Source organism: Cupressus sempervirens, chromosome 10, assembly GCF_028749045.1.
Source record: "Cupressus sempervirens isolate cs-2001-9-10 chromosome 10, ASM2874904v1, whole genome shotgun sequence".
Lineage (NCBI taxonomy): Eukaryota > Viridiplantae > Streptophyta > Pinopsida > Cupressales > Cupressaceae > Cupressus > Cupressus sempervirens.
The window spans coordinates 526,640,117-526,712,205 of NC_143127.1; the positions used below are offsets into that span (position 1 = coordinate 526,640,117).

Consider the following 72,089-nt stretch of genomic DNA (forward strand, 5'->3'; position numbering starts at 1 on the left):
TTCAAAATGGTTCTCCATCCCTTCAATCCATTCCATGACCAACTCTGAATTCATCTTACCAGTAAATAGGGGTATCCCCTCAAGAGATTTGCCACCCAATGCCTTGATGGCTTTAAGGAAAGGTTCCTCTTGTAATGGAGGATCAGGTTTAGGTACATAGTCCTCTTCATTCTCTTCCTTTCCCTTTTCTTCATTAATTTCCAACTTCTCTTTCATTTTTCCAGCTGTCTCTACCACTTCATCAAGCTTATCTTTCATAGCTTCTAAGGCTTCCTTAAGGAGCCTATTTTTCTCCCTTTGTTCTGTCACTTCCTTTGCCAACTCAGCATTTTTTACCATGGTGGTTTCTCCCACTGACTCACTTCCAAAATAAGACATACACAATGTCTTGTCCCAAACCTTTCAAGGCTCTGATACCAATTTGATGGGGAGGATCTTGAACAAGGTTCTAGCCTCAACTACTAGAACTCACTTTAGGCTTTCTCCTAGCCTCTTAGGGTATTTATCCTATACCCTAATCCACGGGAATCTTCTCTCTATTCCCTTATTACACTAATCCTCACCAATCAACTCAAAACTCTATTTCACCATGGGGTCTCCCTAGTGCTCTCATTGCACCGTTCTTGACAACTGGCTTCCAGGAGTGTATTCTTGGCTATATTGAATTCAAAGGCTTGTATTAGGTCTCATTCAATAGTTTTTAGGATCACTAAGTGAATTGGAGTATTGGGTTTCCAATCGATTTGAAGATTGCATAGTTAAGAGGGCTACCAAGACTAATAACAAAATTAGGCCTCCAAAACTGATTTTTGGCTTATATCTCCTCAAACCCTTAAGAAGTACTCAAAAAAATTTATGATTTGGATACCCTTTTGGCTCCCCTTGAATATTTTTCAGGTCTGCAACACCCAGGTCATCCGTACAAGGGATTTCCAAAAATATGTCTATTTACAAGGGTTTCTTGTTTGTATGAACAGGAATATAGAGAGTTCTTCCTTCCACCACTCAAATGGACTCTAAATGACTGAACTCCTGGAATTAACTTCCTTCACTCACCACTCTTGCCTTCCATGAATTTTTATTGCACCCAACACCCCATTCTATGCCCCTTTCAAACACTTATTTGCTGATTTCATTGCCTAGCCGGGTATGCAAACTCGCCTAGGGCCTCTTGGAAAAAACAACAAACCTCTGCAAAACAAGACAAAAATACATATTTAAATTGTTTATACATTCTATTACTTGATTCCAAAAGGCCATCATGGTTCCACCATTGGAATTCAAGTTATAGAGATTTCTTTGCTGATTGCTGTGTACAGACCAGCAAACTGGCAACTTTAAAAAGATTTTTCAAACTAGTAATGAAACTGATAAAAAAAACTCCTAATCTTTACCAAAGCATCTAAATTCCATACACTATAAAATCACATGAAAACAACAACCCTATCAATCCATTAAAGGTGTGGATGAAGGGTGAAATCAGAAAACTGTCATCAAAATGCTCAGTTTGCTCTTCATTCCAATGCCAAAATTCGTACAAAAGCATATGCCAACCCTCAAACTAACTTGGATTGGTCTTAAATACCTCTTACCCATGTGAATCAATAGATCCCATAGGTTTCCAACTGATTCTTGAAGCCCTTATAAAGTTTTAGCACTTTTTGTCAATGTTGTCAAGCAACTTTGCAAAGTTGCAAAGTTACCTAGTGCAACTTTTGCACTATTGTGCATTTAATGGCTCCATGACCTCAAACATGGTTAAATGAACCTATTTCCATGTAATTACAACTTTTAACATATTTTCCATGTTTCCCATCCTCTTGGGGTCTTGGTTAGTGTTTGACCATTCTAGGCTCTAACAAGCAATTTAAGCAATTTTGCCAACATAGAAGCAACTTGGAAACTCAAACACAACAAAAACCTATTTACAAACACAAATCACACACTTGGGGCTTTATCACATAGCCCTTATTCATGTGGTCTAGCCAAGACCACTACAAGCCAAAAACGATTTAGGAAACTTGGCATATTTCCTAGGTGCTCCTGCACCAATAAGTCTCAAAATATCCCCCCTTGGAAAACTTTATCATTAGCAATTCTAACACTTAGAAAAAAATTTAACCCCAAAGAGTAAAAACTCTATCGATTTTGTATGGGCAAATAAATTAATTTCTCATGTGAAAATAGAGAATATTCTCTATTGATGCTTTTTTTTAAATTTAAATTCAAAAAAATAAAATACTTTATAATAACCTAAATATCCTAACAAAATCTACCCACTTAACGTTATATTATAACTACTCTTCTCTATCCTAGCTCACCTATAAATCTTTTTACAATTAATCCACACTCCTTTCCTTGCTAGGCATTGGAAACAAAAATATCTGCATTGGACACCTCACATACCCCAAGTTGGCATGACACTTGCATTGACCAATGAGAATTAAGGCTAAAAGTGATGCAAGTTTGTCTTTTGAAAAGGTTGTCTTCTTAAGCCTTTTCCTCCTCTCCTAGGCGCCAACTCTTTAAAAAGGGCATGTGTAAATTTGTAGTCATAGTCAAAGAAAAACACTTTGGGTGACATCACCCTGGTACTCCTCCATAGGTATTCGTAGCCTTAGCAAATCCTATGATTTGACATACATTGTGAATGTATTGTGAAAGAAGATTGTCTTAATTAAAAGCCTTCGTCCACCTTTTTTTTTGGTTGCCCACATCACCTTGCTGACTGCAGTCTAGTCAACGCATGGGGGACCCTTGGGCAGTGAACCTACAAGTGTGGCAGGGTTGGATGCTTTGGGCAGCGCATGGGCTCGGTATTGAGGGGACTTGGGGTAGTATTTAATTTAGTGGTGTTCCATTTTGATGAAGTTTGTTAGATCAATTTTAGAATTTACTTTTTAGAATAAATGTTAGGTTAGTAATTAAATTAGTTTAGTTTGTTTTCTTTTAGTTTTAAATTAAGTTAGTTTAAATTGTATTTAGCATCAGTATTTAAATTTGTTTGTTAGTTCGGTTTTATGTATAATTAAATTTTTTTTATGTTTTCATTATCATTTAATTAGTATAATTTAGTTCTAGTATAATGTAATTTTAGTTAGCTTTATTAACTAAAGTAATATGTTTTTTTAGTAAACGTTAATGTTATTAATTGTGTTAAAGTGTTACGTTAATCGTAGTTAGTCTTGTTAAGCTAGAATTTAGTTTAGTAAAGTGTAGTTGGTATCAGTATTGAATATTAATTATTTTTCAAGATATAGTTTTTCTTTAATTAAAATGTTTCAATAAAAAAATAGATATTTTGTTGATTATTGTTAATAGGATTTAAATTTATGTCTAAATATGTTAACTAGCAATCTTAGTACTGTTGTTCCAATATGAACGTAATATCTTAAGAGAAATTAAAAATAATAAAGTATTAGGTCATTTATTTAATTGAATTTAGTTTATTTAATTCAATTCATTGATTTGACTATGAACATTTAAATCTCTAAATCAAATCCTTCAAGATGTTTTTTAAACTGTGTTGTAGTCTTATAGTTTTGATGGGTGATCGTGTATTTGCGTTGTAGTATACCCATGCTATGACTCGCAAATACAACATATTAAACTTAGTAAAATTTAACAAAAAAATAAAATAAAAAAATTTACGTGTGTTTTTGCCCCGTATTTTTGGGCATGACATATATATATATATATATATATATATATATATATATAATTTCATTGTTATCTGTATTTTACATTTTGGCTTATGTTTATTTGTTCTTGGTTCTTTTTTATTTTGGTTTGTTCATCCCCCTTTGTGTTGTTTAATTATTAGTCTTTTTGTTCATTTTATTTATTTTAAATTGTGTTTCATTTCTTGATTTCCTTTTTCAGTTTAAACTCATTTCTTCTTCTTCTTTGCCTTGTGATCTCCCCTCTTGATCTTCATGCTTCCCCCCCCCCCCCCCCCCATCTTTTCCTCTCTTTCTTTATTTATATCTTTGTGCTCTCTCTAGTCTGCTACTTAATTTCTCTATTCTCTTGCACTCTTCATCCTGATGATGGATCACTGTATGTGATCTGAAATGTTGATGCTAAAAAATTTGACACAATCAAATTCCAATTTTTTTTTGATGTTTTACTAATGGATTGTGGAAATCAAATGACATTAACTAATATACCTATTAGTATTTGTCATGGTCTAAAACTTGAAATTTGAACTTAATCGCTCATGGTTACTTTCAGAATTGTTATGTTGATTGTGTATAACATCTATTGCTATTTTGAAATTGCTGCAATTGATCCTTTCTTAGTTTGATTCAGTTTCACGTAGTTGAAGAGTCTACATTTTTTCATTATTTTTTTTTTTTGTTATGGGAAGACTATGTGCTTTTCAATCATATTTTGATTTTCAAAAATCTATGAAGTTTACCTCCATACCTAAGAGTATGTGAGAGATCCTTAAGCACTTACAAGCAAACGTGTACATTTATGTTTATAGTTTAGTTAATCTAAATTCATTGAAAATCAGTTGAAAAGGGAGTTGTACTTATTAAAATTCAAAGGGAAATAGTTAACATAATGTTTACCTAGTTGTTGTGAGAATTATTGATTTCCTACCTTGGGCATAGATTAAATTATTAAATTTATAAGGAAAGATAATCTATTCACCAACAGACTGGCAACCCAAATAATTCACTCTTCTGAAGTAAGCTCTGCTAGGAGCCAATCTTGTAAAAGGTTTACATGTACATTTTTAGTGTGACTTAATATGAGGATTTTAACCAAAGATCATCTAGACCTTATCACTCCTTGACATTTCTAAAGAGTGGTATGTTTTAAAGGACTTACAAACATCACCAATTGATATTACCATATATGATTTCATAGACTAGATAGGTCCACTCGGTTAAGATATTTTCTCTACTACAATGACAATAGCATAATAGTCAAATGATCTATTTAGGTTTTTTCACTACCTTTTCTTATTAGATCTTTGTTCTTCTCAGTCTTCCTCCTTTTGATCTTTGTCTGGTTGATTCACATTCTTTCTCTTTCATCTTGTACTTCCTATGCTTGATCTTTCTTCCTATGTTATGTTTGGTTCTCTTTGTTCTTCTTTCTCCTTCAACTTCAACTGTAATTGACACTTAATCAACATCCAACAAGCAACCAAAAATGGTCTCAATTATCTCCTTAAATAGTTAACTTTAGCCTTCCAGATCCTTCCATTTTTTTTTTGCTTAATCACGATTGTAGATCTTAGATTCATTGTATTTAGACAATCAAAAAATAGAACTTCATTAAACTTTGTGCTCATCTTCATGTAGCTTAAATCTCCTTCATCACATCTTCATTATATTTTTCTAACCGTAGATCTTGTAAAAAACTTTGACTTTAGCCATTAAACTTCTAGATCATTCTTTATTTTCATCATAAGCCAGGTTTAGATATCATCTTTCTTAACTTGACCTTCTAGCTCATACTAGGTGAACATTGTAACTTCACTTAGGTAACACTATGCTTGGTTAACACTAAACTCCATCTTTACTTTTCCAGGCACTCAGTTAATACTTTCATAGCTCAAATAATACTATATTCCTTCTTTCACTTGGTGTAACTAGTGTAGGTTGGTGAATACGTGAACTTTATTATAACTTTACATGATTGCAAAATAATCAAGCCAACATTACACTATCAGAGTCTAACTCATTCAAGTTCCCATTAGATACAAATACTTATCAATTATGTCCTTATCATGCTTTTTTCAAATCCTCTTCATTAATCAAATGATTTGACACTCTACTGAATCAACATAATGTCTAGCCAACTAAGACTTGACATCAATGACAATATAACAATTGATATGATTGTTTTACATACAATAATAGCATTTTCAGTTACATTTTCAGTCGAGGCTAACAATCTCCCCTTTTGGCATTGATGAAAGCACATAACATAAGATTTTACATTACACATAAGATAACCAAATGTATGTATTGACAACAATACAAATTTTAGCTCTTTCATACCATTCTGGTTTTCTACAATAAATTTAGCATTGGAATCACTCAATTTGTATCTTCATTAGCTTCATCTTCAACATTTCTCCCCCTTTGGGTGTACTTTATTTTTTTGATTATCTCCCTTTGCTTTCTCAGATTCTCTTCTCCTTTATTCATTCTCTCTCTTTGCATATCTTCATACTTACAGATTCTCTCCTCCTTTTAGTCATTCTCTCCCCCTTGATAACAATGCCACAGCTATTTATAAGTTCCAATATAAAACTTATAAAACCTTGTAATTATACATTGTACCTTGTATATACTATTTACATCAATTTCATTACAAACATTTTCACAACTCCAAAACTACTCCTAAAGTGTGAACTCTTGCATCAACTCCAAAAAGATATATCTAACCATCCATGAATTGATGCAACATGCATCTTTTATTAGTGAATCTTGGACGGGGTAAGCACCCATGATTTACCTCATAGGTACCCAAAAGAATCCTTAGGCAATGACTTGGTAAATATATCTATAATTTGTTCTTTAGACTTCACATGTTCATGCCTTACTTGCTTCTCTTATACTTGTTCTCTCAAATACTGATACTTGAAAGACATATGCTTGGTTTTATAGATAGTAATAGGATTGATAACTTCTTCTTTCATTTAGTCCAATAGTTTTTTAATTCACATAATATTAGAACAATTAATTGTAGTAGTAACATACTTAGCTTCAACAGTAGATTGTGAAATGCAGCTTTGTTTCTTGCTTAGCCATGTTATTAATCTTTCTCTTGAGAAGATATCTCCACCACTTGTACTCTTTATGTCATCCACATTACCAACCTAATCAATATTAGTGTAAAATTTCAATTCAAAATTACCATCTTGTTTGTAACATAATCCAAAATCTTCAACCCCTTTAAGATATCTAAATATCCTCTTAATAGTAGTCATGTGTGTTTCCTTAGGATTAGAGGAAAACCTTGCAATCATTCCAAATACATGTGCAATATCTAGTCTACTATGCATAACATAATATAATTTTTTAATCATTAATCTATATTGTGTCTCATTTATCTAAGCTATAATATCCTCCTTTGATCAAAAAAATTCCACTCACCACAGGTGTACTGACTAGCTTTGACTCTTCCATGCCAAAAGTTTTCAAGATCTCATTTATGTACTTAGATTGAGTCACAAATGTACCATTCTTTATTTGATGAACTTGTAAGCCAATGAAAAATTTGATCTTATCAAACATAGACAGTTCAAACTCTTTTCTTATTTGATCAACAAAAGATTTACATAGAAAATAATTACCAACAAATATAAATAATATCATCCACAATACCATGCTCTTGATGCTTTCTTTTGTCCATATAATGCTTTGTTGAACTTGCAGACCATGTGCCTTTGATCAAGTTCAAAAAATTCTTTTGGTTGTTCTATGTAGACTTCCTCTTCAAGCATTCCATTTAAGAATATATATTTAATATCTATTTGATACACTTTGAATTTATTGTAAGTAGCATAAGCCAAAAAGGTTCTAACTACTTCCAATATTGCTACTGTATACCAACAATATGTACACTTCTCTAAGTCCTATCCAAGAGATCTCATGGATTGAGAGTCTCAAATGACAACTTAGAGCTCCATAGTCATGATGTGCCAAGAGTGCAAGTGAAGTGTTGTGGATCTCAAATGAGCTTAGATATGAAGTACCTTACAAGGTGCACCATGAAATGGGAGATTCAAGAATAAGAGCAAGAGTGAAAATGTCTTAGAACCAAAGATGTTATGCAATGCAAATGTAATTAAACTAAGAGAATGAGGAATGCAAGGCTAAACTAGTAAGCATGAAGTGTTATAACCTTACTATTTAAGATAGATGTACTATTCTAATGCATGAGAGGAGAAGCTACACTAATGAAAAATATGCTACTATTCTACTATGATGTGCAAGAGATGAGATGATGCAACAAGTCTTCAAAATCTCCCAAGTGTACCTAGAATTTCTACATCATGACATTAGTACAAAAATGAGTGATATGAGATGAGGAGAGAGCTCTCCCTTTTGGAGAATAATGGATGATAAATATCATGAGGCAAGAGGGATCTAATCAATGGTGGAGAATGAAAGTGGAGTGATCCATGTGCACAAATGTTTCCCCCAATTGTAATCAAGAGTTGACTTTTGTGCCCCGTGTGAGACAAAAAAGGCTTTTCTTTTAATTTTAAAATAATACTTTATGTGTGCACAACTTAGGATAAGTGGGGAATGGGGTCTTTTACTTAATTAATGGGGGACAATTTCCTTTTAATTAAATAAGAATTTAGGATATAGTGGTCATACTATAGAATAAAATCAAATAAATTATTTTTTGAAGATTTGATAATAAAAAATAAGTGATTTAATAAATTAAACAAAAATGTTGAAAAGGGGGCTAATAGTCTAGATGACCATTTTTTTTGGTGATTACATTTTCCCCTCTTTGACTAATGTGTGATCGATTTGGGAACATATTAAGTCAGAGAATGAAGAAGCCAAGCAAGCGACAGAGTGATCTAACTCCAAAAGAATAAAGTGCAAAATAGTAGATCCTAAATGCACAGTCAGTTAGTGATAGTACTTAACAGTAGGAGAGAGAGAGTATCCAAACCAAAAATGAGTACTAATATATCAAGAAAAGAAAACATATAGATCAAGATAAAATGGAAAGGTCAAGAATATGCTCCTGAGAAATAGATAGCCATAGAGAAGAAATTTGCAGAAATGGTAGAATATTCTTTCCCCCTTGGGACAAAAATCAAAATGAGATAGAGGAGATGAAAAAATATGCTATCTATGATCAAATCAAGATAAAATAAAGTCCATGATGACTAATACGTGATTAGACCAAAGAGTGACCACCTAAATACTGAATATATTCCTAATGTGACTAAGTTTGACCAAGAAAGATGAAACTCAAGAATTAAGTCAAAAAAAGGGTAAGATGAAATGAAATGAAATGGACAGTGGATGAGAGTAGAAATTATGAAGACAAGAAGGAATGATGATTTCCCCAACAAGATTCAAAGATGAAGCCTCAAAAGGTTGGCCAATTGCATAGAAGAAGGAACAATTTTAAACTATGAATTTGACCATCAAGATGAACCCAAATTTTGATTTCAACCCCAAAAATGGATCTAGGATGTAAAAATTAGGTAGAGGTGCAATTTTTATAGAAATCCAAGACTTCAAAAAATTAAATCAAAATGCTATGTAAAGGATCCAAAAGGGTAGATAGATGTGACGATAGGATAGCAAAGAGGCAAGCGAAAACCAAGAGGAGATGCTACAATATCTGCAAGAAAAAGCAAGAGAAAATGAACACAGTTAGCTAACATCTCTATAAAAAGAGACCTCTCTCAACATGCAAAATGCAAAAGCTAAACTAGAATTAACCTCATAATGTAAGCTATGATGAAAAAGGTGCAATTTCAAGGGACACATAAGTAAACTCTAGTTTTTCATCATCTAGCCTTATTAAGGACATCAAAAGATCATAAAATCATCACTAGTATAAATTACGAGGATATGAATATGATCTATATCAAATAGGTATATGGGAACCCAACCTATGCATCGAAGACATATAGGTCAAGATGACTAGTGTAGTTAGATTCTCAAAGTTTTATATAACAAGATTACACTTGTATCAAGGAATGAGCCCCAAGATAACCCAAAATGTCAAGTAGGACAAGAATGAATTCTCATGACACTTAAGATCAACAAAGTATACCCAAAAACATAAAACAAGAGAAAACATGCCCCATGTCCCTAGTCCTCTAGTTCATGACATCCTCAAGAGACTATTAGGGAGGGAACATTTAGCAAAGAAACCATCATAGAAAAACACACAAAGAGAAATAAAACCAACAAGTCTTAGCAAGTTTGATGTTCAAGTATGTGTGTGTAAGTCACACAACCATTTCTTTAGGACTTAAATCTACCAATGAGAAATATCGCAACATCCTAGACTTTAGTGAAGGTATGCAATAAGTGTTGAGAAACACTCAATGTCAAGAGAAAGTGTTGAGAAACACTTTTTGAGAGCTTCCAAAAAAAAACCAGTGTGCAAGGAGGTCCCAATAAGCCAAGTAGTTAGTGCCCCTAGACCTAGATGAGAGTTAGTTCCAAGCTAAGCAAGGCAAAGAAAAATAAAGCAAATAGGTTCATGAGTGCAAAGCGAGACAAATAGACATAGGTATGAGGGTCTCAAGTAGTGCTTGTCTCTAGGTTTTCACATCTTGGTAGCATTTTTTTTGAAGACTTTTTTATTTATTTTTTGTATTTTTGAGATATTTGAAATTTTTTTGTGATACATCAAAAAACCTATTGCTAGGTTTTCACTAAGATGATCATTTTTTCAAGACATTTTCTAATTTTAGGATTTTTTTAAGGATCATAAGATATGTATGAATAAATGAGTAGCAAGAGCCTTAAGCATAGAACCTTTTTAGATGAAAAATATTGATGGGATCGAGGAATTGTTCTCCCTCTAGTGTAGATAGTTGATACACACCAGATCCAAAAGAAATAGTAACAATATGGATGAACTTTATCATTATAGCTTGTAGACATGCATTTTTGGCAACCTCTCATGTGATCAAAAGAAGCCTTGCGGTGTTCATCCAACATTTTGAGTTCATGTATATGCATAGCCCTATAGTCTTCATCTATGATCAACCCTTTTAAGGAGACTCATAAAGAAGTAATCTCAATTTTAAGGGGTAAAACAACCTTAAAACCAAATACTAGAGCAAAGGGGGTAGCTAAGTGGGTGGAAAAAATGTATACCAAAATAAGGTACACTTCTCTAAGTCCTTCTATCCAAGAAATCTCAAGGATTGAGAGTTTCAAATGACGACTTAGAGCTCCCTAGTCATGATGCACAAAGGTGCAAATGAAGTGTGGTGCCTCTCAAGTGAGATTAGATATGTGACCCCTTGAAAGATGCACCATGAAATGGGGGATTTGAGAATAAGAGCAAGAGTCCAAATGTCCAAGAACCAAAGATGTTATGCAATATTGAAGTATAACATCAGTCAAAGTGATATACTCATTACGTTGAGAATTCGTATTCATGATTTATATGAACATTGTTTTATGTTTTATATTATTGATAAGAATTGTGTGTGTGTGTGTGTGTGTGTGTGTGACTTTACTTAATAATCAGGCTCTTATAATCAAAAGAGACTATTATGTTATCAAGTTCCTGAATGTAATTGTTTTACCACTGCATGGTTGTCGATTGACAAGAAAATTAATTGTATTTTCTTATACACTGACGATGATCAGTTATGTCCACATAGGGAAATGACCCTACATGGCGTGGCCTTTGGCCACATTGAGTCATGTCTCTATGGGGACATGAATTTTTTGTTAATGTTGTAGCTTATGTCTGATTGATTTTATCATGAGATACCTTGTTTTTTATTAAGTAAAACAAGTTTTAGAGTGGTGCCTAAAACCCACCAGTTAACAAAAAAAGATGATAAAAAGTTCAGAGCATGCTACAAAACAACAACTAACAATAGGCCAAACCAGCTACCACAACCAAACTAAAGAAAAAACAACCACAAAGAGGAACAGGCAAGCTTAAACCACCAAAAGCCAGGGGTAGGACAAAAAACCAATAATGTTGATCAGGGCACCATTTCTTTGACCAACTCTACAGCCTTGAGCTCCAACTTTCCCATGGTCTCAACCACAATAGTCATCAAATGTATGTCATCTATAGAATCCTCCTTTTCCCTCTTCCTCTTGTCCACTCTCCTATTTCTCAGGCTCTCTGCCAATAGGTAGTCATCTTCATCAATGACCCAGATATCCTCATTGTCCTTATCCTCTTTTCCCCTAATTTTTTCCTCCATCATTGAGTACAATTTTTTTATATTCTCATTCAAACCTTTGATAATGTTGAGACTCTAGTTAGTCAAGCTATGGAGGAAGCTCTGCATCCTTTCCACTCTTTTTTTCATCTCGAGTACCCTCACATCCAGCTTGCTAATTATGTCAGTCACATCCCCCCTTCCTTCCTTTCTTGCCCCTACATCTTGATCTTAATCTCTTCCATTTCATGTAAAATCCATTTAATAGACTAGAAATTATCCACCATACTATTGTGAGCATTGTTTAGGAGGTTTATCCCCACCCCCCTGGCATTATCTCTTAGAATCACCAAGGCCGGGTCAATGAGTTCCTCCAAATGAATTCTACCATCACTTCCCTCCAAGACCTTAGGCTAGATGTGTTCTCTCACCAAGCCGATTTTTGTAGTACTAGTAAAAAAGTTCCTCCAAGTTGTTCTCCTATCCTTAGCACCATGAGTACAAGTGGTTTTTTCCAAACCATAATCCTCTTTACTCTCCTCCTAAGCATTAGGATGGGTCTCCTTTCCCTTACCATGCACCTTCTTAGCTTCCTTATCTCCTCCCCTCCTCCTTTTGGTTGGGTTGTCATCCTTCTTGCTTACCTATACCTTACACCCACCTCTTTCACATCATCCTCATCATCTGTTTCAATCCCCTCTTCCTCTTCATTGTAATCCTCTGCATAATTAACCCCAGGCTTAATATTCCTACCCTTTGAGCCTTTCCCAGTCTTTTTCTTCTTTTTCCTACCCAAGTTGATAGTAAATCATCTTTAATATAAATATCTTATATATAATATATATTATATATATTGTACATTATATATTATTATATAAAAATATAAAAATATATTACATATATGGTTAATATATTAATATTACATATATGCTTAATGATGAGTTATACATATGGTTATTTATTAACTAATGATGATTAACTATAGAGACATGTCTCTTCATGAGACATGTCTCCTCTCATATTTATGAGTCTTTAAATCTGCATTTGGAAGACATCAATCAAATTGGAAATGTTAGTACATTTGCAAAAAATGATCCATGTTACTTATCATGGTATCAGAGTTGGACTGAAAATGTGATACGATCAGAGAATAGTCAAATCATGAAAAAGGATAAATAATGTGAAAATTTCTAGACCAATGATCTTAAGGATTATTCATGCTCAACATTTATCCATCGTATATACCCACTATAATGTTTGTACATAATTATGATTTATCATACCCCTTGGAAGCCATGAAGGTATCACCTATGTCATTATTCTTTTACGCACAAGAGTTCCTTTTACCAATGTTAAGGATGACTGTCTCATCCGCCACTTCTTGGCTATCATGATAGTAGTGCCACTAGAAGATTTCAAATGATAATGATGCCCAAATTTAGATGATTCCATGTAAAATATGGAGTAACAAGGAAGACCTCATTAGAAATCTCAAGAGGACATATACATTAGTAGCAAAGCATTTGCTATATCAGTTTAAACAAAACATAATTAAAAATTTGTCCTGATCAATTTTTATAATATGCACTCAATGCTTTATCTATCAAGATTAAAAGAAAAGGCCACACAAGCAATTGAGAGATAGTAATATCATCTATCACTAAAATTTAAGATGACAAAGACGATTCACAAATTATGGTGGTTTTGGGTTCATTGTTTTAAAACATTGTTACAACTATTTATTAAATTGATCCTTTACCATACATCTAGTGGCTAGCTTATTTTATAGACCTTCTCAAAATGGGAAATCTTGGGGAGTTGCTAGCATCGGTGCATGAAGAGTATATCGATGTTGTTCATGAATTGCTACAATCTTGAGTCTGACCATAAATAAGATGATAATTAAAGTGACTGAAGGAAACAAGGATGTCACAATGTTAGTTTGGATGTGCCTAAATGTAATGATGTAACACATCTATTGGCTTTTGGTGATACATATTTAGAATATGGAAGAACATAAGGTGCTAGATTGGATGGCTAATTTGATTTCATAGGGTGTGATGAATTTGAGAACATTATTGGGAAAAATTTTGTTGGAATCACTCACAAGACATGAAAAGTAAACATCATTGTAGAGAAAGCTTTGTTGTCGATATAAATAGTGTTGTTTCTTTCATAGGAGACAAAAATTACCAAGTTTGCACAAGCACTTAATGAGAATGTAGAGCTTGGAATAAGGCAAGGAATGGTTGAAAAAATTTAGTTGAATATTCCAAATAATCACTAAAGTCAGTTGATACTAGAATATACTGAGAATGAAAGGTAAAATTGTAAAAGGAAGAATGAAATTGTAAATTGTAAAATTGTAAAATTGTAAATTGAATATTCCAATCATCATTTTGTGGTGACATGCATTATCAAATGAAGGAGTTATAATTGACACTCACCATAAAACATTGACAAGCATAATGCAAAGGTATTAGAGGCATCAAGGACCGATGTTGAAAGGTGGGTAGTGAGGTATATGTGTTGGAAATAATTGGTTAATTGTGTATTGTCTTTGATGTTACACAAAATGTCATATCTTTGCCAGTTAGTGTACAATTCACTTGAGTGATGAAGATAGTTTCCTATGTCTACTGAGCATTCTAGAGTTTTCCAAGTTCAGAAGATAGTGGCTACTAAGTTCACTCATATGACAAAGAGAAGTTCACAGAAGTTGAGTGTTAACCAAGCTCACTCGGTTAATGAAGGAAAAGTTTGATGGAACCGGTGTTAACTAAGATCACTTAGTTATCAAAGGAACTTTGTGAAGATGTAGTGTTAATTGAGTTCACATGGTTAACATGAGGAAAATCATTTCTGAGTTAGTATCTACTGAGCAAGGTCAGCTAACGAAGGATTTTCTTGTTTTGGCATATTGAGTTTAATAGATTTGTTTGTTGGTTCTAGCTTACCAAGGAGATGGATATTAATTAATCTAACTTTTATTCAAGTTGATTTGACAATGTGTATGATATAATATAAGGTCAAGTTGAGGATTCAATGAGTAAAAGTATATAGAAGAATTGAAGATGCTTAGAGGAAGAAAATTAGAAGGATAAGCAAAATAAGAGTTGAAAAGATACATTTGATAAAAAAGGATCAAGTATACAAGTATACAAGATAGAATTGAGATTTATAATCAGCAATTCAATTTCATTAGAAATCATGTCATCCCATTGTTACTCTCTAACCATTGTATTAGTGATATAAATCTCTTAACAAAGTTAGCTTAACAACTATTTATAAATCCTCTAGCAAGGTGTCATTTCCATAGTGAAGTGTCTAAAGACCTCTAATAAGGCCACTCCTAATAGGGTGATTAAATCCACTAATAGGGTCACACCTAATAGTGTGTTTTGTAACCTTTAATAGGGTTGGCTCCTAATAGGGCTCACTTTAGAAGAGTGAAAATCAGTAACTAGTTGCAATTGGTGGTTTTTTTCAAATTGGGTTTCCACATTAAATCTTGGTGTCACTTGTGTTCATGCTATTTCTTTTATGTGTATGAAACTAAGTTAAGTAAGGTTAATCATAGATAATATCTTAAATATTTTCTTGTTAAGCATTTGTCGAGTTACAACAGTTACTAGTGTAAACTGAGTGCTTATGTGTTTACTGAGCATCAGTATTTTTAGTGAAGTTTGTGTTCTGTGTTGACAACTAAGGGAGGTGGGATTTATTTTAGTGGTAATTGATTCACCCCTCCCCTCTTAGTTACTCCTCTTATATTTCCAACAATTAGTATCAAAGCTTCTTAGTGCTTGTAGAGAAGATTTTAAGGACCCAAGTGTTGAATCTAAGACTAGGTTTTGACTAGTTCGTGCCAACACACTTAAGAGATTTACTAAGTTCATGCTAAGCTAGTAATATATGTTGAGTAAAATATGTATATATGTCGAGTAAATAGTTGATGCTGAGCTACAATGTATGTCGAGCCAAAGAGAACTACAATAGGTGCCAAGTGAACTTCATGTGCTGAGTAATCTTCAGGTGTCGAGTGAAGATCAAGTGCCAAGAAAAATATAAGTACTAAGTCACTATAGAAGCCAAGTGAAACAAAATTGCTATAGGTTTTAAGTGATCCAATATTTCTATATGAGTAACAAGTGCTGAGCAACACAGATTGGACATAGTTGTTTGTAATTGCACAAACACCTATGTAAACCATTTTTTGAGCTGACATAGAAGAATCTTGAAGGATATTAAAGATAATAATGAATATTTCATATTTCCTATGCAATCAGCATGCAACCAATAAGAAAAATGGACAAGGCATGTAACCAATTAGAAAAGTGCAAGGAATGAGTGGGAAATAAAGATTTAATATGGATTATAAATTCATACATAACCCTAAGTCTTCAAAATCCTTAAAAGGAGGACAAAATCCCATTGTATGCATGGATGAATGAAGCATATGGGTAAACTATAGTGAAATTCATAGGGAAGTGTGAAGAGACTTAGAGGAATAGAGCAACATTGTAGCATCCAATTGATGAAGAAAAAAGTATCATAATATTGAAGAGTGACGTATCAGATCAAGTAAGGATCAGGTCAATTAGAGCAGAACAAGGATTTGAAATCAGCAATTAGAGATTATAGAGCTATCATGTCAAAGACTTTCTAATACTCTCTAGAAATTGTATTAGATAATGGAAATCCTATGGATTTAGGTTGGCCTAGCAGCCATTTGTAAATCCTTTAATAGGGTGGCATTCCAAGTGAATGTACAAAAGTCCTTTAACTAGGCCTACTTTTAGCAGGGTAGTGAAATCCTTTAACCATGTCACTTTTGAAAGAGTGTAAAGTCTTTAACAGAGGCCTTTCACAAGGCAAACCATTGGAAGTGGTCAAATATTGTAACCTTGAACAGTTACACATTGTTGGAGTGATATTTTGTGGGTGTCATCCCCACCCTAGTTTTACCTTCTCATTTTGGAGGGTTTCTAGGTTACCAAATTTGTGTGTTGTTTAGAAATGGAAGTCTAAAAAATTAGGAAGATCATAGAGAATCAGGCAATTAACATGCAACTTTCTTTGCATGCTTTGGAAGAAGCTAGAGGAGAACTAAGAAAATCCTTAAAAAGAAGAAAAGAGATTGCCATAGCTGAGAATGACACATAGTACAAGGAGATTGACACCTCAAATATATTTTCAAATGGAGATTCCAAAGAGTTTGATGCAACAATAGCAGATCTGATGGAGAAGAATAGAGCTCAAGCCAAAGAAATCAGAATACCCAAGCTTGAACAAGAATCTCAAGCCATATTAATGCTTTGTAAGGTAACTGAATAGAAGAAAGAGCCATTGAAGAAAAATCCATGATAGAAGATGACAAGAGAAATCTTACCAATAGACTAGAGGAAAAGAAAATTGAGTTTGAAAGAATCTCAAACATGCAGCTGGACACCTTAAGTTAGACAATGAATGCACATCATGAACTAAATGTCAAGGATATTGAGATCTCTACACTGAAGATACAAAATGAAAAATTGCAAAATGACCTGAAAAGAGAGAAGGAGATTACAGAGAGCTTCAATAAACCCAATGAGGTCATCAAGTACTTTGAGCAGCTACTAAAATCACCAAGGGCCAGTAATGATACTTCAGGACTTGGTTACATCAGCATTGAACAAGGAGAATCATCCAAGATTGTAGAAGAAAGGAAGAAAGGTAAGAACACTAAACCTACTTGTCATTTTTGTGGTAAAAAAGGACATACTTCTAATATATGCAGGAGCAAGAATGCCCATTAGCATGATAAGCCTAAGAATACAAGTTATTGTCACAAGTGCAAAAAACAAGGACATCAAGCACAGGAATGTAGGTCTAGGACTATTAGTACACCAAAATTTGAAGGCCACTACTATAATTGCAAGAAGTATGGACATAGAGCTTTTGAGTGTAGATCAAAGCCTATGTGGACATTAAATTAGGCAACAAGATAAGGTAACCATGGTCATCACCGCAATTGGGACTTTAACACCAGGTATAGTTGTCATTACTGTCAGGAATATGGACACATTCTTAAAAACTGCACAAGGACACATTTCAGAGGAAACTATATAGTAGATGGTTAAGTCAAACCACATGTTTCAGTTGCTTGAAGATTGGTCATACCAGTAGGAATTGCCCAACAAAGTCAAAGTCACCCAAGTCAGCAATCAACAAAGGAAAAGACAAGGTAGATGTTGAACACATCAGAGGACAAATGAACAAGACTTGGAAGAAGAAAGATGAGGTTAGCACATCAAATGAAGGGATCACTTCACATAATTGTTCAAGTGATCACAATTCATCTAACTAAGTAGATAGAGGGCATGAGAGACTAATTTACAAAGTTTTATCATGCATTAGTCCTAGAAAAGATAGTACTGAAAAGAAGAGATCAACATGATTAGAGATGCAAAGTTGATATTCAAAGTTTTCACCAGTATCGCCGAGTTGTCATTGGATGTTGAGAAAATGTTAGAGTATATGCCAAGCTACTAGTAGGAGCCAAGTGAATTGGCAATGGAAGCCAAGTAAAGAAGAAATCTAGTTGGAGTCGAGTGATGGAAAGTCAATGGGAGCCAAGTGTACAGCTATATACGCACTAAGCATTTAATGCTATGTTTTGAAGAGTATAAGGTCAGCTTCACTGCCCTCTACATGTAGAGTTCAAGCATATACCTGTGACAACTGATAGTCTATTCTTCATAGTTATGCCCTATACCATACCAACCCCAACCATTGAATGGAGGGAGAGGAAGAAGTAGTTAGTCCATCTACACCCTGCTTAATATTTATAGACTAGTTTGCCCTCCCTACCACTATAAATGGGCCCTACCATTATAAATGGGGAAAGATCTCGGTAATACTATCTGTTAAAGCTTGGATTTTCATAATCTCAACTATAGTTGTAAATGCTCACTCTTTATATGCTAAAATGTGCATTTCTCATCATTCAAACATAGAGAAAGACTGAGAAGAGTACATAACTGATTAATGAATAGGAATTGAAGCTTTTGCATGGATTTTAACAAAGATCAAGCACCATTTTCATCGATCAAAGGTATTCCTCAAGTGCTAAGTTGTGCAGTTATAAAGTTTGATATCTTTTGAAACCCTAGATTTGAAATATGGCTTCCAATTCTAAAAATCCTAAGGAAAAGGAAGGTTTCAAGGTTCAATTAGTTACAAATGAGGTTAAACAACTAGATTTTAGGCTAATTCCAAAAGTTTCTTATAAAAATGACCCTACCAGTGCATTATCCATCATTCCACCCAAAGTCATAATGGTGCAAGATGTCAGGAAATGTTACAATTGCAAGGTAGGTGCAATAGGAGACTTGGAGATTTTTCAAGGATATGATAAACTATGTGAAAATGGAGTACTTAAGGAAGAATTTCAAATAGTTGAGAAGAAGGGCTTAACCCGTGCCCTAGTTTTCCCTACAGTTTTTAAAATTGAATGGATAAGAATTGTCCTAAGAAGAATACACAATGGTTGTTTATGGCTAGAAGGAGGACCTATCAAGATAAAAAAGAGAATTGTGTATAGGGTTATAGGTTTTCCAACCCTAGATCGGTACAAGACCCTGCGAAGTGATTCTAAAGAAGCTATTGAAAAGAATACCGAGGCAAAATGGAACAAAAGGGGCATGACTGTTGGTATAATGACAAATCCCCTTCTGGACTTTGTAGTAAGAATCATATCTCATAAGTTTTATCAATCAAGGATGTAGGTTACAAAATTGTCAAGAAGGGTCATTTATATGATCTAGCAGAATTGGTATTACAACAGATCATGGAGAATCTGGGAGCAATAAGAAGATCAAAAGGTGCTCAATGTAAGTTTGAATCAGTTCTAATTTGTATATTTTTCTATGGTCTGGAAGAATTTTCCTCTTTTGGCAAAGTAAACTAGAAATTAAACAAGTCAGCTATTACTCAAATTAATGAGTACATTGAGCAAATGGGAGACAACTTTGACTCCCTAATGACAAGTTACTTTGAGGATTTCAAGAAATCCATGAAGCAAAGACTGAGGATACCTATTTCCCTAATGAAGTATCACATCAATGATATTTTTTTCTTAGTTGATGTTGATTATACTTATATCCAAGCAACAATTCCAAGGGTCAGATGGCTAAGACCATTAGGATATGAGATAAACATTGATGAAGCATTAGTAGAAATCATAGCATTGCTTGCAGAGGAAATTGATAAGGAGGCACCACACTTTGGTACATATGATGTGGTGTGATCCAAAGTGGATATGGAGTAGAAGACTACCTCCACTCTGAAGAAGAAAGACAAGCTTGTAAATAAGCTTAAGGCAAAGTTTGGAGAAGGCACAACAGAAGAAGTAGAAGGTGAAGGTGTTGAAGCCAAGGAAGAAGAAGAAGATGATGATGATGAAGAGGAACATCAACATCTTGCATTGACACATGGCTTAGGAGAGGGTGAAGAATAGGAAGAAGTTGCTGAGGAAGAAGAATCCAAGGAAGCAGCAGATCAAGAGCCTAAGAAGAGAAAAGCCAAAGCTCAGCCTACAACCCAGTCTAAAGCAAAGAAAGGTGCAAAACCAACCCAAGCCAAGCCAAAAATACCAGTAATAAGAGCCACCACAAGAGCCTCAACTCAAAAGGCCAAGGAACATGAAAAAGAGAAGAAGAAGGCTATTGATCAAATTGGTAGTATGTAGAAGAAACCAAGGAGAAAATATTTTGCACAACCAGAGTCAGATGATGAAGAAAGGATAGAATCTAAAGACATCAGCTAATTCATAGTGGTAAGCCATAATCCTAAGTCAAACATTGATAAAATATGTGATAATGTTAGAAAGAATGCAAATTTTTTTGGATTGAAAAATGTTGATTTTAAGAAATTAAGTAGAGAAGATTAGAATAAACTAGAAGAATTAGTATATGCCATGATGGTAGAATTTAAGAACACTCCTCTTGAATTAGACAATACAATGCCCAAGGAATTATATGAGATTGTTGAAAATAAGTGGCATTATTGTTTAAAAATGGAAAAGGAAATAAGAGAATCCACATTAGCACAAGTAATGCCAGAATTGAGCAAAGGTTAAATCACTAAGGCAAACAAGAAACATGGGAGCAAGTTGCACCAAAATATAGAGCTTTTAGCATCTTGCAGAATAAAGTTGAAGATGTTGTCCAAAAATCAACTAGAATGTGGAAGTTGATATATGGCTTGACTACTGTCAAGGATGGAGAAGAATATCCCTTTGAGGGAGAAAACATTGAAAAAGATAAAGATGCAAATAAGGCTGAGGCTAGTAAGAAAGAAGAAGAAAGAGAACAAGAAAAGAATGAAGGAGAAAAAGAGCCTGAAAAAGAAATAGTGGAGGAGGAAATAGAAACAAAAAATGAAATGGCAATAGTTGAAGAGGAGCAACAAACTAAACAGGATGTACAAGATACACAATTGCCACCTCCTAGTCCTCCACATATAGCACCTGCAGTTATAGTTATTGTAAAGGATGTTCCTAACACTTCTGCTTAGAACATCAACCCCTTAACTACAGAGGATCTCAAGAAGATCCTTCACCAATCAACACTACAAGCACAATTATGCACAAATCTAGTATTGGTGAGTGTTGATGAGCTGCAGAAAGCTATAGCAGCAATAACAAAGGAGAAGGAAACTACACAAGAACAATCCTCACAACCTCCCACTATTATAGCAGATCAATCTCAAGAGCAAAAGGTACAAGAAAAAATTGCTAAGGTTGACTCTACAACAAAGGTAACAACTACTGTCGAGGAGCCTAAAAAGGAATCAACAAGACAAGACGTTCCTGTAGCAAAAACCCCAGGAGCACCTCCTCAAATTGTCATCATTGATCAAGGTAGTAGAGGAGAGGAAAGAGAACCAGAGAAAACCCCTAAGGAGTAGGAGGCAATACAAACATTGGTGAACTTGCCTACCTTAGGGACTCCTCAGAAATAGTCAAGCACTGATGCAATGCCATTACAAATCTCTACACCAAGCTCAAGCACTACCAAGATTACAAGGGTAATTCACTATGGAGACCCTACATTAGATGAAGAAATAGTCATACCAAGCTATGACTCAAAAAAAATGAACTTGCAATAGATATATGAAGTGTAAGAGGCACTAGAAAAGAGGGAAAGACAAGAGATACTTAGGAATGATTATAAGCAAAAGCAAGCACTGGTAGAAATAAAAGAAATATTTCTTGATGCATTCAACTTGTAGACACCTGATGAAACCAAGCCTATATTGGAACAACTGACATATATTGTAGAACAACTGACTAATGAAGATTAGGAAACTAATGTGAAACTCATGGAATGGTCTGAGAAGAAATTTCAAGGAAAAGTTAATGAGAAAATATCTAGTGAAATAGCATTGTCACATGTTGAATTGGCGAAGAAGATTGAAAAAGTGAAAAAGGTACTTGAGAATGTGTTCTCATTGTACAAAAAGTTGTGTGACTTCTCATACTTCACACAGGAGACACGCCAAAAAATAATGAGCTTGGAGAGAAATTTGAAGATTTCTAGCACTCAACTGCCAAATGATCCAGCTCAGAGTGAGAAGCATTTTGCCCAAATGCTTCATACTCAGAAGGAACTAGCTATGTTGATAGTAGAGGAGGCCAACATCAAGGCCAAATTGATGTAAATACAGTCTTCCATAACTCCACATCTGGAAGTACTCCATAAAGAAAAAGCCTATGCAAAGAATATTCTTAAGAAAGATCCTAATCTTTCTACTTTGGAAGGACTTGTTCATCTTGCTACAGAGACAACTATCCAGCATAAATCATTGGAAATTGCTTTGGATAATTGGGATACATCTCTCAAGATGATTATGGAGATCAATAATTTTTTTTGGCAAAATATGGCCTTAATCTCTAGAACCCTTCGACTTAAGTATCAAAAAGGGGGAGATATAGTAAAGGGGGAGAAATAATTGAGAGGAAGATATAATGTTTGGGGGAGTTCTAAATAAGAATGGAAGAAAACATAGATACAAAGTATAGGGTACACAAATACATCAACTTAGGGGGAGCATAAGAATTTTGGTTATAGTTATAGGAATAGAAATGACACAATAGCTTAGGAAGTTTTGAAGTTTTGTATATATGCCAAATTGTATACATATTTTACTCTAGGAGATTAGGCTTTGATATGTTGCTAAGTGTTTTTGACACTCATGTCAAAGGGGGAGATTGTTGAATCTAAGACTAGGTTTTGACTATTTCGTGTCAACACACTTAAGAGGTTTACTAAGTTCATGCCGAGCTAGTAACTTATGCCAAGTAAAATATGTATAGATGCCAAGTAAATAGTTGATGCTGAGCTACAATGTATGTCGAGCCAAACAAAATTACAATAGGTGTCGAGTGAACTTCATGTGCTGAGGAATCTTTAGGTGTTGAGTGAAGATCAAGTGCTGAGCAAAGTATAGTTGTCGAGTCACTATAGAAGCCGAGTGAAATAGAATTGCTATAGGTGCTAAGTGATCTATTTTAACAAGTGTTGAGTAACACAGATTGGACATAGTTGTTTGTAATTGCACAAACACCTATGTAAACCATTTTTTGAGCTGACATAGAAGAATCTTGAAGGATATTAAAGATAAGAACAAATCTTTTATATTTCCTATGCAATCAGCATGCAACCAATAAGAAAAGTGCAAGAAATGAGTGGGAAATAAAGATTTAAAATAGATCATAGATTTATACCTAACCCTAAGTCTTCAAAATCCTTAAAAAGAGGATGAAACCCCATTATATGCGTGGATGAATGAAGAATATGGGTAAACTATAGTGAAATTCAGAGGGAAGTGTGAAGAGACTTAGAGGAATAGAGAAACATTGTAGCATCCAGTTAATGAAGAACAAAGCATTAGAATATCAAAGAGTGACATATCAAATCAAGCAAGGATCAGGTCAGTCAGAGCAGAACAAGGATCTGAAATCAGTAATTGGAGATTGTAGAGCTATCAGGTCAAAGACTTTCTAATACTCTCTAACAATTGTATTAGATAATAGAAATCCTATGGACTTAGGTTGGCCTAGCAGCCATTTGTAAATCCTTTAACAGGGTGGCATTCCAAGTGAATGTACAAAAGTCCTTTAACTAGGCCTACTTTTAGTAGGGTAGTGAAATCCTTTAACCAAGTCACTTTTGATAGAGTGTAAAGTCTTTAACAAGACATGCCTTTCACAGGGAAAACCATTGGAAGTGATCAAACATTGTAAACTTAAATAGTTACACATTGTTGCAGTGATATTTTGTGGGTGTCATCCCCACCCCACTTTTACCTTCTCATTTTGGAGGGTTTCTAGGTTACCAAATTTGTGTGTTTTTTATTTTCATGCATGTCTTTACTTTCAAGTTCAGTAGATAGATTGAATACATGTGAATAGCTTTTAGTTAAAATAATTTAAAAGGGTTAAAGTTAGTTACTTCTGATTCACCCCCCCCCCCCCCCCCCCCCCCCCCCCTCGCCCCCCTCTTAGAAGTAAATCTTCCCACTTGTTAATTCCAACACTAAGCTAAAGAGCAGGATGTCTTACAGAAGGGAGATCCCCAAGATGAATGAAGACAACTTTAAGGCATAATAGAAACTCATGAGGCTTCACTTGGCAACCACTGGAGATTCAGGGACAAAGTACCTAGACATCAAAGATATGACACCTACAAGAACTATGACTGTTGAAGAAATTGAAGAAAAGAAGAGTCATAACATTATGATGATTGGTATTGCTTCATCTCTCAACTATGTTGAATTTGACAAAGTCAAAGATTGTGGAACTTCTTATGAAATGCGGATCAAGCTAAAAGCCATCTATCTACGAAGGAGATGATAATGTAAGAAGAGCTAAAGTTGAAAGTCTCAGAGGACAATTGATCAAATAAAGATGAGAGAAGATTAGAACATTGAAAAGTACAGTGACATATTCAAATCTAGTGTTTGTGCAATCAAAGCTTCAAAAGGAAAGATTGAAGATGAGATAGTGGTAAGTAAGTTTCTCAGAACACTTCTTTCTATATTTGTAATCAGAGTATCAATAGTTCAAGAAATGAGATGCAATCCAAAGAATGATATAACATTGGATGTAATAGTTGGAAGATTGACAACATTTGAGCTAGATAACTATGATAATTATGTTCCTAGTTCTAGCAATCTTGAGTGTGCATTTGAAGCCAAGTTGTCACTCAAGAAGAAAGCTAAAAATTCAAAAGCCAAACAATCTAAAAGTGAAGAGGAAGATAGTTTTGATAGTGATCTTGAAACTATTGAGGCCTTACTTACAAGAAGGTATCTCAAAGGTAAAGGAAAGTACAAAGGTGAAATTCCTTTTATCTATTTCTCTTGTGAAGAAGTTGGACACATTGTTGCAAGATGTCCAAATAGAGAAGACAAAGATGAAAAGAGGTACAACAAGTACAAAGGAAAGAATAATTTCAAGAACTTTAAGGACTACAAGGTCAAGGTAAGAAATCTTGTTTTATGGCTAAAGATTCAAATAGTAGTGTTGATGATAAAATGGTCTATATTGCTATAAAACATGAATCTAATGATGAAGGATATGACACTTATCTCTTATGTTAGCAAAAATGATACATGGATTATTGATAGTGGTTTCTCACACCATATGATTTTTGAAAAAACAAAGTTTGAACATATGGAACATTATGATGGTGGAAGTGTGAGATTTGGAAATAATGAACTGTGTTGAATACAAGGAAAAGGTTGTATCACACTAACTAATGAACTTAGATGTGATAATGCTTATTGGGTAGAAGGACTAAAGCATAATCTACTGAGTGTGACATAGTTGAATAACATTGGATTCAAGGTAGAATACATGAATGGAAAGGCCAAGTTGCTAGATGGAAAAGGAAATTTGGTTGGTCTGGTAAATAAACCAAAGGTAATCTATTCTACCTAGATCTTAGTGAAAGTTCATGATTCATTGCTCAAGTAGAAGAAAGCTAGTTATTGCATAAATGACTATGTCATGTGAACTTTGATAATTTGATCAAGATAAGAAAAAAAAAAAGAGTGAGAGGTATTCTTATTTTGAGGAAACCTGATATGGGCCTATGCAAAAATTGTCAAATTGGTAAGATGGGCAAGACAAGTTTCAAAAGTAAGAAATATCATTCTAAAGAAGTCTTGGAGCTAGTTCATACAAACTTATGTGGACCTATTGGAATTGATAGCTACAATGGAGATAAGTATTTTATTCTTTTTGCTGATGATTATTCTAGAATGATTACCGTAATGTATTTGAAAGATAATTCTAAAGCATTTCAAAAGTTTTAGTGGTATCTGGCAAGAGTAGAGAAAGAAACTGGAAAGAAGCTGAAATGTTTGAGGTCAGATAGAGGTGGGGAATTCATTTCCAATGAATTCAATGAATTTTGCATTAAAAGAGGAATTAAAAGAAGTATTAGCCCTTGGTACACCATAGCAGAATGGTATAGCTGAAAGAAGGAGTAGATCCATCATGAATTATATAAGAACTTTGATGATAGAAAATAATGTTGCAATCAAATACTGGAAGGAAGCAATCAGTATTGTAGTGCATACCTTAAATAGAGTACAACTGAAAAAAGACTCAAATCAAAATCCTATATGAAGTATGGTATGACAAAAAACCTAATGGAAGTTACTTGAAATTATTTGGTAGCAAATGTTATATCTTGAAAGAATCTAGGAAAGGTAAATTTGATGTCAATGGTGATGAAGGCATATTCCTAGGATACTCCTATAGAAGTAAAGCATATAAATATTTGAATTTATCAACTCATAAGATCATAGAAAGTGTACATGTGAGAATTGATGAGTTTTCATAAAAGAGTGAAGAAGAGAGCGACAAAGAACTTGAGGATTACAAAAATTTTATCTACTATGAACTTGATACATTGCCAAATCCAATTCAAAGTCAACAGACTTCACCTCTCGAGTCCCCAAATATCTAGAAGCTACCAAGTTGCAAATAGTGCAACCCAAGTCACAGTTTGAAGGACCCAGGTCACAGTTAGAAGCTACCAAGTTGTTGCCAGAGAAAACTAAGTTTGAAGGACCTATGTCATAGGAAGTGGGACCCAAGCTTGATATAGAAGATCATGACGAGGCTAGTGGAACAATTTCCAAATCCAAAGTACCTATGTTAGCAAGATATGTCAGAAGGCACCATGCACCTAATCAGATTATTGGAGACAAGTCATATGCAATATTGACAATAAACAAATTGAAAGGTACATGTGTGCTTGCTAAATTTGAACCTAGATCAATTAAAGATGATTTGGATAATAAAAGTTGGATTGAAGTTATGAATGAAGAAATAGAATAGATAGAGGCGAATAAGACTTGGACTCTTATTCCTAGACCCAAGGATAAGAATGTAATTGGCACAAAGTGGGTTTTCAGAAATAAGTTGAATGAAAATGGAGAAGTCTCAATAAACAAAGCAAGGTTAGTATGCAAAGGTTATTCTCAAGAAGAAGGTATTGCTTATGGTGAAACTTTTTCTCCTATTACAAAATTATAAGGTGTTATAACTCTACTTGCTTATAAAGCTTATCAAATGGATGTGAAATATGTATTCTTGAATGGAATTCTTGAAGAGGAAGTTTACATAAAAAAACTAGAAGGTTTTTTATATTCTAGCAAAAAGAATATGATTTGTAAACTGCACGAAGCATTGTATGGACTCAAGGAAGTTCCCAGAACTTGGTATGAAAGACTTTATAACTACTTGATAAAGATTAGCTTTCAAAGAAAAAATGATAGCAATAGCCTATATATCAAAGAAGGACCAAACAAGAAAATTGTATTGGTAGAAATCTTTGTGGATGACACATTGTTTACTGGAAATGATGACTTGTGTGAAGCCATTTCACAAGAGATGAGTAAAGAATTTGAGATGTCCATGTTTGGAGAGATAAAATTCTTTGTTAGATTACAAATTCAATAGAAAAAAGATGGTATCTACATTACTCAATCCAAATATATCAAGAAGATAATAAAGAAATATAGAATGGAAGATTCAAGACCAATTGGAATACCTATGTCTCATGGACATAAGTTTTCCAAGAATGATGATTCCAAAGAGGTAGATCAGACCACATACAGATCAATGATTGGAACATTGCAATATGTAGTGCATACAAGGCCTGATATTGCATTAGCAGTTGATATGGTGGCAAGATTCTTAGAAAATCCTAAAGAAAATCATATGATGACAATCAAGAGAATCATGAGGTATTTGAAGGGTACTGAAGGTTATGGATTATGGTACAAGAAATGAGGCAATCTAGAATTGAAATCCTTTACAAATGCTAATTGGGAAGGAAGTGTTGATAATAGGAAGAGCACTAGTGGTGGAGCATTTTTTCTTGGTAAAAGACTAGTGACTTGGACAAGCAAGAAGAAGAATTGTATTTCTCAATATACAACAGAGGTAGAGTATGGGGCAACAACAGTTAATTGTTCCAATGTTGTTTAGTTCAAGCAACTGTTAGCAGGTATGAAGATAGAAATCAAGGATCCAATGGTTATCTTCCATGATAACACCAGTGTAATTAATATATCAAATAATCCTATTATGCATACCAAGACCAAACACATTGTAATAAAATATCATTTTCTAAGAGAATAGGTGCAAGATAAAGAGGTCAGATTGGAATATGTGACTACTAAAGAACAAATTGTAGACATATTCACTAAGCCATTACCTAAGGATGCATTCTTGTATCTAAGAGGTAAGTTAGGGGTCATTTCGCTTATCTAAAGCTCACTAAAATGAAGTTTAGTAATGCATCAACTAGAGCATGTTGAAGATCAATCAGTTGATGCAGTATTCAAACTAAATTAGTACATGAGGTAAACTAATATTCACTAAATATTGTCTTTGGTATGAGATATTAAAGAGGGAGAGTTTGTTGTCATATTCACAAAAAATTTACAAAGGGAGAGTTTTGTGATAAGGGATAATTTTCTTGAAGATGTCAAATAGAGAGAATGAACTTGGTTTGATATCAAAGAGGTAGAGTTTGCTATCAAAAGAAGATGTTGAAGATAGAGTTTACTGATGGAGGGAGAAATTGAAGGCAGAGGGAGTTCACACTAATATAGGGAGTTCTCATGGATTGGAATCATAATGAAACTAAGGATAGTTTTCTTACTTTATTTTTGCTCTAAAATTTTATTGTATTATGACATGTTGTGTTTCCATCAATGCCAAAGAGGGAGATTGTTGAAAACAATTGGTTAATTGTGTATTATCTTTGATGTTACAAAAAATGTCATATCTTTTCTAGTCAGTGTATGTCAAGCTCACTCAGGTGATGAAGACAATTTCCTATATTTGCCAAGCATTTTAGAGTTTGCCAAGTTCAGAAGATAGTGACTACTGAGTTCACTCGGGTGACAAATAGAAGTTCACAGAAAAGTTGGTTGGAACTAGTATTAATTGAGCTCACTTGGTTACCAAAGGAACTTTGTTAAGATGTAGTGTTAATCGAGTTCACTTGGTTGACATAAGGAAAATTATTTTTGAGTTAGTATCTATCGAGCATGGTCGACTAACGAAGGATTTTCTTGTTTTGGCATATTGAGTTCAATAGATTTGTTTGTTGGTTCTAGCTAACTGAGGAGATGAATATCAACTATTATAAGTTGTATTCAGTCCAAATTGACAATGTGTATAATATAAATATAAGGTCAAGTTGAGGATTGAATGTGTGAAAGTATATAGAAGAGTTGAAGATGCTTAGAGGAAGTGAATTGAAAGGATAAGCAGAATATCCTTATGGAGCTACAAAGGTACATTCAGTAAAAAAGGATCAAGTATACAAGCCAAAATTGAGATCTGTAATCAACAATTCAGTTGCATCAAAAATTAGGCTAATATATTGATCAAACTATAGGATAAAACAATATATTACATATATATTTATAATAATTGTATTTGTTATATATATTATACAATATATATTATTATATAATAATATATTACATATATGGTTAATATATTAATATTACATATATGCTTAAAGATGAGTTATACAATTTATTAACTAATAATGATTAACTATAGAGACATGTCTCCTCCTCTCATATTTATGAGTCTTCAAATCTGCATTTGGAAGACATCAATCAAATTGACAATGTTATTAATAAAATTTGATGAAAATGATCCATGTTACTTATCATGCAATGTAACTGCAATTAAACTAAGAGAATAAGACATAGATGACTAAACTAGCAAGCATGAAGTGTTAAAACCTTCCTATTTAAGCTAGATGTACTATTCTAATGCATGAGAAGAGAAGCTACACTAATACAAAATATGCTACTATGCTACTATGTGCAAGAGATGAGGTGATGCAACAAGTCTTTAAAAGCTCCCAAGTGTTAGTTTGCGGTGATTGATTAGAGAAGTATTGTACATCATAAATTCTTTGGGGTTTAGGGCAACACCCCAAATTTCTTTTTGGACCGTGGTCAACATTGTGGCTAATTTATGGTAGACATATAGCTAACATGTTGTAACTCTAAAGCGGCATAAAAATACTTGTACAAAAGGGCTTAGGGTTAGGGATTATTTCATTGTGGTGATGCAAAAATTAGTTCTTCTGGTGGTATTGAGCTATAAGGGATTACATGTTGTAATCAGGTTGTAATCACTAGATCGTAATAATATCAGACTTGTTGTTTGGTGGACATAGCCCAGGGATTAGGTGAACCCCATTAAATCTTGGTGTCTTGTGTTCTTTTTTGTGTGATCTATTATTTTTTGATATTGTTTATATTTGCATATAGTTATTTTTTTTTTCTGTGGTTTAATCTTAACAAGTGGTATCAAAGTGAGGTTATTTTATTAGTTATCCTCTGCAAGAAAATCTCACAGTTGAGTGGGAGTCTCACAATTGAGTGGGAGCGATGGCAGATGAGGGTAAGCTGAGGGTTGATAGGTTAATGGGCAAAAATTTTAGTTATGAAAGATGCAAATGGATGACTATCTTTGTCAGAAGGCTTTATGGAAGCCATTGGAAGGAAAAACCAAGAATTAGGAATCTATGTCAAATGACGACTGGGATCTTTTGGACAAAAAGGCACTTGGAAGTATTCGATTATGCCTAACACCATCAGTGGCATTTAATATTACAAAAGCAAAGATAACGTAAGAGTTGATGCAAAACCCTAGTGAAACTATATGAAAAAGCTCTCTGCTTTAAATAAGGTATTTCTCATGAAGCATTTATTTAATATAGAAATGGAAAAAGGTGGATCTATTACAAATCATTTAAATGAGTTTAATACTATTACTAGTTAGTTATCTTTTGTGGGTATCAATTTTGATGAAGAAATTAGGGCTCTCTTGATTTTGTGTTCTTTGCCTAAAAGCTAGAATGGCTTGGTAATGGCTATGAGTAATTCTATTCCTGGATCTAGTATCCTAAAATATAATGATGTGACCAATGTTATTTTGAGTGAGGAAAATCGTACGAAATCCTTAGGTGGATCTACACGAGGAAGTTCTTTGAACGCACAAAGCAAAGGTAGAATGACTGAAGAGGAAATAATTTTGAAAATAATGGGAAATCAAGAGGAAAGTCAAAGGGGAGGAGGTCTCAATCGAGAGGACTGAATGACTGCTGGTACAATGGGAAGCCAGGGCATAAAAAGAAATATTGTTGGTCTCAAAAGAAAAAATGAAGGAGATAAACTAGATGGATACAAGGAGACAAATGTGGTAAGTAAAAAATCTGAAGAGGATGCTTTGCTTCTGTCCTTAGAAAGTGTTGATGATTCATGGGTTTTAAATTCTGGTGCTTCATTTCATGCTACACCTCATAGAGGTTATTTCATTGATTATGTCAAAGGGGATTTTGGGCTTGTTTATTTGGGGGATAATGAACCTTGTTAGATTGTTGGAAAGGAAAAAGTTAAGATTAAGTTGTAGAATGGGAATCATTGGCTACTAAATGAGGTTTCAAGGCTGAGTAGGAATTTAATTTCAGTAGGAAAACTCACTGATGAGGGTTGTGTAGTTACTTTTAATGATTAAAATTGAAAGGTTTCAAAAGGTTCCCCTGTAGTAGCAAAAGGTGTGAAAGTAGGCACCTTTTATCTTTGTATAGGTCATATTGTTCCTTCTACTTTAATTGTTTCAGAGAAAAATGAATGTTCGGGAATAATTTTTGTAGTTGAGCAAGGAGAACAAATAGTTGTTGTAAATTTTGATATAGTATTATGGCACAATAGACTTGGGCATATGAGTGAGAAAGGTATGAAGTACTTCATTCAAAGAAAGTTCTACTAGGTCTGAAATGTGTTAATATAGATTCCTATGAAAGTTTTGTGTATGGAAAGCAAAAGAGAGTAAGTTTTGTAAAGACTAGGAAGGAAAATGCTTGTGCATAATAATGTATGGGGACCAGCTCAGATATCTTCCTTTGTGGCTCTCATTATTTTGTTACATTTATTGATGACACCACTAGAAAAGTATGAGTTTATTTTCTTAGACAAAAATTTAATGTATTTCAAACTTTTAAGAAATAGAAATGCTTGGTTGAAAATGAGACTGGTAATGAATTAAAATGTCTCAGATCTAATAATGGTGGTGAGTATTGTAGTCATGAATTTGAAGATTAATGCTCCACTAATGGTATTCGTAGACAAAAAACTATTCTAAAGACTCCATAGGAAAATGGAGTGGCTAAACACATGAACAAGACTTTAATGGAGTGTGCAAGGAGCATGAGGTTGCATGCTGGGTTACCCTTACACATGTGGGTGGAGGCTATCAATACTATTGTATATTTGATTAATAGAGGTTCCTCTCCTCCTTTGGGTTGTGGTATTCTAGAGGAAGCATGGACTAGTAAGAAGGTGAGCTATTCTTTTCTCAAAACCTTTGGTTGTGAAGCATTTGCTCACATAGATTTTGAAAATAGAGCCAAACTAGAAGCTAAGTCAAAGAAATGTGTATTTTTTGGATATGACATTAATGAATTTGGTTATAAACTTTGAGATTTTAAAAATCATAAAATTGTAAGAAGCAGGGATGTCATATTCAATGAGAAAGTGTTGTACAAGGATCTGTTCCAGCAACATGAGAAGAAAGAACATGATTATGTAGTGTTGGATGATTCCAAAAGATGATGTACCAACCATTCCTCATGATGTACAACAACTGCAACAACAAATACCACACACACTAGTGAATATTAGGCAATCAACAAGGAAAAGTAGACCTCCATAAAGATTTTCTCCCTCTTGGCATTCTATTTTACTTACTGATGCTGGTGAACTTGAATGTTATGATGACACTGTGCAAGTGGATACTAGGATTCAGTGGGAATCTGCAATGAAAGATGAAATGGACTCTTTGCTGAAAAATAAGACATGAGATTTATGCAAGTTGCCCTGTAGGTAAAAGGTCTTTACAGAATAAGTGGGTGTACAGGTTAAAAGAAGAGGATGGAGGTAAGAAAAGATTTAAAGTCAGGTTAGTTGTAAAAGGATTTGCACAAAAAAAAGGAATTGATTTTGATGAGATATTTTCTCCTGTTGTTAAGATGACTTGTATCTGTACTATTTTAAGTGTTATGACTACTGAAGATTTGCATTTAGAGAAGCTTGATGTTAAAACAACCTCCTTCATAGTGATTTGGATGAAGAGATAGATATAGTTCAGTCATAAGGATTTGAGGTCAAAGGTAAGGAGAACTTAGTATGCAAATTGAAGAAAAGTCTATATGGCTTGAAGCAAGCACCCGACAATGGTGTTTGAAATTTGATAATTTTATGCATGAGCATGTATATAGTAGGTGTCATCTAGATCATTGTGTTTATTTAAAGAGGTTGGATGATGACAACTACATTATTTTATGTTTATATGTTGATGGTATGCTTGTAGCTGGGTCTAACATGGATTAGATTAAGGGGTTGAAACACCAGTTAGCACATGCATTTGCTATGAAGGATTTGGGGGCAACAAAACAAATCCTTGGTATGAAGATTTGAAGAGATAGGAAGAATAAGAAATTGACACTATCTCAAGTTGATTATGTTGAGAAAGTGTTGCAACATTTCTTATGGAGAATGCTAAAGCTGTCAGCACACCTTTACTTGGTCATTTGAAGTTGACTAAGGAGATGTGTCCTAAGACACAAGAAGAGGAGGATAAGATGTCCAAGGTACCCTATGCTTCAGCTGTAGGAAGCTTGATGTATGTTATGGTATGTACGAGGCTAGATATTGCACATGCAATGAGAGTCATTAGTAGGTATATGAGTCATCCAGGAATTGAGCATTAAAATGCAGTAAAATGGATTCTCAGATATTTGAGAGGAACATCCAATAAGTGTTTACACTTTGGGGACTCCACTACTAACTTACAAGGATGTGTTGACTTAGATTTGGTAGGAGATTTTAATACTAGGAAGAGTACTACAAGTTATGTATTTACTATTGATGGAGCAGCAATGAGCTAGGTTTCTAGGTTACAGAAGGCTAATGTTTTATCCACTATAGAGGCAGAGTATGTTGTTGCTACAAAGGCAATGAAGGAGATGATATGGCTTCAGTTCTTCTTGGAAGAATTAGGACACCCTCAGAGGAATAATTATTTGTTTACAGATAGTTAGAGTGCCATTCATCTTGCAAAGAATTTAACTCTTCATTCAAAGACCAAACACATACAGTTGTGGTACCATTTCATTCAGTCAATTTTGGATGACAGGTAGTTAAAGTTGGATAAGATACATATAAATGACAACCTAGGGGATATGTTTACAAAGGTAGTGAAAAGGTAGAAGCTAAATTCTTCTTCAACTTTGGCTGGTCTTCTAGACTAAATAGGAATAAAAGAACAACAAAGTCTAGGGTGGTTTGATCTAGTGGGAGCCCCATGTGGTAGTAGTATTGCTATAGGATCAGTCTCCAAGTGGAAGATTGTTGTCTAGTGTGGAGTTTTATTAGTCCCCAAGTGAGAGATTGTTAGTTTGTGGTGACTGATCAGAGAAGTACTATACACACTTCATAAATTCTTTGGGGTTTGGGGTAGTGCCCCAAATTTTTTTTTGGGTCATGGCTAATGTTGTGGCCAACATATGGTCGACATATGGTTGACATTTTGTAACCCTAAAGTAGCATAAAAGTACTTGTATAAAAGGGCTTAGGGTTAGGGATTATTTCATTGTGATGATGTGAAAGTTGGTTCTTGTGGCGGTATTGAGCTGTAAGGGATTATGGACTGTAATCAGGTTGTAATCACTGGATCGTAATATTATCGGACTTGCTGTTTGGTGGATGTAGCCCAGGGATTGGGTAAACCATGTTAAATCTTTGTGTCTTGTGTTCTTTTCTGTGTGATCTATTATTTTTTGATATTGTTTATATTTGCATGTAATTGTTATTTCTATTTCTGATTTAATCATAACACCAAGAGTACCTAGAATTCCTGCAACATGATGTTAGTACAAAAATGAGTGATATGAGATGAGGAGAGAGCTCTCCCTTTTAAAGAATAATGAATGATGGAGATCATGAGGCAATACAGATCTAATCAAGTGTAGAGGATGAAAGTGGAATGATCATGTGCACAAGTGTTTCCACCAATCGTAATCAAGAGTTGACTTTTTTGCCCCATGTGAGACAAAAAAGGCTTTAAAAAAAAAAAGTGGGAATAATACTTTATGTGTGCACAACTTAGGATAAGTGGGGAATGGGGTCTTTTATTTAATTAAAAGGGGAGACGTTCCTTTTAATTAAATAAGAAATTAGGATATAATGGTCAAACTATAGGATAAAATTGAATAAATTATTTTTTGAAAATTTGATAAAAAAATGAATGATCAATAAATTAAGAAAAAATGTTGATAAGGGGGCTAATAGTCTAGATGACCATTATTTGGTGATCACAGAAATAGGGGCAAATGTCCTACCATAATTAATCCCCTCTTCTTGAGCATATCCTTTGCAAACTAGTCTTGCCTTGTTCCCCACAACTTCACTATTTTTATTCAGTTTCTTTCTGAAAATTCACTTTGTTCCAATCTTCTTATCACTTGGTCTTGGTACAAGCATTTGTGTGTTATTTTTCTTAATTTGACCAATATCTTCATTCATAACATTTATCTAGCCTTCGTTCTTAAGTGTAGCATTCACAATTCTTGGTTCAAATTCAGCAATTAAACATGTAGTGTTCTTCAACTTAATTCTTGTCATGACTCCAACACTTCTATCTCCAATAATTTGTTCAAGTGAATGGTTCTTTCTCACATACTTGGCTAGGATAGGTTCAATTCTTGAATCTCCAACATTATTTCCACTCGGTTGGGGTTCTTCACACTACTTGGGTTGTAATCTCTGTGGCTCAGGTATAATAGGCTAATACTTAGTAACATTATGTTGACGCTTAGTAGTACTAAATTTTTGTTTGAGTATTACATGTTGTCACTTGAGTACTACATCAAGTGTATCATCATATACATAGATAAACTTATTATAATCACCAAGTTCCTTTTTGCTATCCTCATCATTCTTTTCTACAAACTCATCAATTCTCACATTCACACATTCAATCATTGTGTTAGTAGTTTTGTTCAAATTTTCTCTTAGATGAATATCCAAGGAAAATACCTTCATCGCCTTTAGAATCAAATTTACCATTTCTTGCATCTTTGTGAATAAAATCTACTCCTAAATACTTTGAAATAGATTATGTTAGGTGTAAGACCATACCAGAGTTCATAAGGTGTCTTGTATGTTTATTTCTTTAGTTGAGATCAATTTAGAGTATATATTGTAGTATTGACTTCTTCTGTCCAAAACATTTCAGAAATCCCTTTTTCATTCTTTAGTGTCATTCCATAATCAACTATAGACCTACTCCTTTTAAAAACTCCAACCTATTGTGGTTTCCTTGGGGTAGATAGTTGTCTCTTAATTCCATTCCAACACAAAAGTTAGTAAAATCAATAGACATAAACTCACCACCTTTGTCAGCTCTTAAATATTACAATTGTTTACCAGTCTCCTTCTCAACTCTAGCTTTGTACCATGTGAACATATCAGAAGTATGTGATTTAACTTTCATTAACATGACATTCATCATCCTATTTTAATCATCAACAAATAGTATAAAATATTTGTCACCATAGTAACTTTTCACTCTCATTGGTCCACACAAATCAGTATGCACAAGTTCCAATATATCATTAGAAGTATGTATCTTACTTGCAAAACTTGACTTTGTCATCTTACCAAGTTGACATTCTTTGCACATAGCATTATCAGATTTTTGCAAATTTGGTAAGCCTCTAACTCTTTTATTTCTATCAACTGAAAGTTAACATGGCATAACCTTGTGCCACAACCAAACATCTTCAACTTTCACAAACAAGCAAGTATCAATTGTAGGATCAAGGTAGAACATATTACCTTTAGTTTGATCACCAATACTGACCAGATTTTCATCATCATCAAAGATATCCACTTTCTTATTCTAAAATTCAGGGTCGTGATTTGTATTATTCAACTGAGAGACACTCAATAGATTATATCTTAGTCCTTTCACCCAATAGACATCATCACATCGTATTTTATCCTTAAGCATCAACGATCCTCTACCTTTCACTGGACATGGAATATCAATTCCCAATTGAACAACTACACTATCACATTCTTTAAATTTGTCAAACTTACTAAGATCACTAGTCATATGATGTAAGTAAGCACTATCAATGATCTGAGTATCATTCTTAGTAATATGTGAAATAAGTGCTTTACCTTCTTCATACCTTCCCTCCTCATTAAGGTCTTCTTTAACTACAACATACACCACTTCTACTCCATCTTTCTCATCTTCAATATCTGACTCATTGTACTCTTCGTCAATAATGTAGCATGATTTCTTCCCTTTGTCTTTGTAGTCTTTTTTCTTCTTGTACTTGTGATTCTTCTTGTCATTTCTATCTTTCTTGTCATCCCTATACTTGTTAGGGCATCTAGTTGCAAAATTGTCCTACTTCATTACATTTGAAAAACATTAGAGGTAATTTACCTCTACCTCTAGGTAACCTCCTTGCAAGAAATGCTTTAACTCAACTATATCATCATCTGATTCTGACTCACTTTCATCTCCATTGCTCTTGTCTTTCTTTGAACTACTAATGGTTAGTGAAAACTTGAAAGCATTCCCAAGTGTAGGCATACTAGTATCATAATTGATCAATTCAAATGCATTCAACCAACCAACTAAACCAAGCATTCTCAAGTATAAGAGCATTTCCAAGCAGAGCTCTAACTTCCTAAATTGTAGAAACATTTATAGCATAGATAGGTAAGAATGTTCTAAGAACTTTACTTACAATTTCACTATCATTGATAAATCCTCTAGCAACTCTGATTGCACTTACAAATTCTTTGATTTGGTTCTCATACTATGCATCATTCCCACCTTCCTTCATTCTCATGTCATCATATTTTCCTCTCAAACTATTTAACTTAGCTCTCAATACATTCTCATCTTCACCATGTACAAGTGCCATCTTGTCGCACATATCTTTACCATTGGTGTAGTTCTTGATATCATTGAATTCCAAATCATTCATGGCAGATGCAATTTCAATTATCATGTTATTGTTTTCTCTTTTTGATTCATTTCATCCATAGTCATAGGATCAATAGAAGAAACATATGCATTGTCTAACCAATTTAGAGCATGATCTCCAACTCTAGATAAGTGTAGCCTCATTATGTTTTTCCATGAGGAGAATTTATCCTTGTTTAGCTTAGGTGCCTCTATCTTGTGCGACATCTTCAGATCTTTGACTCAAGTCCCTTTAAACTTCTTTCCTTTAAGCACTTAGCTTTGATACTAATTGTTAGATAACTAAGAGGGGGTGGGGGGTGAATCAGTTATAACCTATTATCTAACAATTCATTCCCTTGTTCTCACAATCTCTACATGACCTTACCTTGTAATTTATTTATTTATTGCTATTAGCTTTCATCTAGGCATTTTTTGCTTTCCCTATCAAACACATTTATATGTTCTTCTTCTTAATTTCTCCATTGTCCCTTGAATCAATGTTAAATGATGGAGTAGTTTTTTTGTAAATTATAACTTAAACTCAACTTTTCATGGCATACTATCTTTTCTTTGGCAACAAAGCCTTATAGCCATTTCTTCTTAACATCGTAATTTTTTTTAAAAAAGATGCGTTTGTTCGCTTAGAGAAGTTTGGGACTTTTAGTCATTTCAATGGTGTTCCTAGAATCAACTCAAAGTTACCTTAAATCTTTCTCCTAAGCATAAACTAGTGATTATATATTTTTTCTATTTCTCATTAGGCCCTCTACAACCTCATCTTGAAATTTCTTTACAATTTGGTAATTGATTTCATCCAAGCACTTCTCATTTTTCCCTCTCACATAAATCTAATTATTCTTATTTCCAAAGCTTTACATTGTCCCTCAACTTTGTTAAATACTATTATAAGTCTTCTAATTAGTTTTGGTCTAAAATCAACATTTGTTTTTAGAAAGTCAATAATCATAGGTAATTTTCAAGTAATTACTTGGAAGCTTCACCACCATAAAATCCTAATTGGTCATAATCATTCCAATTTGCCCTGTTGCAAAATGTTTAAGTATGGTAAAACACTTATTTTTGGAATTCCCTTTCATGTAAGATTATTAGATCATTGAAGTTTACAACATTTCTATTTCCTTTGTAATTGATTTCCCTTGCAAAGTTGTCTTAGAATTAGTCATATATTATCATGAAATATATAAGAAATATTATTATTAATCACATATAGAAAGGTAAATGTAATAGACATTTATAACATTTTTAAAGTTCATGTGAACAGTTTAGTTTAATAATTGTTTTTGACATTTGCATTTAAGAACCACTCAAAGATAACATATCATTCACTAGCTCTACACAAAAATTTAAACAAATTTTTTCAATCTACTACCAAATAAGATTAATATATAGTTTTAGTAGGCTATATATTAGTATTTGTCGTAACATATATACTATTGCAATCAATTTTGAGTAACTTGTGATTAAATTATTTCATTTCAACCAATAACAATTTATAATTTTTTTGTTTTAATTTTTTTTTTCTAGATTTTTTTATAGTATAGATGTTTAATTTTGTACTTTTAAAATTATCAAATTTCTTTTTATGAATTGTGACAGTTTGAGATCTTATTAACGAATTTCTCAAAAAAACTACACCTCTTGCCTCTTGCGAAGCTATATTTTAGGATGCAATATAATTTTAAATTTTAATTTTAGGCTATCTTTTTTGATATTTCAATGATATTTATTTTGTGTCTTTCATTTTATGTTTTTTTGAATAATATTGACTGTCAATTAAAAATTCAAACTAGCAATTTTTTTAAATTTCATATATTTTATTGTGATATTGCTATCAGGGTATAACATTTAACTATGTAATACACACGAATCTAACATGACAATAAATGGAACACTTAGCACTCATTGAATCTAGGTGATGCTCACAGAGGTGAAGCACGAGATTCCTTGAGAGGTCACCTTTCCCAATACTACTCTAACTTGAACTACTCTAACTTGAACGCACTCAAGTACAATGTTTTCTCCATGATTAAACCCACTCTACCCATTTGTAAAAGCTTCATCAAGTGTTGTGCCTTATGAACCATTCATAAAAACAAACAGATTTATGCATTTCTAAATTCACTCGTTGCTTGGAATTTGAAGGGCATCGCCATTTGAGCAACTATTTAAAAATGTATTTAGTAGTAAGGTTTACCGTCATATTCAATCCCAATAAACATGGCTTATATGCTGGACATTCAATCTCCCCTTGCTATGAGAGAAAGAATTAGCTCAATGCGAGCTTACCAGTAGCAACGCAATTGTGGTGGAATGTACATTGTCCATTCTTCAACTGCAATCATAAAATGTCATTGCTACCTAACGATCATCTCAATCTCACAGCATTATGTGGAGAGGTTCAGTTGCCACAGAATCCCCAGGCCTGCATTCTTAAGAATGCGCTTTCACAAGGGAAAAGGTGACCACTCGTCTACTACTCGCAGGCGATTTGCATTTGCGACACCCACAGCTTTTGAGAACAGGCTAATCAATTTGTATGTGAAGTGCGAGAGACTGGTTGATGCTCATAGAGTGTTAGAGCACATGAAAGAAGGAGACAGCGTGTCATGGAATACCATTATTGCAGCATACCGAAGACATGGATGTCCTCAAGAGGCACTCACTCTTTTCCAACAAATGCAACGAACAGGTTTACAGCCCGACCACTTCACATTTGCTAGCGTTCTCCCAGCCTGTGCCAAAATGGGAACTCTGGAACAGGGCATGGGCATCCATCAGAGCATAAAGAACAGAGGAATGTCGTCAGATGTTGTAGTTGCAACTGCTCTTGTAGATATGTATGCGAAATGCGGAAGCATGAACAAGGCACGTGAACTGTTTGACAAAATGCGTCATAGAAATGTGGTCTCGTGGAATGCCATGATTGCAGGGTATGCGCAAAATCTGTTTTTTGTAAAGGCATTGGAAACTTTTAGACAAATGCAACTGGCCGGTGTAAAGCCAGACTCCACAACCTTTGTCAGTATCATCGCTGCCTGTGCTCAAATGGGAGCTCTGGAACAGGGTATAGCCATTCATCAAATCATAATTGAAAGTGAATTTTTTTCTGATATGATAGTTGGAAATGCTCTTGCAGATATGTATGCAAAATGTGGAAGCATAGAAAAGGCACGTGAACTGTTTCACAAAATGCCTCAAAGAGGTGTTATCTCGTGGACTGCAATGATTGCGGGATATGCACAAAATGGGTTTGTTGAAAAGGCCTTGGAAACTTTCAAGCAAATGCAATTGGCAGGTGTAAAGCCAAATTCCACAACCTTTTCCAGCATTCTTCCTATCTGTGCCAAAATGGGGGCTTTGGAACAGGGTATAAACATCCACCAAAGTATAACAGAAGGGGGTTTTTGGTTCGATGTTGTAGTTGCAACTGCCCTGGTAGACATGTATGCGAAATGTGGAAGGATAGACAAGGCTCACACACTGTTCGCCAGAATAACTCAAAGAGATATCATGTCATGGAATGCCATGATTGCAGGGTATGCACAAAATGGATTTCCCGACAAGGCTTTAGAAACTTTCATGCAATTGCGATTGGCAGGTGTAAAGCCAAATTCTACGACCTTTGCCAACATCCTTCCTGCTTGTGCGAAAATGGGGGCTTTGGAACAAGGTATGGACATCCATCAAAGTATAACGGAAGGGGTTCTTTTGCCAGATATTGTAGTTGCAACGGCCCTTGTAGACATGTATGCAAAATGTGGAAACATAGGCAAGGCGCGTGAGGTGTTTGACGGAATGCCCCAAAAAGATGTCATGTCATGGAATGCCATGATCGCAGGATATGCACAGAATGGGTTTTTCAAGGATGCTGTTGAAGTCTTAGAATTAATGAAAGAGTCTGGAACACATCCTGACACTGTGAGCTTTGCTTGTGTTTTACTTGCATGCAGCCATGCAGGTTTAGTGGATGAGGGCTGTACGTACTTCAATCACATGACTAACTCTTGTTGCATTACACCTACTGTTGATCATTATGTGTGCATGGTTGACCTTATTGCTCGTGCCGGTCATCTTGAGGACACTCTAAACTATATCATTAAGATGCCAGTTAAACCTGTGGTGGTTGTGTGGATGTGTTTTCTTAGTGCATGTAGATCACATAAAATTCTAGGCTTAGGAGCATTTACTGCAAATCTGCTTTTAGATTTGGATCCTAAAAATGCTGCGACTTATGTTCTTCTCTCAAACATTTATGCAGAAGTGGGCAGGTGGGGTGAGGCTCAAATGGTAAGGAGATTGATGAAAGAGAGACAAATTAAAAAGATTCCTGGATATAGTTGGATCCATGGCAATAAAATGGTACATGTGTTCCATGTTGGAGACAGTTCACACCCACACAAACAAGAGATTTGTTCTAGAGACTCACAGAAATAAGAGATTTCTTCAAAGCTAGAAGAAATTGGATTGGGAGACCAAGGCATCAGGATATTTTTCAGATTCAAGACTTTTCACTAAATGATGTGGAAGAGGTGGAAAAAGAATTATTCCACCGCTACAATGGTGAATAGTAAGGCAATTGAAATTGGTTTGTTAAATACACTCCCTGGAACAACTAAATTGTTGTGAGAGACAGCAAACCATTTCCTTTTTTTGTTAAAGAGGGACAACGTTCTTGCCACGATTATTGGTGATGCAATCTGAAAGTGGGCTTGCACTATTATAATGCAGACTGTGTCATTGATGCAGTGATCTTGAATGGACAAGGCTTGTTGCTGAACAAAAAAATGAAGGAACAAAACTTGACTTTAAATTACTAGAAAATTCTGTAATTCTGTTTTTATTTATTTAGCAATTTAGACCGTAGTGTTTTGAGTGTTTGGCAATTCTGGGCATTTGTTGCAATCATTTCTTTTAGATTTGTCAATTATCTGTTGCATGATAATATGGATGTTTCATTGTAATCTTTCCAGAATATCTAAAGATGGAGGAGGTGGAGAATAGGGAAAAGGCAAAAGGTGAGGAAAATGGAAAGCTGTTTAATCAGCAGGACATTAAGAGTGAAGAATTGATCCTTGTTTAATTGTTATGGTTGTAGCTGTAAAATCTTTTGCTTATATCAGGTTGGTCTTTTATACAAATTACACATTCTATGGTATTTATATTGATTATATATTTTTTTCAAATACATCATGTAAAAATGGCAGGCAGAAAATGTCACTTTCCAAATTCAATACAAGGTGGACTCTTAAATATCATATTCAGAGAGAAAAAAGTAATGCTGCTAAGCAACAAGTGCTATTGAACTAGTTTGCAGGAGGTGGATGTCAGTCATCTGATTTCCACACATCTGATTTATCTTGTTCATTATATTAATAATCTTTCAATATGAAAGAGCTTCATCATGACCCTATTTCTCATTATTTTAAAGCCGATAGGCTTCTCCTATAGAGCGAACACTCCAAAATATTGTCTCATGCAGAGTCAGCTGTCTCACGCAAAAATTACAATGTGTATGTTTATGCCAGCACATTGTTCTTTTTATGTCTCGTTGGTGTATTCAATTTGAATTCTAAGAGTAGTTGTCATAACAAGTAGTGACAACAGAAGTAGTCATGAACTTGTTATCATATTCAATTCGAATTATAAGAGAAGTAGTCATGACAAGTAGTAGTGACAACTATATGTGATCCTAATGAATCGATCCATGATTTGACACCTTTGCGTTTAGATAACCATTTTCGCTGCATAGTGAATCTTTATATACTGATCACTTTCTATTCATATTTCAGCTCTTCTTACTTGGTTTTAGACTTGAAACTAGGAAAAATGTATTTTTGGCCGCAATTTATATGTTCATGTGATGTTGTGGAAACATTTACGAAATAGAGTGGGTTTTCTCAGGGGATTATGTTGAGTGACTCTGCAAATAAGCCATGAAAAAAATGTATTTTTTGCAATCATAGTTTATCTTTTAAACTCATTTTTGTTTTGTTTGTTCAGTTGTCAGAGCCGGAAAGTTTGTTCAAAGCAGTTTTAGGGTTGAACTTTGTTTATTCGTGGAGTAGAGTCTGCAATTAGCTCAAATTTAACTTTGTTTAACTGTTTTATCAGATTTTAAAACAGTTTTAGGTTTTATTTTGTTTATTTGTGGAGTCAAGTCGAGTTTCATCATAAATACCTGCAAATTCAACTCTTTTCAACAATTTCTTCAAGTATTAGAGGAGATTTAGGAGTTTATTTTGTTCATTTGTGGAATAGAGCTGACATCTATCATAAATTGAATTCTGTTCAATTGTTTCATCATATTTTAAAGCAGTTTTAGGGATTCTATTTGTTTATTTGTGGAGCAAAGTCAACATTCGTCATCAATACTTGCAAATTCAACTCCTTTGAACTGTTTCATCAAATTTTAAAGCCATCTTAGGGATTGATTCATAAATACATACAAATTTAACAGTGTTTTGTCAAATTTTAAAGCCATTTTGGGGTTTGCTTTTGTTTATTTGTGGAGTAGAGTCAGAGTTATCATAATTTTTGGCTCTTTTGCAATGAAATATCAATTAGTTTGATTAAATTTCTACATTATCGAATCAAGATACAGTAAAGAGAAATTTGAGTCTGTTCAACGATTTCGTCAAATTTTAAAACATTTTAAAGATTTCATTTCGTCAATTTGTTGAACAGAGTAGAAATGTACATAAGGATTTAACTCTTTTCAGGTGTATCATCAAATTTTGAGGGATTCATTTTGCTTACTTTTGGGGCAGAATCGAGTGCCATCATAAAATAGATACAAATTCAAGTCCGTTCAGCTGTTTCATCAAAATTTAATGCAGTTTTAGGGTCTCATTTTGTTTATTTTTGGAGCAGAGTCGAGAGCAATCATAAAATACTTGGCGGAGTAATATTCAGAGCAGGGCAGCAATCTGATGGGGAAAACCTTGTGCGAGGGCATTCGTGGAGTAATGGTTTCAAGTGGAATCTTAAACATTCACTCCGCCCTGCACCGCCATTCTTGTGCAGATCGTGTATGGTCCCAAGTTTGGGGGAAAGACGGATCAGGCAGTCCTGGACACAGACGTGGAAAAGCTGGGCAAAGTGTTGGATGTTTGCGAAGAGAGGCTGTCCAAGAGTGAGTTTCTGGCCAGGGATTTCTTCAGCGTTGCAGATTTTTCACATCTTTCCTTCTTAAATTCTCTGGTGAATGTGGCCGGCAAGGGAGATCCCATTACATCTTGCAAGAATGTGAAAGCATGGTGGGAACGCATTTCCTCTCGCCCTACTTGGAAAAAGGTGTTGGAGGCGATCAAAGCGTAATTTGTCCTGCATTTTAGCTCTTTGACCAGTCATGAGTTTGTTTTAAATAAATGACGAATCACAATGAATAAAACTGGGTAACAGTTCAATATTTGGCTTTTCTAGTGATAAGGAGACCGTGCTAACACGAAAAGAGGGAAAAGAGTGCCGAGGAAAATTGGGAACTAGCATTTTTTTTTCGATGAACTTGTTACATTGCCGTGGAAAACTGGAAAATGAGCTTATTTTCCATAAAAGGAGCTTGTGTTATTATCGGATAGACTTTTTCTTTGAGGTTGCTTGCAATTGGAAATTGTCTCACACCTTAAAACAACTATCAGAATACCATTTACTGACCCAATGCAACAATCAGAAAACCATTTGCCGACCATATTTTAGAGTGTTTGATGGATATCGGCATTAACTCTTCTATGAAATCAGCTTGTTCACTGGAGTTGTTAGATTGGAATGATTTGAAGCAGATCTACTTATACCTGAATCCATCATCATTAATGATAAATCTTGAAGAGGAATATGTATTAACTCTTTCATTTAGTCTCAAATCTATGATTTGATAGATATCAGCATTAACTCTACTGTTAGAGGCATACACATTAACTCTTCCATTTACTCTCCAATCTACAGTTTGATGGATATCAACATTAGCTCTTCTATGAAATCAGCTTGTTCACCGGAGTTGTTAGATTGGAATGATTTAAAGTAGATTTACTTTTACCTGAATCCATCATCGTTAATGTTAAATCTTGAAGAGGCATACACATCAACTTTTCCGTTTAGTATCAAATCTATGATTTGATAGATATCAGCATTAACTCTACTATCAGAGGCATACGCATTAAGTCTTCCACTTACTCTCTAATTTACTGTTTGATGGATATCAGCATTAACTCTTCTATGAAATCAACTTGTTCACTGGAGTTATGAGATTGGAATGATTTGAAGCAGATTTACTTTTACCTGAATCCATCATCATTAATGTTGAATTTGGAGATTGTCTTGGTTTTTTTACAAGATGTGGCATGCAGCTATCCAACCGATCCATGATTTGGTAGGTTTGCGTTTAGACTCTTTTGGGCTGCATATTGGGTCTTTAAATAGTGATCATTTTCTTTTCATTTTTCTGGCATCCACCATTTCTGCAGTATTCACAATCAACTTTGACCTATCACAGCTACTTCTTGCAGACAATCTCAGCTTTTGTATAGGTTGACATTTGTCAGATTCAAAGGTGATGTTCACACACAACAAATACTCAAGAAAATTTCAAGTTTGTCAAGTTACTTTTGAATGCTTTTAAAATTTCACTAATTCTAATTTTTTTTTATAATTGACTCATATGTACTTCCTCTTATCAATTACTCTCATATTTCTTTTCCCGCCACAAATAGGACTCCAATTACTTTTGTATTTACAATTGAAAAAATATTTTAACAAATGTACATTAAAATTGTGCAATGTCTGAACCTCTAAAGATGTTACTCATGTACATATGCTTCTGTTCTATATAAAATATGAGTTCTGTGCTAACAATTTAAATCTTTCCTTTAATTTGAAATCTTTTCAATTTCGCTTTTCTAATAAAACCTATCGGCGTACCCCTTGCACCTCTTTCTGGTGCAAGTGCTAGTATAATTCTTCAAGAGAATTCTGTCACAACCCACTCCACCTTACCTTGAATTAAATATGTGTTTGTTGCCACGTGGAAAGGTGAATCTGCACTCTTGTATTTGTTTTAATTAAAATTGATGAGAAAAATAAATTAATTAATTAAAGCCAAATATAATTACGATAGTTACAAAACGGAATGGGAATGTAAAGAATATGGGTAATTGCTCCTTGTGAGTTACAACCAATTTTGAGGAGAACTCTTTCTGCGGGTCATGGCCGAGAGTGTGTTGTTTTTTCTTGCAATATAATTTCGTAAACCCAAAAGGGTGTCTGGAAGGATTGACCATCATGGTGGTTGGGAGGAGGCAATTCATAGCCGGTTTGAGAGTAAGGAGGAAATCAAAGGTCTGCAGTGTGGTGAGAGACTTTCACAAAGAGATCCTCCTACCATTGGTGTTTGAAGCTCGATGCTTTCCATGACTTTGCTGCTTAGGTCACTGGCTGCCTTGATATTTTCCACTACAATCTTCTTCATTTGCTTTGCATGTTTGATAGCTGTGTTGTCGAGGTAAGATTCTCATTTGAATCTAAGTAAATTTTCTTTGCTTGAAGGTTTTAAATTCATAATTCATTACTCTCATCAGATAAGTCTACTCATTATCTTTGATGTTTCACAGTAGCAATGTATTCACATATGCCCTAACTATAGTGGCTGGAAACTTTTCTAAACATTTCATTTCAACTATCTCATTCTCCCGCCGCATCTCACTTTACCGTCAGATTATAATCTGTAAAGTGGTTTGAAACAAAAGCCTAGTGTTGAATGAACAGACCATGTTAATTCTAATTATAATTACAACATTAGACAGCTTTTCAATAATCGAACAGTAACTCTTCCAAAGATCAAGCTGATGAATAGAACGGATAAATTGTTGACATAGCTGGGAACGCTGAAAACTTTGAGAATAGGTCCAAATGTGTTGGAGACCATATGACAGTTCCTTCCTTGGTAAACTTCTGATCCTCAAGTTGCTATCAGCCCTGATATTTTCTTATGCTGGTTGTATCATTGATCTGCCTCTGTTCTCTTCTACTAGCATCGGATTTGGGTGATATCTTGCTAAGTAGAAAAACAAAAACTTGGATCTTTAATTAAACCATAACTGCGCTTTTAAATCTTTCTCATAAATCAATGTCTACTACCTCTGGCAGGTCTGAAGTGAAACCGTATGTTTCCTCGAACCGTTCCAATCACCAATGTTGTTGATTCTTTCCTCTGGTTTTGGTGTAACTGTCAGCACCTGCGGCTGTACTTTGAAGGGTTGTTTCCTTCGTGCCTTACCTATCTCTGGATCGATTTTCCCTTTTGGTGAAAGGATAATAGGATTGTTTTTTTTTAGGTTATTGTTTGTAATGACCTAGAATTAATTCAAACATTCTTGCGGTACCAATATATGGAGATCTTATCAAATTTTATCAGTTGCCTGAATGTTAATACCCTGTAATAAATTCAGATTATGTCATGCACTCTTGTACATGGTATGGTTACATGAAGATCTGAATAATGACTTATTAGTTGTCTGACTGTTATTTTTCTGTAATCAATACGGGAAGAGAATACTACTGCACTTAGCTATGTGGTTAGAGCAAAATTTCGCTCATTTTTGTTTGAACTCTTAGCATACCACTGTACATTGTGTATTTAAACAGTAGACATCAAGAAATGAAGAGTATATATGCATATCTTTAGGCATTGTTTGATAGAACATATGGGTCAAGCTGTCCATAACTGTTATTATTATTCCTTCAGTATGATTAGCGAATGGTTGGAAAATGGCTGCATGTAGCAAGAATATCTAAATATTGCACAATAAGGACTTATGTTTTTATGAGATGAGGAAATATCATTTTAGTATTTGACTTATGTCTTATTTGACTTTTTATGTTATGTTGGTTAAAATGAGAAGTTCTATATTGATATTGAGATCAAATCAGACCATTTAGCAAGGTTTTGGTTTTGTGAGGATTCATGAATTATTGTGGAATTGTGATGTACTTCTCCTTTGTTTTGTGAAAACTTCATGTGTTGAAAAGAATACGATCTTTGATATGTTTCTTGGGAATAGACAAAATGTTTCTTTTGTTGCTTAATATGCACTTTGTGTAACTATGCCTTATAAAAGAAGTTCAGGATATGAGGGACTTCTTGAGATGCTTTGAAACTGAGCAGCGGTTGTATTATAAATTAGAAAGTAGATAATGAACACAATTTCATTACCCTGCTCTTAGTTTTGCTTGTTTAGACTATCTCGTTGTCGGGTTGGGTATCTTTTAGGCCTTTGGGGAAGCTTAACAACTTCATGGCAAGGTGGAAAAACACTCCTACTATATTCTCACCCCCTTATGTTCTTGGATAGGTTCTAGAGCCATTGACAGCTTCAAGTTCGGTAAATGATGGTATTCCAATAACTAGTTGTGATTTGTTTAGAACATTTTATTTTATCTCTCATCTTTTATATATATATATATATATATATATATATATATAAACGTAATCAATATTGATTGGTCAAAATTCAAATGACATGGACTCTTGTAGACTTTTTGCATTTTATGAAGATTGTTGATGTGACATTGGTTTTGTAGTGGCAGTCTTTACAAATTCTAATGTTGAGCTACTAGTATGTAATTTGTACATGTAGATTTTGTCTCATATATGGTTCAATGATTCGATGTTTCTAATGTTTATTATTTAGTGGCAATAAGTTCACAAATATTTTAGATATAATTTAATTTCTACTAGTTTTCTTTATATATGTATAATTTTGTGTGTTGTAATTAGGAGATATGCTAAAAATTTAAGGGGTTGCTGCAAGTTATTGCAACTAAAATATCTATCAAATGGGCAATGGAGATAAAATGAGAGTTGACAAACATAAGGAGTTGCCCAATTCAAGGAGAAAACCTTTTGAAAGAAGTAATAGGCTTGGCTCGAATATATGAAAACTTTTTTTTATTTTTATTTTTTTAAAATTTTTATATTAGACTGCAAGAATCGGGTGCAGCACAGCCCCCCCTATAAACTGCAGTGTGCCAGGTAAACTTTTTAACATGACCGGTAGCGCTGGCGCGACATGCCCACCGGTACCACAGGGACAGAGGAGACTAGGACCCGTGACCAACCCCCTGCAACAGGGAAGATTTAGCCAATCGAGCTAGGGCCCCGACCCCGAATATATGAAAACTTCAAACATGATTGATGTATTAGAATATTTAAAGAAAATTAATTAGGCCGTCCCAGAGTTGGTGGCACAATAGAGAAAGGAGAAATGTAGGTGGAAGAATGTTTTTTTTTTTGTTTTGTTCTAGGAATATTTTTACATAGAATCTTCAACTATATTATAATTCATGTCTTACATCTTCCTTAGGTATGTGCAATTAGATAAGTTTAGTTTTCTAATGATGAAACTAAAGAAAAAAATGCATCAAAAAGTAGATTATTTGATTGATAGACTAATTGAAAAACATCTATAACTTTCAAATGACCTCACATATTTGAATATAAAATATGCATAAAACATTATATGCTTTGTGTACTATAAGATTAAAAAAAGTAAATTAAATTCCATAAACTTTTGCTCTAGTCACATGCAAGTTTTTATATTTGTAAAATATTCATAATTAATTATTTACTTGAATTTTTAATTTAAAAAACATGTAGCCTTAGAAAGTGAGTCTCTACTTATCTCTAAAATCTTTTAAAAAAATCTAATATTTTTATTGTGGTTCTATTAGAATGGTCAAGTAGTTGACTACTCATCTTTTCTTAAAATAGTATTGCTACTTGAAGTTTCAAATTTTCTCCAAATTGATATATATTGTTTTAGGAATTAATTAGTATCTTAGAAACTACATTCACATTTTTTATAAATCATATTCTTAAATATTTTGAAATATGTTGCTAGCCTATTCAAAATTTTACATCAAGTCTTCTAACTCTATTTTTTCTAAATTTTAACTACCACTTACCGACTTAGTTTTTCCCACCATTATCTAGTACATAGCCAACTGGTAATGGATACAAATGTGATTATAACTATGTGACTATTTTAGAACAAGTGGAATAAACATGGACAAGTTACTAGTAAGAAGACAAGAAAAATCAGTGTGTAAGTATACTATTTTAAATGTGTTGGTGTTTTTACACTATTAAGCAACAAAATAATTGATACCAAGAAGAAAAGATAACAACCACCTAAGGATTAGCTAATTCCTATCAACAATTATGTGCACTTCAAATTTGGATCAACTTCAACAAAATCAAAAAGATTTTCTACTCTTTATGCTCTACAAAACCAAGGTAGGTGCACTTGAGGGATGAAAGATTTACAACATGATACTACATACATATTACACTCATTCCATGACGTTTTATATCAATACACATCCCTTATAGCAGATTGGTCAGAATTCTTCTTTGATTTACAAGTAACTCTGGGCAATAGCAACCAACTAAAACTTATAAATTAAATGTAAACAAGTGCTGACTATCTTTGATATTCTTCAAACATTAAAGTAAAATTAGTTTTGAATTTAAGCTTGATGCTTATTAATGATTTCTTCATATGCAAACAAAATTAATTGATTAGTGCTTCATCCATTGGGATTCAGAGTCTATTTAATTTATGGACCTAATTGACTGCATTACAATCAATATTATCAACAATTCTCACTGAAATTCATTCTTACACATATCCTCACTACTACCATGGAAAGCTTATCATATTCACTGAAGCATTTACCTAATTCATTGAATTAAAAACAATAGTGAAAATGATATACAACTTAACTACATTCAATTGAACAAACTTTGCTTATGCAATTTCAAGATAACCAGGTAATAAAATTGGAGACAAGATTTAGGAAGAAAAGATAAGGGGACAACTCATCTTTATATTAATTTCCTTTGAAAATTGTATAACAATTGTAATAGAACTCAAAATGACCCAAAATAAGACATCTAGATCCTATAACATCAATGTATTCTCAGATACTTGCAGAGAAAATACATCACAAAGTTTACATCAAGATTGGACCAAACAACACTTAGTAAAAACTAAAATTATGTAATAACTCGAACCCTTTCTCTAGCATTGGAATCTCACTTGTATAGTATGAGATGCAATAAGCTTCAGGCATAGAGAAACTGATAGTTGTCCTTAAGATAGAAAAATATCTACAATGTTGCTGTCATAAAAGACAAAAAATTGTGCAACAAGAAAAACTTTACATCATAACATTCTTTTGTGGGACCACTTTCTGTTACACCTTTTGTTGCATTTCTTTGTTGCAGGCTTACTTCCACTCGAGGCTCTCCATGTATATCATCATGAGTTGATAAGACAACATTATATCTAATTTCTCTTTTGCCAAGTCACCAATCTGGGTTTTTGTGCTTGCAACTACAGTTGGTTGTTCACCTTTGTCCTCTTCTTCTCTTACTGATGTATCAAAAATTTGTACTTCATCTTGTTCCATATCTTCATCATCAGTTTCAGCATGTTCTAACTGCTTTACATCAACGAGTTTTGCTATCCACTTGTCAAAAAGTGTGTCATTTGGCCAATTAAATTGTAGAATGTCTTGTTGCTTCTTCATAACATATTCTGCAACTTTGTCAATTTCAACAAAATCTTGTCTTAAAGAATCAAAGAATAATTGAACTTTTACAATTTCTTCAGTTGTAACAGACCACCATGCATTTCTATTCTCATTTATGACTCTATTCATCCTTAGACAAAATAGGTCATCTAGTTTCTAGGTGCATTCCTCCTTATTTTTCAATTTATTCCTTTTTATCTAAAGCATGTGGGAACAATTCAAATTTAACACTCTTATATTTGTCCAGATAATTGACAATTCTCCTTTGTAGCTCAACTCTTTTATCATCAAATGCTGAGAGATCATTGGCAATATCATAAGTCTTTTCTATATGTTCATATGATAAATTGATGACAGAAAAACATAAAAGAGTAACCTATTTACTCCTTTTGCTCCATTTGTTGACGATTGGCTTCAAGGCTTCATCATTTGCCTTTATCTCATCCCATATATTTACTGTCTTTGTTAGTTGCTCATAAAATGAGAGCCAATCAATTTTATTAACTAGATACATGAGAGCTTTTCTTAGCTTATCTTCATATTGTACATCTAGTTCCACATGCAATGCCCATAGTTTATTCTTTTCTTCTTCAAAATCTTCTGTAATATAATATTGTGGCCTTTGTGGTGTATCCAGAATCTCATTGAGAGGAGTGGATTTAAAAGGCTCCACTGGTGGGTGAGGATAAGTAATTCTTGGCCTGGTGGATCGTCCCATCAATTTATTCTCTAGTTCAATCTTCTTTTGAACTTCTTTATTTTATGCAACCATAACTTTCTCATATTTGTCTTGTAATTCCAACCTTTCCTTTTCATCTCTTTGAGTTGTAGCTAAGGTAAAGCTGGTTGATCCAACACCTAGATGTGTAGCTTCTACACTAGTAGTTTCTTCAACTCTTTTCACAATTAGGCTACCTATCAAGCCAATATAATCAGGCTAGGAAGAGCCAGTCCCAAATCCTTTTCTCATTGACCAAATGACCAATGTAGCATGGTCCTCACTAAATTTAGCACCTTTCATTTCTTTCTTTCCCTTTTCCTCCACACTCATTTTATTTGTAACAAAATTAAAAACCATAGCATCTACAATATCCCAATTGGGTAGAATAATACCCTAGATGCCTTTATCATTTGTCTCCATTCTTCAAGGGTCAAGCTCTTGAATGCCTACATCATCTCTTCTTTAAGTTGGTTTTGCACATCTGTCTCTTCCATCTCTAGATGCTTTGTTTTCGATTTGCTGCATCTTTCCTCAAACATTCCAACGTTTGTTCTCCAAGCAAATTGGTAAAAGGCTTTGGATTTGATAAAATCATTATCAAAGATGAATTCATGGAAAGCCTATTCCATTATAGGGTCCAACTTTGTTCCTCTGTAATCTGCCACAATTAACTCAAGGCTTGGCACTGGAGGTTCCCAAGGATTTCCCTGTTCTAATTTTGCTTGAGTAATGAACACTCGCCCTTGGGATCCCAACTGCTCCACCTACTCTCTAGTGAGTTGTTCATCTCCTCTTTGTAATGGGGACTGAGTGGGTGAATATTCCTCAATTTGAGGTTTTTGTTCTTTTGCTATTTTCTGCCTCTTGGGCGAGGGCTTATCAGGTCTTTCCTCAAGAACAACACTGGTTGATCCCATTATCTTTTTTCCTTTATCTATAGTGGCTCTTTTCTTTTGGATCACACTATAGCCAAGTCCCTTATGAACAATCAACTGTCTCGATCCTACTGTAAGAGTAAAAGATAATCTCCTCATGACCTCTTTGGCTTTTTCTAGAAAAGAATTGATAAAGAATATTTTCTTTTCATTCATGACCTCCATAGTTTCAAGAAAAGTGGTCATTAGTTTATTTAACCCGTCTGCCTCATTTTTTGCATTAGCTAGAGGCTTGTAATTATTATCAAAACAATGAATGAATTCCAAAACTCTAGAATAAACTCTCCATTTTACTTTCTTGATCTCTTGCTTTTGCAAAGAGAACTCATTTCTTATTATATCTTCAAGAAAGTAAGGTTCGTGATTTTTTGAACCAACTTTAGCCCTTCGTCCGAAAACCTCAAAAAATCCCTCAGTGTCACAAAAATGGGGATGAGACACAACCATCTTGTACTAGTCCATGAATTTATACAAGAATAACCAACCACCCATTGTGATTATGAAATGGTGGGCCATATTACAAGTGGAGAAAATTGAGCCTTTGTTTCTTCTAGCCAATTGTGCTTCCTCCAATCCCCCTATCTGCCACATCATCTCAACTATCCTTACCTTTAAAGGCACCTAGTAGGGTAGTACATGGGGAGTCTCTTGGAAACCATAAACCCTAAAAATTGTTGAAATAGGGTATGGTATGATATTTGCCTAATTGTGGGACACTTTCATCTCAAAAGGATTATCCATACGTCTGATAAAATCCATCAGTGCCTTGGGGACTCTGGGATTGTCCCTTAACAAGAGGCGTCTCAATCTAGAGGCAAAATACCTATCAAACCTAACAAAACTAGCCTCCTCTACATCCTAGGTCATCTCTACACTCCACAACTGGACTGACAGAGCCTCTTTTTCATATTTTCAGTTCAAGACCATCTCCTTTTCAAAATGTGTAACCCCTTTAAAAAGGAGCATGTGCATTAATAGTGAATGATAGCCAAAAGTCTTTTCCACCTTGCTCTTTGCAATTCCAACTAATCTTATGTGGATCTCTTATGTTATATAAGATGCAAAATTAAAAATAATATCGACACCAAAAGAAGAGATCTGAGTCAACATATACATAAATTTTATTGGCACAAAATTTGCTCATCCTCACCAAAAATCCTACATAGAGTCATATATATTTCTATGGCCTTAGAAGTGAAAAAATCCCTTTTAAAGGGCTCTTTAGTAGATGTTGTGACCAATGAAAAATTTCCAATTGAACCTAAGTGTGCCCTCAGTCCACCTTGCATGATCTTGTCCCTCAATGGTTACATGATAATTTGATAATGGTTCTAAACCAAAAACTTCTCGAGTTTCTTTAGCATTTATTCTTACCAGGCATTCCCCATCTATTCTTCTCAATATCTTGGTTGTTGGGTCATAATTTTGGGCAATGGCCATGAGTAGGTTAGAATCCATAAAAACAACAGGGACCACTAATTTTCCCAAATCAAAATTCCAAATATTTTCATGGGGAGCAAACAATTTTCTTTCTGAAAACCACTTCTTAAAAAGATGAAGCCCTGTTTTAGTAGTAGTAGCATCCCTAATCCAATTCCCTCTATCATATAGGCCATTCACAATCTTGAGCCTAGGGTTTACAATTTTTTATTTATTTTTCATCTGAGCGGACTCATTCATAGACTCAGGCAATAGTTCAAGAAAGTAATCATGTATATTTCTACTCACATAATCTACCTTTCTTGAGAAAACTTTCTTTGGAGACATGTTTACTTAGTGAAATAGAGTACTAGAATTCTTTATTGTCTAATGGATTGTTGGTAAACAGATTTGTTCTTTTAGATTATCATTCTTTAATGCCCAATTTGAGAACAATATTTGATCACAACCAGTTGGAAAGCTCTCTGTGAATGTACTAGCTTTCCTCTAAATTGGTAGGTACAGCTCCCTAAAATAAATTTGTGATGAATTTTTTTTTCTTCCTAAACTACTTTGGGGTATGTTCTTAACTTGAGAACATTAGAGGGATAACTAAGCTAGACCTAAATAAAATCCAACTCAGGTAGATAAAAACTTCTCAACACTAGAACAGATTCATGTACCCACACATCTTATGAGTCTGCAAATCTCATATGCATAATCAAATGATGTTGAACTAAGCAAATTCAAACTTAAAATATAACTAATAAATTGGAAATACTAATAGAATCTCTTCGTCGAATGAAATTGTAACAATACTTAGCACACTGATCCGTTGCATCGAAACAAGGGGGGAAACTCTGTTCTTCCTTTATTCCCAATAAAACAAAAAGAGAAACATGAACTAAATACAATACCTACTAGAACATAAAATAATTGACATAAAATACCATTCAATTGTCTCTGCAACAAAAAGTACTTCACACCAAAAATTTGCCAACCTTTCATTAATCTTTTCGATTCATACATGTAGAGTTTTTTGAGATGACTGTTATAATGGAAGTTTAATTGGTTCATCTTCTGAGGGTGACAAATGGCAAGATACCAGTTTGTCATATTATAAAATTACAAAAGAAAACAAAAAGAGGGCATCATATGAATCATTTAGGCTTCTTCCCCTTTTCTGTTTTCGCTCAATGTGACTTGCCGACAACCATTACTGGAATCAATTCCTCATGATTGGGCACGTGGATATTGGTGAATCTCAAAAGCCATTTTTCATGTTCCCTTGCCAACTCTTTTAAGCTATTCAACTAATCTGGCAACTCCATTGTAGCCACATGTATCCATCCATTGAGCGCCTAGAGTTCTTCAGTTTAGTTTTGGCTACTGGACGCCACTGCGAACAAATTATCCAAATAGGTTGAGAAGTTTCTTTTCATCACTTCTACTCTAATGAGGTCTTTTCCTTGACCACTGGTTTGAGAGTTAGTGTGTAGCCCTCTCATCAATTCAAATCCTCTATCTTGGGTCTTTTTTATCTTATCTTTTGTCTCTCTGAGCCCTTTCTCAGCTTCTTGAATCATTTCAAGCTTAAATTGCATACTTTGGAACCATTCAAACAAAGGGTCATTACCCTTTTTTAGAATCTTAGCTTCGACTGCTTCCTTGGCCTTCATCTGCATGATCATCTTTAAGAGGGAGAGATATTCATCCCACCTGACTCTTTCTCTGGCCAGAGTGTTACTGTTAGATAATATGTTATCTTTTTCTATTTCCAATCTGAGGATAACATTCGCAATTTGATCTATGAGAGAAACTCCCTCTGACTTGAGTTTCTCAATCCACTCTCTTCCGATTTGGCCATAGTGCCTATCTTCCTCGAGCTCGAAAATGAGAGCTTGCACTTTGGTTGCACTAGGAGTCTGAGTCACAGACATTCCAAAAATAGTTGCTAGTGGAGTGACTAATTGTCTAATGAACTTATTCAACTCTTCTATTTCTGCCTTCATCTTGATCTTGGACAATTTGAGACTCTCTAATTGTCTTTCTATCACTTCATTGCTCTATCTCCACAAGCCAACCTTTGTATCATGTCTAGCTTCCCCAAGGTCTATTGAATGCAAAGTAAAATTCTCAGGAGCCATATCCTCAATTCTCCCTCCTTTGTTTGGCTTTGCTATCTCCATTGTCAGGTGCCCTATTTTTGGATCTTGTCCAAGTATGGACAAAGTCTTTTGCTTCTTAACCTTTGTCAATGCAGTCCCAGAACGAACCACGAGGGACATAGTGTCTTTTGCAGAAACACCCACATATTTTCTCTTTCTTTTCCTCTCCAAAGTATCTTCTAGCCAAGAGTCAGTTCCTATCACCTTGGAAGCTGTTCTGAGTGATTCAATGTTGAACATCTTCTTCTTCACTAGAGTCATGGCCACAATAGTTGAAGAGAAAGGATTCTTTGAATCCTTGGAGATGAGTTTGGAAGAAGCTTGGCCTTTCTCCATCTTTGAAGTCTTCGTCGTCTTTTCATCTGATTTTCTTGACTCACTGGTGCTACTTTTTCCATCCCCTAAGTCCACTATCTGTATGTGGGAACCACCCTGTTTCAAAAGAGGAGCACTTGCTGATGGCACAGAGCTATGATGAGGGGATGGGATTGGAGTGGTATGCGGAGAAGGAACATGGGTAGTGTGAGGAGATGGAACGGGAGTAGTATGTGGGGAAGGTATTGGGGAAGGAGCAATGCCCTTTGGTTCTTCTTCTTTCTTCTCTTCAGTGCTAGTCTGGGTTCCTATAACTAGCAAGGATCCATCATGACATGTTGGGGCTATAGGAACATTATTTTTTGGGGGTTGATCACCTCCGCCCACAGGTTGAGCTGGTCCTTGGGTGGAGGCTATGGTCACACCTATTGTAACACTCTGAGATGAAGTAGGCATTGCAGCTGCTGGAGAGGCTTGAGTGGTTGCACCCTTACTCTGGCTCTTTCTGGCTGTCCACTCAACCCACTTCCCAGTTCTTTTGATTATCCTTGCCATCATAATATTGAGACTCTCCTCCACATCCATATATGGCTCAAAACTGATAGGAAATCTTCTTAATTTAGTAAGATATGTATTGCTATACATATTTTGACCATCATCCTCTAATCCCTCTACGTTGAGATCAACACCATATGTCTTTATTTGTTCCATCGTGAGTCTGGAAAATGCACGATCACGGCTCTCCAACTCATCTCTGCAATCTGCCCAGTAATCTTCCAGAGTGGTGACATGTTTGATCACACTCCCAATTGAAAGCACCTCCCTTGCATATCCATTTGGGTCGAACATAGGCCTCATAACTTCATATTCCTCCAATTTGTACTTACTCTCAAATGCTTTGAGCATATTTTTAGCCTCAGACCAAGAATCACAACTATAAGCCCCAACCTTCATGGGGAACTTGTATCCCTTCTTCTTTAGACTAGCACTCAACACATTCACTTGGATAGCTTGTCTTATGATCTCTATGAGCATGATAATGTTTCTTGGGTATCTAGGTAGCTTCAGAGGAAATTCGTCAAAAGTTGCAAGACATAAATATGAAAAGGATGAGAATTGAATGAAATAGCTACCAAACTGGCTGATGGCTACCATTGCTTCTGGCCTAAACCTCCTCTCTGAGCATCCTTGTAGCTCCCTTCAAATTCTCATTGTAAAAGAGTCATTAATCTTGACGTATTCTGCATAACTATTCTATAACTGCAAGCACGGATAAAATTCATAACTTTTTACATCATCAAGAAAATCCTCTATTCTAGGGAGGCCCGACCACAATTGTAAAGAAGCCAACATATAAATTAGGAAAGAGGACATGTAGAAGGTATTGTAGAATTTTGCAGCACTCAAAGCTCTGGATAGATGTTCACTAACCTCATACGCCCAATCAACATAATGTGTGTCTGAACAGATGATTTGCACTAAAAAGAAACATTGTTCTACAAAATTGAGGGCTTCTACCTCACCTTTCAACTGATGTAAAAGAACTAGGATGTCCACAATTTTGGGCTTAAGATTAGTGCTGAAAAGACTCTTAGGAACCTTAATCTTAGGTCCTTGTGGTTTTTGGAACCAAAACCTCATGATTTCCTTCTGCCACACCATCTTCTTCAAGGAAAACTTGGACATGGCTCCTCCCATGGTCAATTCAAAAAATTCTTCCCGTTCTGGAATCTGGAGGCAATTGACTACAGTTTATCAGTCAATTGAGATTAAAACTGTATGATCCAACAATAGAATTTCTTTAGTATCTAGATTGTAATGGTTAATGCATTCAATGATCAGCTTAGGGGCTTGAATTGCTACTGGAAACCTAGCTGCTTCCACTAACCCACTTTCTTGGAGTTTCTCTATTATTGGGTGGATTGGCTCCGTCTTCAACCTACTTTGGAAATCTTGCATGTCGAAGAAGCATAGTGAAGTATTTGTAACATTTTGCAATGTAGACTTAATCCCACCCAGTCCATCAAAACCAGCAAATCTTGTTGCCATCTTAACTAAGACAGAGACAAACTAAAAATTTTAAAATTGAAAATAGTACAAAGAGTAGGGCCTTGTAACTGTAAGAATTCTAAAATCACTTTACAACTCGACAACATAACAGTTCAAATAAGAAAGTGGTAGTTTTTATGTTCATCTCTATATAGAAATATCAATCCACCCGTTAATCTTCAAATCCGCGCCACACAAGTGAATTAAAGAATAAATACATTAGATCATTAATTTGGTGGTTTCTGATAGATTTTTGCATGTCATTTCATTGTTCCCATTGGCCCAATGGTTACTTTCCTTTATTATAGACTTACTTTCCCATTTTTCACCAAGTTGCGGAGAATTAAGAATGGAGTACTCCATGGGGAAAAATTCGCCCAACCAGATTTTATTGAAGATTCCTTCCTAAATGTGATCTACTAGCTTCCATTATCATTTTAAAGCATCCTACAATTGATCTGTGAGCTCAACATGTTTGCAGAAGTGATTTTTTAATGGATGCAGAAAATTGTTTCAAGGGGTTGAAAACCCGTTGCGGAGAAGGCAACTTCTGTTTTTCCACCCTTGTTCTTATTTTCACTTAGCCTTTTAAGTTAATATCTCCCTAGACTTCAAAAAGTCTCAAAAGAGCTTCGAAAATAAAAAAGGAGACCACCTACTTGCTTTTTTCTCTTACAAACACGTTTGTCAAAAAATTGACTTCCTAGGTCGAAAACTTGCAGTGGAGAGGTTGCTTTAGAATTTTTTGCCAGATGCTATTCTGATCATTCTAATGATTTCTAAGTAACTCCTAAGGTAGAATAATGAAACATAAGAACAATCCATCCATAAACAACTCATTTCCTCCTTGTTCTAGCTTGTATTCCTCTTTTGTTGGCCTTTGTGGAAAATCACCTACGCAGTACAAAAATCTGCCAAGGAGAAGCTGATGCTAGGTTTTCTGCAGACTTCATTTTCTTTGTGTGTAAACTATAATGAGTCATGAGCAAGTTCTTTTTTGGAAATGACTTTGTGAAGATCATCATACAAACTAAGAATCTCCATCAAAAAGGATCTTAGACTACCCACAAACTCATGACAATAAGGGAAACCCACTTGGTTATGTAATGTGGGAGAAGGAAGAAGGTGAAAATCCAATGGAGAGTACTTTTCACTTGGGAAAAGAAACTGAATCAGACATACCTAAAACCTAATTGAGACACAAGACCATTTTTCACTTTGCATAATGGGTACAGGATGAAAAGTGGGGCAACAGTTGGCTCTAACTGGGGACTTGGGTTGATCATACCCAAGCAAGGAACTCAAAATCTCTGGTTTTGCAAAGAAGGTAAAAAAAGGGTGGCAACACAACAAAACACAATGAAACAAATAATAGGAAAACAAAATCAAAGGGAAAGGATTAACTAGGAAACATAAGGAGATACTAAGCCTAACTATAATACAAATACAAGGGTTACCTTTTTTAGTTAGCAATTTGATAAAGCTTCAGATTTTGACCATTATAGGTTAGGGGTAGTACTTCGCCATCTTCATATGCCAATTTGAAAGAATAATTTTCAAATGCCTGATGAAACTTGAATGGGCCTTTCCATAAAGTATCAAACTTCTTATGCATTCCTTTCAGAGCACTTCGCTTATCCCAGAGCAACACACTATCTCCCACCATGAATTTCCATGGTCTTGTTCTCTTATCAAAGAGATCCTTCACTTGCATCTAGTGTTGTGTGATGTGGTCTACAATTTCCTCCTTTCTTCTTCGAGTTTACTCAAGTACATGATCCTCTTTTCTAAACCATCCTTGAAAACATCATCTTTGATCACCGTTCTTAGTTTATTCATGGCTAGCTTCGGTTCCATAAACCAATTCAAAAGGAGATATGTCGATTACCCTTTTAGGTGTCACTCTATTTGCCCACAATGCCTCATGAATGCTTTTGTGCCAATTCTTTTGATTATGTGAAACAAATTTCTTAACAATATTCATTAGATTCTTATTACTTGACTCAGCTTGGCCATTTCCTTGGGGAAAATAGTTAGACAAATGACCCATAGTGATCCCATACTCAAAGCAGAAGTCAGTAATTTCAATTGAAGAAAAATAAGATGCATTATCCATCACCAATTTAATAGGAACACCGAATCTGACCAATATGCTCTCCTTTATGAATTCACACACCACTTTGGAAGTAGTTTTCTTAGTAGCTTTTAGCTTCCACCCACTTGGTGAAATAGTCAATCACAGTTATCATATATTGGTGACCAGCACTAGATGTAGGACTAATTGGGCCAATAAAATTGAGACCCCATTACTGAAGAGGTCCTTCAATGATAACAAGTCTCAATGGCAAAGTGGCTAATTGAGGACATCCAAAGAACATCTTGCACTTCTCGCATTTCACTACCCAAGCGTATGCATCTTTAAACATCCCAGGCTAGTAATAACATTTCCTTAGTATCTTAAAATTTGTTACTGAAGATGAGAAACGACCTCCACAAGCCTCATCATGAAATATTTTCAACAATTTTTCTTGCTATTGTCTGTCTACACACCTAAGGAAAATGCTATCAATGGATTTTTTGAATAGCTTAGCATCCCAAATCACATACTTAACTGCTTTCGATTTGAGATCTCGCCTTTGTTTTGCATTTAGGCCTTCTAGGTATTCACCATATGTCAACAGATAAGAAATATTTTCAAATAATGAATCATAAAGGCCTACAGCCAACACTAACTACTTCTCCTCCAATTCTTCTGATTCTTCAGTTATCTTGTTTTCTGCAATTGCTTTGCACAAAGCATTTCCCCTTATTAGCTTGGTACATTTTATTTCTATGCCATACTGTTGTATCTTTGCCACCCATGCTCCCCTGACATTACAGCCTACATCTTGTTGTGTCAATACACTCTTCATTGCTACATCTAGGACAAAGATCACTGAATGTGAATGCAAGATATAAAATCAAATTTTTTTAAGGACTTTAACTACTGCAAAGGCATGCTTTTCAATCTTCTAATATTTCAATTCCTAATTCTTCAAAGGTATGCTCATGAAAGCTATTGGGGCTTGTACACCCTCATCATTTTCTTGCATAAGTATGGCCAATAGGGTGTGTTCAAAAGCATAACAATAGATGATGAAATCTCATTGATAATTTGGATGACATAACACTGGGGCATTAGCAATAGCAGTCTTTATATCTTGAAAGGCTCACTTTCCTACCTCATTCCATTTGAAACTTGAACTTCCTTTCATCATATCTGCTATGTGTTTTGTTGTTTCCGCAAAACCAGGCACAAACCTTCTGAGCAAATTTGCCTGTCCAAAGAAAGATTTCACTTCTATTTTATTTGAAGGCAAGCTCAATCTTTGAATAGCCTCTACCCATTCAGGGTCGATCGTAATGCCTTACTAGGACACTAAATGACCTAGGAGTTTCCCCTTTATTACAAAAAAAATTGACTTCTTGGGATTGAGAGAAATTCCATGCTCTCTGCATCTTTGCAAAACTTTCCTCAAATATTCCATATGATCTTTCCTTTTTCTCAAGAACACAGTGAGTTCATCTAGGTATATGACTATGATTCAGTCTTTCAAATCAGCAAATGTCTTACTCATACACCTTTGGAATGTAGCACCAACATTGATAAGTCCAAAAGGCATTCTGCGATACACAAACGTACCCTAAGGGGTAGTGAATGTCATCTTATGCTGGTGTTTCTCCTCTACTTTGACCTGATTATAATTTGAGAAGTTGTCAAGCATAGACATCATTTCAAATCCTGCTACTATTTGCAATAAATAATCCATATTAGGAAGAGAAAAGTTATCTTTCAAGGACACTTGATTTAGGTTGCAGAAATCAACACAAATTTTTATTTCTCTGTTCTTCTTTCAGATGGGTACTATATTGGCTATCCAGGTGGAATGATGAATGGGATAAATGATTATCACTTTTAACATCTTATCTACTTCTTGAAAAATGGCATCAGTGACTTTAGGATTGTAGTTCCTTTGTTTCTGCTGAAAAGGAACTGCATCGGGCTTCAGTGGGATTTGGTGTTTTAACTTCCCATCTCTATAACTTTTCAAATCTTCATAGCTCCAAGTGAAAACATCTCTATATTCCATAAATAGATTCTTTTCAACTTCTTTCTCTTTAGGCAAACAACACTTCCTAATGTTAATCACTTTGGGATCATGAATATCTCCAATGTTAACTTCTTCATATTCACCCATTGTTGACCCCTTTTCTGATCTCTTCTGCTTTATGTAAGCGTCATGTCTATTAAACAGTTTCTCTAAAGCTACAAAATATGGGGGAATAATGTTACCTTTCAAATGAACCTCTCTATTTTGATTCTCTTCCCCATCCGCACAAGAATTTTCATGATTACTTCCACTGGATTCATGCTCGAAACTGGACTTATCATTCTCAAGGAACATTTGCAGACTCTTATCATCATTAAAGACTTGCCATGATTCTATGTTATCTGGAATGGCAGATTGATACACAATTTTGATCTGGTACTTCTTGTCTTTGAAATCTGGGTGAGGAAGTAATAGGGAGGTGGAGACTACTAAGGAATTAGCTTTGGTATTCATCTCTCTCGGGACCGCTTCAATAGAGAAGGCATCCAAACCTTCAATCTCATCCCAGACTCTATTTTTGTAATTCTTTAGCTTGTGATTCTTAGCAAAATACTATCCATTTACCTATTTTACAACAAGCTCTACATCACCCTGAGCTTTTAAAACCTTTATTCCTCTTTCTTTTGTTGTTATTATTCCTAGTAATAAAGTCTCATAGTCGGCGATGTTATTTGTGTTCCCAAATTCTAATTTGAAAGCCATAAGCTCAGGTTCTCCTTCCAGAGATATCACTACTACACCTACTTGAGATCCAGAGGTGGCACAATTTCCATCAAATTGAAGTGTCCATATACCCGATGCATCTCTATTTCCTTTTAAAACTTCCTTGCTTTGACTCTCATCTACTTGTCCATCCAGGCCCTCTTTAGTAAACAACATATAGTTGCCAAATTCTAGCTCTTGATAGAGAATTTGAGCTTTGGGGTCATTTGATTTCAAAACTGTGAACTTTGCCTTCTCCTCAGGTTCTAATTTGACCTTTTTATTTCCATTAGGTATTATCGCCTAAGACCAGTCTAGCTTTATTTCTCCCCCCAAGTCCTGGCAAAAAATTCTACTTAAAAGGAGTCCATAATTGGCTGGAATATCAGCTACCAGAATAGTCAATAGGAGCTTCTTTTCTGGGTGAGAAGCTAAAGCTACCTGAGCGTCTTTAATTTTCTCGAGTAGGGGAACTTGTTTAGTATCCATTAAGTAGCATCTTCCATGTACTTTAGTGAGATTGAGACCCAAGGCTTTGGCTACAGAATAAGGTATAACATTATCTGATGCACTTGAATCTATGATACAATTACTGAGTTTATATCCATTAATATACAATGAAATATAAAAAGGCTTAGGTTTTTGCCCTGGGGACATCGCTAGAACTGTAGAGTCTTCTTGGTTAAACAAACCAGATGTCAAGGTTTCATCCTCCTTCTCAACCATTACATTGCAATTTACGTCTGATGTACTTCCTCTACATTGGTCTACCAATCTTTTTAACTCAAAAGGATGTGACTTTAAATAATCAATAGTGGAAATTTGAATTTTTGACTCTTTGCAAAATTGAATGAAATCAAAGGATGTCTTATCCTTACTAGTTTGTGTAGTAGTAGTTCCTTGATCAGCATGTGTATTACTTATCAAAGGACTGGAATCATTTTTCTGAATATTACTAGAGGATTGATTCTTCAACCTTTGTCCACAGGTAAGCACTGTGTATGAAGTTCCATCAATGGTTGTGTAACACTCACCTTTTAATTTAGAATTTGATTCGCATTCCAAGAATAAATTTCCAAAGTCACCACTTGGATAGGAATCTAGTTATGAACAAGGAGATGCAGTGTTTAATTCATTACTAGATAACAACTGCAACATGCGGGCTATCTTTGGATAGCTCTCACTACCATGATTTGTGGTCAAATGAAAGATGCACATATTTCCTTTTTTTGGCACTGCCTCAATTTGCAACCTAGGTTGTGAACTTGTAAGCTGTGAAAATCTACTCTTATTGCTTCTTCCCGGTGAATTTTGGTAGCTTCGCTGATAAGTGCTACTAAATCTGGGTAACTGCTTCTTCATTGCTACTAGCTCATTAGAAAACTTTTGAATCATCTCCTCTGATGATCTGGTATTACTGGAACTCCCTTTAGTTTGAAGTTCTCATTTCCATTTTCCTGCAGAAATCAAATCATCCTCACATTCAATTGCCTTCTTTTGTGCATTAGCTAGATCCATGGGATGTGCCCTCCTTAAATCATAATTGACATTTGGAGGCATTGCACTAATAAAGAAAGTTTTCAAATTACCAGGTGTGGGTCTGTTAGCAACTGGAATTCTACTGATAATCTTATTGAATTTGGCAACGAAATCCCTCATGCTCATAGTTGGTTGCTTCTTAATTGAAGTCAACTGTGTTAGCAGGGCATGTTCATCTTTTGTGGTCTTAAATCTTGTCTCAAAGGTTATCCTCAGTGCATCACAATCAATTATTGAGCCATCAGCTAGATGGTAAAACCAGTCTACTGTATTGTCTGTGATAGTCTCTATGAACAACCTTACAACCACATCTTCATGTCCCACCCCTAAGATATGAGTGGTTGCAAAGAAAGCTTTAATGTGTTTGTCTATAGTGACTTTCTCATCACCTGAGAATTTAGGGAAATTTTTCCTCGAACCAGGTAGAAGTGGATGATAAGTGTTTAATACTAAGGGTCCTATTTCTATAGCCCATGGAGCAGCCATGATTGTCTTGGCAGTAGTATATGGCGGGAAATTAACAAGTGGAGGGGCATTAACTCCGTGAAGTGCTAACACCTAACATGTGGAATGTGAAGTGCTAGAGTCTTGATTTCTAACAGGGGAAGGGGGTTTGCTCTGGCTTTTACCTTCACCTTTCTGCTTTGGGATATCTAAAATAGGAAAATTGAGCTTTGTGAGTTTATCAAAGATAGGATCTTGCACACCCCGTTCCTTGGTACTTCTGAGGAATCAAAAAATTCCAAGATGCTTGGTCTAGTTTATCTCTAAGCTACTTGTCTCAATTGTCTTTCTACTCTCCAGATATCTCTCTTTTGAATAGCTCTCTCCAAGGCTTCAACTCTTCTTTCTTCTTCTTCTAATACTAGACTAGCGTTCCTATAATGTTCAATATTCCTTCTATGTCTCCAAATGAATGTGTTAAGGGATGAAATTATATCCTACTGGTTGTCCTGAAAACCAAAGTTAGGTTGGAGCACTAGAATTATATTTTCATGAGGTAGTACCATTTTTCCTCATGACATAGGCTTTTTGATCAAGCAACTATTCATTCTCCCTAGCAGAGTCACCAAAAATTTGTTGGTAAATAGATTTGTTCTTTCAAATTATCACTCTTTAATGGCCAATTCGAAACAATATCTGATCACAAATAGTTGGAAAGCTCTCTGTGAATGTACTAGCTTTCCTCTAAATTGGGAGGTACAACTCCCTGAAATAAATTAGTGATGAATTTTGTTTTCTTCCTAAACTACTTTGGGGTATGTTCTTAACCCGAGAATAGTAGAGGGATAATCGAGCTAGACCTAAATAAAATCCAACTTAGGCAGATAAAAATTTCTCAACACTAGAACATATTCATGTACCCACACATCTTATTAGTTCGTAAATCTCATCTGAATAATCAACTGATGCTGAACTAAGAAAATTCAAACCTAAAATATAACTAATAAATTGGAAATACTAATAGAATCTCTTCGTTGAATGAAATTGTAACAATACTTATCACACTCATCTATTGCCTCGAAATAAGGGGGGAAGCTCTGTTCTTCCTTTATTCCTAATAAAATAGAAAGAGAAACATGAACTAAATACAATACCTACTGGAATAGAAAATAATTGACATAAAATACCATTTAATTGTCTCTACAACAAAAAGTACTTCACACCACAAAATTGCTGACCCTTCATTAATCTTTTCGATTCATACATATAGAGTTTTTTGAGATGACCATTACAATGGAAGTTTAATCGATTCATCTTTTGAGGGTAAGAAATGGCAAGATGCCAGTTTGTCATATTAAAAATTATGAAAGAAAACAAAAAGAGGGCATCATATCAATCATTTAGGCTTCTTCCCCTTTTCTATTTTCTCTCTATGTGACTTCGCAGAAACCATTACTGGGATCAGTTCCTCATGATTGGGCACGTGGATATTGGTGAATTTCAAAAGCCATTTTGCATGTTCCCTTGCCAACTCTTTTATGCTATTCAACTGATCTGGCAACTCCATCACAGCCATGTGTATCCATCTGCTAAGTGCCTGGAGTTCTTCAATTTTGTTCTGGCTACTGGATGCCACTGTGGACAAATTATCCAAATAGGTTGAGAAGTTGATTTTCATCACTTCTACTCTAATGAGGTCTTTTCCTTGACCACTAGTTTGAGAGTTAGTGTGTAGCCCTCTCATCAATTCAAATCCTCTATCTTGGGTCTTTTTATCTTATCTTCTGTCTCTTTGAGCCCTTTCTCGGTTTCTTGAATCATTTCAAGCTTAAACTACATACTTTGGAACCATTCAAACAAAGGTTCATTACCCTTTTTTAGAATCTTAGTTTCGACTGCTTCCTTGGCCTTCATCTACATGATCATCTTTAAGAGGGAGAGACATTCATCACACCTGACTCTTTCTCCGGCCAAAGTGTTACTGTTAAATAATATGTTATCTTTTTCTATTTCTAATCTGAGGATAACATTCCCAATTTATGTATGAGAGAAACTCCCTCTAACTTGAGTTTCTCAATCCACTCTCTTTCGATTTGGCCATGGTGCCTATCTTCCTGGAGCTATGAAATGAGAGCTTGCACTTTAGCTGCACTAGGAGTCTGAGTCATAGGCATTCCAAAAATAGTTGCCAGTGGAGTGACTAGCTATCTAAGGAACTTATACAACTCTTCTATTTCTGCCTTCATGTTGATCTTGGACAATTTGAGACTCTCTAGTTGTCCTTCTATCACTTCATTGCTTGATCTCCACAAGCCAACCTTTGTATCATGTTTGGCTTCCCCAAGGTCTATTGAATGCAAAGTAAAATCCTCAGGAGTCATATCCTCAATTCTCCCTCCTTTATTTGGCTTTGCTATCTCCATTGTTAGGTGCCCTATTTCTGGATCTTGTCCAAGTATGGACAAAGTCTTCTGCTTCTTAACCTTTGTCAATGTAGTCCTGGAACAAAATGTGAGGGACATAGTGTGTTTTGCAGAAACACACTCATCTTTTCTCTTTCTTTTCCTCTCCATAGTATCTTCTAGCCTAGAGTTAGTTCCTATCACCTTGGAAGCTATTCTGAGTGATTCAATGCTGAACATCTTCTTCTTCATTGGAGTCATGGCCATAGTAGTTGAAGAGAAAGGATACTTTGAATCCTTGGAAATGAGTCTGGAAGAAGCCTGGCCTTTCTCCATCTTCAAAGTCTTCCTCGTCTCTTCATCCGATTTCATTGACTCACTAGTGCTACTTTTTCCATCCCCTAAGTCTACTATCTGTATGGGGGAACCAACTAGTTTCAAAAGGGGAGCACTTGCTAATGGCATGGGGCTATGATGAGGGGATGGGATTGGAATGGTACATGGAGAAGGAACAAGTCTAGTGTGAGGAGATGGAATGGGAGTAGTATGTGGGGAAGGTACTGGAGAAGGAGCACTGCCCTTTGGTTCTTCTATTTTCTTCTCTTTACTGCTAGTCTGGGTTCCTATAACTGGCAAGGATCCATCATGACATGTTGGGGCTATAAGAACATTCTTTTCTGGGGGTTGATCACCTTTGCCCATAGGTTGAGCTGGTTCTTGGGTGGAGGCTATGGTCACACCCATTGTAACACTCTGAGATGAAGTAGGCATTGCAGCTACTAGAGAGGCTTGAGTGGCTGCACCCTTACTTTGGCTCCTACTAGCTGTCCACTCAACCCACTTCCTAGTACTTTTGATTATCCTTGCCATCATAATATTGAGACTCTCCTCCACGTCCATATATAGCTCAGAACTGATAGGAACTCCTCTTAATTTAGTAAGATATGTATTGCTATACATATTTTGGCCATCATCCTCTAATCCCTCTACATTGAGATCAACACCATATGTCTTTATTTGTTCCATTGTGAGTTTGGCAAATGCACAATCACAGCTCTCCAACTCATCTCTGCAATCTGCCCAATAATCTTCCAGAGTGGTGACATGTTTGATCACACTCCCAATCTGAAGAATCTCCCTTGGATATCCATTTGGGTCGAACATAGGCCTCATAACTTCATATTCCTCCAATTTGTACTTACTCACTAATGCTTTGAGCATATGTTCAGCCTCAGACTAAGAATCACAACTATAAGCCCCAACCTTCATGGGGAACTTGTATCCCTTCTTCCTTAGACTAGCGCTTAGCACGTTGACTTGGATAGCTTGTCTTATGATCTCTATAAGCACGATCATGTTGCTTGGGTATCTAGGCAGCTTCAGAGGAAATTCGTTGAAAGCTGCAAGACACAAATATGAAAAAGATGAGAATTGAATGAAATAACTACCAAACTTGCTAATGGTTTCCATCGCTTCTGGGCTAAACCTCCTCTCTGGGCATCCTTATAGCTCCTTGCAAATTCTCATTGTAAAAGAGTCATTAACCTTGATGTATTCTACATAACTATTCTATAACTGCAAGCACAGATAAAATTCATAACCTTTTACATCATCAGGAAAATCCTCTATTCTGGGGAGGCCTGACCACAATTGTAAAGAAACCAACATATAAATTAGGAAAGAGGACATGTAAAAGGTATTGTAGAATTTTGCAGCACCCAAATTTCTGGATAGATGTTCACTAACCTCATATGCGCAATCAACATAATGTGTGTCTGAACAGATGATTTGCACTAAAAAGAAATCTCATTCTATAAAATTGAGGGCTTCTACCTCACCTTTCAACTGATGTAAAAGAACTGGAATGTCCACAATTTTGGGCTTAAGATCAGTTCCGAAAAGAGTCTTAGGAACCTTGCTCTTAGGTCCTCGTGGTTTTTGGAACCAAGACCTCATGATTTCCTTCTGCCACACCATCTTCTTCAAGGAAAACTTGAACATGGCTCCTCCCATGGTCAATTCAAAAAATTCTTCCCGTTTTGGAATCTGGAGGCAATTGACTACAATTTTTTAGTCAATTGAGATTAAAACTATATGATTTGACAATAG

The 72,089-nt window shown here is 34.9% G+C and overlaps 2 protein-coding genes across 3 annotated transcripts; both read left to right on the forward strand.

The window, feature by feature from the left end:
• The first annotated feature begins 40,659 nt into the window (after positions 1-40,659).
• LOC149534962 (pentatricopeptide repeat-containing protein At2g27610-like) lies at positions 40,660-43,432 on the forward strand. 2 transcript variants are annotated; one of them, XM_089804897.1, is made up of 2 exons: positions 40,719-42,525; positions 42,808-43,432. In XM_089804897.1, coding segments are annotated over exons 1-2 (1,668 nt in total). In that variant the 5' UTR covers positions 40,719-40,859; the 3' UTR covers positions 42,810-43,432. The 2 variants fall into 2 exon arrangements, with proteins under 2 accessions (XP_089661022.1, XP_089661023.1); XM_089804896.1 differs by having other exon boundaries at positions 40,660-43,432.
• Positions 43,433-43,529: 97 nt separating this feature from the next.
• LOC149534963 (uncharacterized) lies at positions 43,530-45,957 on the forward strand. Its single transcript, XM_089804898.1, has 2 exons — positions 43,530-43,669; positions 45,420-45,957. The coding sequence occupies exons 1-2, from the start codon at positions 43,635-43,637 to the stop codon at positions 45,739-45,741; spliced, it is 357 nt and encodes a 118-aa protein (XP_089661024.1). The 5' UTR covers positions 43,530-43,634; the 3' UTR covers positions 45,742-45,957.
• Positions 45,958-72,089: the final 26,132 nt, after the last annotated feature.

Bases quoted from the DNA above. Each gene is read 5' to 3' on its own strand.
- LOC149534962 (XM_089804896.1), top strand. From the start codon at position 40,860: ATGTACATTGTCCATTCTTCAACTGCAATCATAAAATGTCATTGCTAC.
- LOC149534963 (XM_089804898.1), top strand. From the start codon at position 43,635: ATGGTTGTAGCTGTAAAATCTTTTGCTTATATCAG. The intron at 43,670-45,419 runs GTTGGTCTTTTA...TTTTTGGAGCAG, and splicing joins AAATCTTTTGCTTATATCAG to AGTCGAGAGCAATCATAAAA.